This window comes from Panthera leo, chromosome D3, assembly GCF_018350215.1.
Source record: "Panthera leo isolate Ple1 chromosome D3, P.leo_Ple1_pat1.1, whole genome shotgun sequence".
Classification (NCBI taxonomy): Eukaryota; Metazoa; Chordata; class Mammalia; order Carnivora; family Felidae; genus Panthera; species Panthera leo.
Genome location: NC_056690.1, coordinates 53310962 through 53369545, shown reverse-complemented (window position 1 = coordinate 53369545; position 58584 = coordinate 53310962). Strand labels below are relative to the sequence as shown.

The 58584-nt window shown below is 38.5% G+C and overlaps 1 protein-coding gene across 1 annotated transcript; it reads right to left on the bottom strand.

Annotated features, from left to right (window-relative positions):
• Positions 1-16758: 16758 nt before the first annotated feature.
• DSG3 (desmoglein 3) lies at positions 16759-47948 on the bottom strand. Its single transcript, XM_042910509.1, is given in 16 exon segments — positions 16759-17529; positions 18675-18922; positions 20299-20362; positions 20885-21024; positions 24854-25111; positions 26697-26921; positions 28377-28516; positions 29130-29401; positions 32456-32641; positions 32944-33072; positions 33943-34109; positions 34767-34911; positions 35372-35527; positions 36392-36520; positions 37044-37079; positions 47847-47948. Coding segments are annotated over 16 exon segments (2961 nt in total). The 5' UTR covers positions 47895-47948; the 3' UTR covers positions 16759-16911.
• Between the last annotated feature and the right edge of the window lie 10636 nt (positions 47949-58584).

Here is a 58584-nt window from a genome sequence, read left to right as displayed (position 1 = left end):
CGCTCATTTATTCCTTCATTTATTCAACATTTAGTTTGTCCCTGTTCAACAAACATTTCATTTGCATTTTATTGGGAGTGCAAAGATAAATAAGTATTTCCTCATCCAAAGAAACAAAAATAGGTACTTAGGAAATAATGTAACTACAGAACTTACAAACTATTATAAATGCAGTGGTAGAACTATATGCAGGGTATAAAGCAAACCTAGGGAAGAGAATCCCTAATTCTCACTGAGTGCCATGATATTAGAGAATGCTTTAGGTGGGGACTGTAGGGGTGATGTGCTGAGCAGGTTCATAAAGGGTGAATAATTGTGAAGGACACATTGACCCTGCCAGGACAGAGAAACTCAAACAGAGTTGAGTGCTTGTTGGTGGAGAGTCAGGGGCTTCAGATTTCTGTGAAGAAAGCATTATTTTACTCACATTAACACAAACAAGAAAGTCAGAAGTAAAAGCTTTTTTTTTTTCCAGTGAAAATTGTACTGAGATAATTACAGCAATATCCAATTAGAAAAGTCTAGCAAGTAGTTTGAAATGAGAAGGAAAACACAACTGCAGATAGATTTATGAGGCAGAAACAATAACCTAATTTTCTTTCTCTATTTCTTATTGTCTGCCTACCTGTTAAATGCTTATGCCTTTTGAGTTTTTTCCTTTGCTTCTGTTTTTCTTAATTGGTACTATGATTCTGTAGGCACACTCCTTGTGCAAACCCATTACAGGTCTCTTTCCTAAGCTTCAAACATGGGAATATTATCATTTGGATATTTCATGGGGACCTCAAAGTACCATAATAATTTTGTAGGGATGTCAAACTAACATACTGACAAAAAAAGATTTCTGCAATCCCTTTAATTCAAGCTTACAACTTCCTCATATGCCTCTCACATGCCTTGTCAATTGGCCACCCAAGCCAAGAACCCGAGAGTCAGTCTCAATTCTCCTTTTTCCATACTCTCCATCTCTAATTAGTTACCTTTCCCTTTATTCTCTGTGGTTCCATTTAGAATGATTCATACAACCTTTGAAGCAGCAATCACATTGTGGCTAATGGTGATTTCATCTGTGTCTGCTACTCCACCCATTTTGCTTTCTCAAGGTTGTTAGTACTTAGAAAGCAGAGCCCATATCATATTCATAGTGGGGCCAGCCTCTCGTATCCAGCAAATATTTGATTTGTTGAACTAAGCTCATGTGCTGGAAGGAACTAATGATAAATAAACAGTATTATAAGGGAAGGCGTTTGAAATATCTACTGTAGATGAATTAATGGTGGATCTAGTCAGAAAATGTTGGTCTGGGATTGTGTATGTGTGTCGTGTACATGCATACACTGCAGGCACACACACATACGTGTTATTTTTGTGTATGTGTGTTTTCCCCAACCACACTGCAGCTCAAGAACAGGGGAAGGATAGCAGAGGGTGATGTGAGTTAGGGTTGCAGAGTGGCCTGGCTAATAGTTAAGAGGTATGAGTGTCAGTATATACATGGAGTTGAGTGTGGCAGGAGGGGAGGCACGGGGTGAAGTTGGAGGAGCTCAGGGGCCAGTTGAGAAGACAGGGTATTACTTTCCGTATGGGGAAATGCGAGAGGATCGTCTTTCCCCTTAATCCTGGGGAAGGAGCCATGGTCATTTTCCAGAAAAGCCAAACCATGAGTGACATCACAGACACTAGAGAGTCAGGATGTTGAGATTTTCGTGGACTTTCCAGTTTGAAGGATCACGAGCCACATCCACCTTGGGCAGTGAGAGAGGAGAACTGTTCTACTTGGGGTGGGGGCTGGCCTCTAATAACAGGGTGAAAGAAGCTTTATGGCCTTTCTGAGCTAGAACTTACAGAGTAATAATCAAAGTCTAGCAGCCTGCAAGCCCTGTGGTCTAGCCCAGAGGAGCCAGCATGTCTTAATGAACAGTCACCACACTGTGGGGCAGCAGTAGTCAGCCCGAGAGTATAGCTGCAGACAACACCCTTATGAGAGAGAGAGGCCTGCGCATGAGTCACAGTGCTAACTGAGCTTTTCCCCACAGGCTCCTCCTTGTGAGTCAATATAGGAGAACTGGCCGCTTGGATGCAAAGCCCCTCAGCCAAATGGCTGAAGGAGATTGTTAACGTTGTTCACAGGGCAGAGGAGAATTAGTGGGGGATGCTACAATTGCAAAATAGTATTTGGCCTGGCAGAAAATCCCCCAAATTATCTCTACTTGGGTCTCAGTAGAGTACTTAAGACATCTTAAGAGATTTTTTTTTTAAATGAATCACACTAGTTTTAAAATGTGATTTTATAATAATGCTGGATGGCAGTGTGCACAAAACAGCAGCTCAAGTTGTCTAGGAAACCTCAGCAAGTCTTTGGTGTCCCATCAGATGCTCCTCCCTCCCATTGACTAATGTCTGAAATCCTTTAACTGGAGGGTCCCTCGACTGTTACAGGCGGAGTACTGGGAGGGTGGCATGTCAATCTCTTATCAGTCATTTACATCACAGCAGGTATCACAGGTTGCCCAGGCATGCTCCACCTCCAAGTCTTTTTTTTTAAATTTTTTTTCAATGTTTATTTATTTTTGAGAGACAGAGAGAGGCAGAGTGTGAGTAGTGAAGGAGCAGAGAGACAGGGAGACACAGAATTCAAAGCAGGCTCCAGGCTCTGAGCTGTCAGCACAGAGCCCCATGCAGGGCTCGAACCCACGAACTGTGAGATCATGACCTGGGCCGAAGTCGGACGCCCAACCGACTGAGCCACCCAGGCTCCTCCACCTCCAAGACTTTATACTCTCCGTTCCTTTTTTCTAGAAGGTTCTGTTCTAGACATGTATAAGGTTTACTCCCTCCCTCTTCACTTTTTGCCCCCCTCAAATAATACCTTGTTGGTGAGGCCTTTTCTGAACATTCATTTACAAATCAAATAATTCTACACCCCTAGAGCTCCCCATACCCCTTCCCTGCTTCCTTTTTCTTCCTGGCACATCTCAGTCTAAAAGACTGTGCATTTATGTGTTATCTGTTACCATTTGCTAGAATGTAAACTTCATGAGGGTTTTCTCTGTGAACTGATACGTATCCAGCACCTAGAACATTGCCTAAGCCTTTGTAGGTCTTCAGTAAATATTAGTTGAAAGTGTAAATGAATGACTAAGTGAAGATACTCAAGGTTATTTTGGAGGATAGGGTGTGTGCGTGTGTGTGTGTATGTGTGTGTGTGCATGTGTGCATGTGTGCCTTTAAAGTGAGAGTCAAGGGGGAAAGAACCAGAGACAATTATGTTCCTGGGAGGGTGTGAGTAAATGTTGCCAACTGAGGTGGGAAGCCTGCTTCACTGTGGACAAAATCCCTCTCCCTCACAATTTTGTCAAGGATGGGCCTTGCTAAGGTTGACTGCACAGCAGAAAGTGAAGAAGTTCAGAGACTAATGGAGAACATTTCTGTCTTCTTTAAGACTCCCTTCCTTGCAAGGGGGACAAAGTGCAAAACCATAAACAATATGGAAAATCTCCTTCCCTCTGGAGGTGAACAAAGGAAGCATTTATTAACAGGAGTGTGATGCTTGGGAATGTTGATTTTTATCTCTGTGTGACTACATTTTCTGAAAAAAATTTCAGAATAAGTTTCTGGCTTTGGCTTTACCCCAGGATTTGCCTGTGGGAATTCTTGGAAAGATAAGGGAAATAGCGGTGGCTGGGGAAGAGAGGAGAGTGGTTGTTAACTGCAACCCTGGGCTGGAATCCATCCCCAGCATGACAGGACTTGCAGGGCTTACCGCAGGCATGAGAGTGTTTACTGAGGGTGTCAGGTAGAAACCATCCCGCTGACTCAATGTGACTAATGAGCCTAGGGAGATAAAAAAAAAAAAAAAAAAAAAAAAAAAAAACCACCTCTCAGAAGACAGAAAGGAGTATTGGTTTCTTGGCAATTGTTTCATTCATTTGCACGTAGACAGGGATGTTCTTATGTGTATGAAAAACTTGAAACAGAAGTGATTCAGTAACTTTGGAGAGCAAACTTAGTAGTAAAACATTGGCTTTAAAGATCTTTTCCAAATAATCCAAAATGATAATTATAAATGCTTTAGTAGAGAGGAGGAGAATCTCAAAAATAATGAACAATTTTGGATCGCCTGAGTGGCTCAGTTGGTTAAGCGTCTGCCTCTTGGTTTCAGCTCAGGTCATGATCTCACGGTTTGTGAGTTCAAGTCCCAAGTCAGGTTCTGCGCTGACAGCGCGGAGCATGCTTGGGATTCTCTCTCTCTCCCTCTCTTTCTACTCCACCCCTACTCATGCTCGCTCTCTGTCTGTCTCTCGCAAAATAAATAAACTTTAAAAAAATTAGAATTGTTAATTTTTTTTGAGTTTATTTATTTTTGGGGCGCCTGGGTGGCTCAGTTGGTTAGGTGACCGACTTTGGCTCAGGTCACGATCTCACAGTTTGTGAGTTCGAGCCCCGCATCAGGCTCTATGCTGACAGCTCAGAGCCTGGAGCCTACTTCAGATTCTGTGTTTCCCCTCTCTCTAACCCTCTCCTGCTCATGCTCTGTGTCTCTCTGCCTCTCAATAATAAATAAACGTTAAAAAAATTTATTTTTGAGAGACAGAGAGAGTGCGAGTGGGTGATGGACAGAGAGAGAGGGAGACACAGGATCCGAAGCAGGCTCCAGGCTCTGAACTGTCAGCACTGAGCCTGACACAGGGCTTGAACTCATGAACCATGAGGTCATGACCTGAGCCAAAGTTGGACGCTTAACTGACTGAGCCACCCAGGCATCCCAACAATTTTGATTTTAAAGAAAAGGATTTGAGAAAATTAAATTACTCATTTTGATTTACTTTCAGAACTAATCTTGGTGGTGGTGGCTTTTTATTTCAGTACCATATCAGTCGATGTAGTAATTTGTTAATAATCAAATTCCGTAATTTGTAAATGACTTGTTAAAATTATTAGAGCACATTTAAAGTTATTCAGTAACGATGTTACTTACTTCCATTTTGACATCCACCTCAGGTGGAGAAAGAGGCTTGATTCCAGTTGGGAAGGCCAGCGCAGCCTCAAGGTGATCTTGTCCAGAGACGGATATGAGCTTCCAAATGCCGTCTGTCACACATGTCATGCGGAAGAACAATATCAGGAACCACTAGGAGGACACATTTACATAAGCTGTGCTGATTTAAAGTTATAATGCTGTTATTCTTGAATCCCAAATTAGATACTATGAATGGCAGATTATTTCTGCATACTTTTGTGGCATAAGTAATTGAAAATCTGTTAACATGACAAATACTAATTTCATTAATTCAGTTACATTTATACACACCTAGGGAGTTGGAGAGTTGAAGCAATACCGATAATAAGAAAAGACATTCAAAATGTCTCCAGTGCCTGAGCATTTTAGGAAAATGTTTGTTTTTAAGCCTGTTTTGTTTGAACTGTACTTTTTTTTTGGTTTGTTTTTTGTTTTTGCTTTGGCAGTGGACCTAATTTGAATTTCATCCCCCCCCCCCATCTAGTTCCCACTTAGAGATTTTATTAGACAGAAATATGTTCAATCATTAAGCAAACCAGTTAAGCAAAATGTTGATACAAAGAAGCCAATGGGAAAAAATTGCTCTTGATAATTTGGCTTTAAAGAAACTTGTCTAAGGGCATTTGCAGTTAAAGATTTTTTTTTTTATTCATGATGATTATTATGAACATTATTATAGACCTCTTGTTTGACTAGTTAATTGTCTACTAATTTACTTGCCATCTTTTTTTTCAGGTGGACCTCTCAACTTTTACTGAAACAATATCTGAATGATGTCATACCTTTGGGGACAGTCACACCCATTTCATGAAGAATCAGCTACAGTAGAGGTAAGTCAGTCAACAAAGACTTCTTGTGACTAATTCTTCTAGGGGTATGAAAGAGGAGGAGAGTGTATTATCATACTTCTTTCTTGACTTTAGGATTAGAGTATTCATCTGAAGTAATCAGCAAATTTGATGACAACTCAACAAATTAAGCAGAGTAGTATTACAGGGAAGACTTACTGGTGAGCAAAGTAAAACCCAAGTGAAAGCTGATGTAAAGAATTGCTTTATGGGTCATAAAAGTGCCATTGTGAGTTTCCATTGTGTGGCACTGTGGGAGAATGAGTCTACACTTCGCAATTTTCAATAATTGGGATTTTAAGTCTCTAGAGTATGTTTTATTGTTCTTTTTATGTTGGATTTTCACTTCAGAAGTATGGATAAACCATCTGAAACAAAAAAAAATGGAGGAAGATTATGGCTTCTAGGTTTTAGGCATAACAAGATGATGGCACTTCTATAGAACATTTTATTTACTTTTATTTCTTAGAGACCAGATACATTAAGTCAGTTGCTCAAAATGTGAAACCTGATTCCTAGGTGTGCTCTGTGGTCCTAAATGGACAGATGCCAGATATATGATTTGAGGGACACTGGAAAGTGTCTCACCTCCTGATCTATAACCTAATGAAAATGGAATATCACTTTGCTTGCTTTCTAAGTCAACAGATATTCTATGTATTAAAGATATATACTCCAAGGAGGAATAACAAAGTGATTCTGTGGTTTATACTTCATCATGAATTAACTTATCAAACAATTTAAAAATTTATCAACTAGTTACGGTCATCTTTTTAAAGGAAGCAGGAAGTAGTGATTATCAAAACTTTAGGCATATCATGTTTTAGAAACATGTAAAGGGAAAGATAAATTTCATTTTCTTCCATTTTATGTTGGGTCAGCTAACTTTTGCAAACACAACTCTTTTTCACATGGCTAGCAACTTGGCACCATAACTCATATAGAAACTGAATGTAAAGTGTGGTCTCGTGTGTGTGTGCAGTAATTATTATTCTATTGATATTACCTACCATATGGATCCTGCTGGAGGTTGGATTAAGAACACTATTCCTGGGGCGCCTGGGTGGCTCAGTCGGTTACGTGTCTGACTTTGGCTCAGGTCATGATCTCGCGGTCCGTGAGTTCTAGCCCCGCGTCGGTCTCTGTGCTGACAGCTCAGAGCCCGGAGCCTGTTTCAGATTCTGTGTCTCCCTCTCTCTCTGACCCTACCCCGTTCGTGCTGTGTCTCTCTCTGTCTTAAAAATAAATAAACGTTAAAAAAATTAAAAAAAAAAAAAGAACACTATTCCTTTCAGGGAGCCTGGGTGGCTCAGTCGGTTACGTGTCCAACTTCAGCTTAGGTCATGATCTCACAGTTCGTGAGTTTGAGCCCCTTGTCGGGCTCCGTGCTGACAGCTGAGCCTGGAGCCTGCTTCAGATTCTGTGTCTCCCTCTCTCTCTCTCTGCCCCTCCCCCCACTCATGCTCTGTCTCTGTCTCTCTCTCTCTCTCTCAAAAATGAATAAACGTAAAAAAAAAAGTATTAAAAAAAAAGAACACTGTTCCTTTCATGTTAATTTTCAAGTGACTTCCCCCGCCCCAAAGCCACCTAGTTGCCCTATTATACTTGGTGGAAATGATGGAATTAGAACTCTTAGGGAAAAAGCCCTCCATTCTGCCCTTTTCCAAGGAAGCACAATCATCTGGTGATTCTCATCATTTCAGCTACATGAGATAAGAATTTGATGTGAATGAATTTGTTTCTCTTTGCTTGTGTGTTCCGAGGAATTTCCACTGTGGAGTAGCCTAGGCAGGACAAGCCTTGTGACTAAGGCAAAAGATTAGTGAAAAAGAATTATTACAGTGGCAGTTTGAAGTCTCAGAAAGAGAAATAACCTAGTCAATTCCCAACTCTATCTTTGAGAAACAAGTTACTTTTCAGCCTGTTTGAACATCTGTAAATCAAGGCTTTGGATCAGATGATATAGATGTTTTGAGTTTGTATGGTATCATTAGTTTGTATGTCAGTACTCCTAACTTTGAATTGAGTTCATTTTGAAGGTTTAAATTATAATAATAAAAGTAATAAAAATAGTAATCTTCCTGAGCACTATGTCCTAAATGCATTCTTGTAACTTCTTTACAGAAACCTCATGATGTAGGGACTGTTATTTCCATAATAGTCCAGAGAGGTGCAAAGAAGTTAAGTGACTTGCCCAAGGAAGCAGTGAAGCTGGGATTTGAACTCAAGGAGTTGTCTCCAAAGCTTGAACTCTTTTTTTAAAAATTTTTTTAATGTTTATTTATTCTTGAGAGAGAGAGAGAGCATGAGAGCGCGCACATGAGTGGAGGATGGGCAGAGTGGGAGAGGGACACAGAATCTGAAGCAGGCTCCAGGCTCTGAGCTGTTGGCACAGAGCCCGACGTGGGGCTGAAACTCACTAGCTGTGAGATCATGACCTGAGCTGAAGTCGGACGCTTTTAACCAACTGAGCCACCCAGGCGCCCCTCCAAAGCTTAAACTCTTAGCCACTAACTTAAAACACACAATTAAAAAATAAACCAAATCAAAAAGTTTTCAAATTTATCTTTTGTTAATCATTCAACCTAATACACAGTCATTTTGATTGATTAATAGATGGAATGAAATTTTAGAACTTTCTCATAGGTCCTAGAATGGTAGCTTTGATTTTGTGCAAATTTTCGCAGGTTTTCTTTGCCCAAAAACTCAGTGTTTCTTATCAAAATACCCAGCGACATGTCCTGACTTGTTCTTTCAGTGGAGACATCCTTTCCTAGCCAGGATTGGCAGAAGTAGCAATAGCATGCGTTGGCTTGTTCTGGAGGCTCTGCTGTGAAACTGAGCTGCATAGAGTAGAAGAAGAGCTTCTGTCATCTTGGCAGCATTTGTTGTTGGTTTGCCTCTTTGAAAGAATCTTCAGAGAGGAGCACAAAAGAGGATGTTGCAGGGTCCAAGAAAGTGTATGCAGGAAGAGTGGCAAGTTAGAAAATCCATTTATATTTCTACTGTAGCAGCCATAACTTATGAGGAAAAATTCATAGCAATTTATAACAGGTGAGAGGAAAAGGGAAGACGCAGAAAGAAATACTGTCAGAACTTATTAGATGTAAGTGTTTGTCACACACTGAAGATTTTTTTGTCATACAAGAAGTTGTACATAATTACTGTGTATAACTTGATGAGTTTGGAGCTAAGTATACACTCATGAAACCATCACCACAGTCTATGCCATAAACCTATTCATCACCTCTAAAAGTTTTCTCCCTTTCTTTTATTTATTATTATTTTTGTTGTTGACAAGAACATTTGGTATAAGCTTTACCCTCTTAGCAAAATTTTAAGTATACAATACAGTATTGTTAACTATAGATTTTGTGCTGTACTGTAGACCTCTAGGACTTATTCATCTTGTATAAAAAAAAACTGTACTCGTTGACTAATACCTCCATTTCCTATGACACATTTTTCTACTAATCTAAAGTTGTGGATGTCAGCCCTGGATAAGAATAATTAAGAGTTTGGCCAAACAAGGTCTTCTCATTATGCCTTACCTCAAGAAAGTTAGGTGGAAAACCTAGGTGATTCTTTTCTTTTTAATAATAAATCTATTATTTATTTAATAATAAATTCTGTATGCAGAAACTTTTATCTGCAAGACAAACCAAGCATCAGTGTCTGGTCCATGGGTCTGATGATGGAAAGACACTCCTTCAGCTGTGCCAAGCTATGTGCTTACTTGAGTGGTGTGTGTGTGTGTGTGTGTGTGTGTGTGTGTGTGTGCGTGTGTGCGTGTGTGTGTGTGTGTGTTTTACCTCCAGGTTAGGACCATATAAATCTTATAAATGTTACTGTCAACACTAGTCAGTTGGATATGGGAAGACATGACTGAAGTTAATCCTGTATTTTGTGTTTAAATACTCATTTTTGGCCTAGTAGCAATGACTTGTTGCAGGAGTGGAAACCTGTCATTATCCCTTTACATAAATACAAGATTACCTGATTCTGTGCTGCTTTCTAATTAAGAGAGTTCTTTGCAATCCTCTCTTGATTATGAAGGAACGTAAATACTTCCTTTGCCTTCTGAGGAAATGAGGACATACTTATTCTTTCAATGTCACTGTTTTGCTTATATTATCATAATTTGATGCTCTGTGTTTCCACATAGAATTTTCTGTTGGCTAATTTAATAATGAGAAATTCAGCACAAAGAAAACATCAGAGATGTTCCAAGGCATAAATTTTGAAATATGATGGTCTCACACACTTCATGGGAATGAAGGTGGAAATCGAGATAGTGTTGAGGAGTAAAAAAGTTGTGGTTGTTCAGATGTGTTGTTCTCCACAAATCATGGAAACAGCTGAGGTGGAAGGATCCATTTAACGTTATGATTTAAAAAAAATGAAACAAAATAAAGCAGAAATCAGGCTCTTAGATGCAGAGAACAGATTGGTGATTGCCAGAGGTGGGGGGTGGGAGGTAGAACAAATGGGTAAAAGAGGTCAAGAGGTACAAACTTACGGTTATAAATAAGTCATGGGTATATCATATCCAGTTCGGTCACTGCAGTTAATACTGAATTGCATAGTTGAAAATTGTAGAGTAGACCTTAAAAGCCCTTATCACGAGAAAAAAATGTTTTGTAACTACGTATGGTGACAGGTGTTACCTAGACTAATCATGGCGATCGTTTCATAATATAAAATATTGAATCAAAATCTCTCTCCATAAAGTTATTTTTGTATCTCGCTACATGTCACGTAACTTCTAAATAGTGTGCTATCAAAGTCCTTTTTGAGGAGTTCATGAAAAAGGAGATTCCATGACTTCCGGGTAGCTTGTTTTCCTTGTTAAATGTGGAAGAGATGTCATTGTGCCCTGAAAAAGAACCTCACAAATGCCTCAAAATAGTAGCCAATCATGTATTTGCATTCTTTCTATCTATTCCTTTGTCTCTACCTTTTTATCCCTCTATCTCCCAATCTTAGCTATATAGAGATGGATATAGATTGCTCTGTCCTCTATGTCCAAATAGATGTATTTGCCTACAACGTACTACATTTTTCATCTTAAGAATTACGTCTAGATTTCTAGCCTTTTAAAAATTATTTTCACTGTTTTCTTTGTATTCTTTCCAACTTTTCATGCTCTCCCCAAGTCTTAGAGCTGAACGCAAGCAGAGTATTTTGACAGAGTAATAATTACGTACTATTACTACCGAATTGCTATAGATAAACCTTTACATTATGTCACTTTATTGAATGACCCTAAGGAAGTAAGTTGCTTCTCTGGGTCTCTGTTTGCCTGACTACAATCAGGGTTTCTGTAAGAATTAAATTAGAATGTGTAGTTCTCCTGGCCACCTGGTTGTTCTTACCAGTGTCTAGTTTCTTCCTACTCTGGTCACTGAATCCATTTGCACTTGTTCTTTTAGACGTCATTCCCTTGAGTTTTAACCATGTCTGTGTTGTGTTTAGATTTTTCTGTTTTACATTTTTTTTAAAGAAAAAAAAAAAAGCAAAGACACCAACCTAGAATGGCCCATGTCTTGTCACAGAGGGATCAGGCAGAACAGAAGGAATCTCCGTCTTCACTTGTGGAAAACGTGGTTTCTGGCACCTGGAATTCAAAACAATTATCTTCTTATCAGTGATTCCCCTTAATTAAAAATGATCTCAGACTGTGTTGTTGAACAAGTGGTAAAACATATCATCTCTGGGGGCGCCTGGGTGGCTCAGTCGGTTAAGCGTCCAACTTCGTCTCAGGTCATGATCTCGCTGTTCGTGAGTTTGAGCCCCGCGTCGGTCTCTGTGCTGACAGCTCAGAGCCTGGAGCCTGCTTCTGATTCTGTGTCTCCCTCTCTCTCTGCCCCTCCCCTGCTCATGCTCTGTCTCTCAATAATAAATAAACGTTAAAAAAAATTAAAAAAACCAAAAAACATATCATCTCTGGTTCAGAGTTACTCATTTTTAGACCCAGTGAAGACGTGGAGAAAGTGCTGAATTGCCAATAACCAGAAGGAAATATCTTTAACTTTTATTTGTTTCTTAATTGTTAGATACATTGAAGCTTGTCAGTTGAGTGCGTTTTTTTTTTTTTTTTTTCACACTCTCACCTGACTTTTGAAAGTTAAGGTAAATTGACCTTGCTGTTCTTATTCTTCAAACTTTGTATAAATAGGAGGATCTGGGGATATTTTTGTAATTTACCTATATGGCCTTCTGGGGGTTGATCTGGAACGTCTGAGTCGAACCATCCACTTTTCTTCACTGAACATCCACTCTAATCCAGTTTCTGCTCCGCAAGTCTGCACCTGTGCAAGTCTGCACCCAAGGTGAATTGTACAGTTAAAGGATGAGGAAGGTCAGCCAAAGCAAGATCTAAAGTTCTGAAGATACTTATTCTGTGGCATCCCTTTAAAGGAAGACATAAAAATAACAGGCGTGTCCTGGGAGACAAACCCAGGCTTCTGGGACTGATGGCCTGATGGTCACCAGAGCCGTGGTACCTTTTTCATTATGTTAGGTTGGAGACCTTACCTTCTCTTTACTCCAGCTTTTCTCTCTGAAACATTGTAGAATGTCAAAACATTTGTCTAAAGGACCGTTGCAAATTACCAAACAAATAATAAACGAGTGACAGCCCCACCTCATCCAGCACCTCTGCTAGCCCCATTCCTGCATGAAGAAGAGATCCAGAGTCCCCAGGTATTTCCTTTCTGACTGGGAGGATGGAAAAAACGTATCAACTAGAAAAAGATGTAAATTAGTGATACAAATACATATGTAAGTCCGTTATTTACATTATATTTCTTAATAACTATTAATTATAGAGAGTAGTTCCCCTTTTACTAAATGGTTAAGGAATACCCATAAATTTGTTGCCAAACAGTTTTATTGTAACAGTGTTACACTGTTAAAGTTTTAGGGTGTACTGTTTAAAATTTATAATACATCAAATAAAAAGACAGTTTGAAAATTTTTTTTTTTTTTTTTTTGCTTAAAACAATTTTTATTTTTGGTGAAAAAATACAGATACATTTTTGCTTTGAGTTTACTTTTACATAGCAAATCAATGTTAGGACCTCCTAGACAAGACTAATCTATTTTTATTAGAAAACACATTTATTTGCACTTCCTCCTCACATAGCCTTTGCTGCCATGACATAGATTCCTCTGCAGTTTGGCAATGCAGCAACGTTTCCAACTCACCTAAGTTGGGTTTTAAGAGGCAACATTAAAATACTTTGAGGATTCCGAAAATACTTTTGAACTTGGGATAAGGATAATTATGATTATTATTTAATTCCCACGCATAATAGAGGCACAAATCAACCATGTATGATCTAGACCCCAGAGCGAGCTTCCCAGTGGTACCAGCAAGGCAACTTCCTTAGGACCTGGCAGCTGCTCCGCAGAGTCTAGTTCCCTCCACAGTCTAGTTCCTCCACAGAGTCTTGTTCCCTCCACAGAGTCTAGTTCCCTCCGCAGAGACTAGTTCCCTCCGCAGAGTCTAGTTCCCCCCACAGAGTCTAGTTCCCCCTACAGAGTCTAGTTCCCCCCACAGAGTCTAGTTCCCCGCCCCCCCCCAGAGTCTAGTTCCTTCTACAGAGTCTAGTTCCCTCCAGAGTCTAGTTCCCTCCACAGAGACTAGCTCTCTCCACAGAGTCTAGTTCCCCCCACAGAGTCTAGTTCCCCCTACAGAGTCTAGTTCCCCCCACAGAGTCTAGTTCCCCGCCCCCCCCAGAGTCTAGTTCCCTCTACAGAGTCTAGTTCCCTCCACAGAGTCTAGTTCCCTCCACAGAGTCTAGTTCCCCTCCACAGAGACTAGTTCCCCCCACAGAGTCTAGTTCCCTCTATAGAGTCTAGTTCCCTCCACAGAGTCTAGTTCCCCCCACAGAGACTAGTTCCCTCCACAGAGTCTAGTTCCCCCCACAGAGACTAGTTCCCTCCACAGAGTCTAGTTCCCCCCACAGAGTCTAGTTCCCTCCACAGAGTCTAGTTCCCTCCACAGAGTCTAGTTCCCTCCACAGAGTCTAGTTCCCTCCACAGAGACTAGTTCCCCCCACAGAGTCTAGTTCCCTCTATAGAGTCTAGTTCCCTCCACAGAGTCTAGTTCCCCCCACAGAGTCTAGTTCCCTCTATAGAGTCTAGTTCCTTCTACAGAGTCTAGTTCCCCCCACAGAGACTAGTTCCCTTCGCAGAGTCTAGTTCCCTCCACAGAGTCTAGTTCCCTCCACAGAGACTAGTTCTCTCCACAGAGTCTAGTTCCCCCCACAGAGTCTAGTTCCCCCTACAGAGTCTAGTTCCCCCCACAGAGTCTAGTTCCCCGCCCCCCCCCAGAGTCTAGTTCCCTCTACAGAGTCTAGTTCCCTCCACAGAGTCTAGTTCCCTCCACAGAGTCTAGTTCCCCTCCACAGAGACTAGTTCCCCCCCCAGAGTCTAGTTCCCTCTACAGAGTCTAGTTCCCTCCACAGAGTCTAGTTCCCTCCACAGAGTCTAGTTCCCCTCCACAGAGACTAGTTCCCCCCACAGAGTCTAGTTCCCTCTACAGAGTCTAGTTCCCTCCACAGAGTCTAGTTCCCTCCACAGAGACTAGTTCCCCCCGCAGAGACTAGTTCCCTCCGCAGAGTCTAGTTCCCTCCACAGAGTCTAGTTCCCTCCACAGAGACTAGTTCTCTCCACAGAGTCTAGTTCCCCCCACAGAGTCTAGTTCCCCCTACAGAGTCTAGTTCCCCCCACAGAGTCTAGTTCCCCGCCCCCCCCAGAGTCTAGTTCCCTCTAGAGAGTCTAGTTCCCTCCACAGAGTCTAGTTCCCTCCACAGAGTCTAGTTCCCCTCCACAGAGACTAGTTCCCCCCCCAGAGTCTAGTTCCTTCTACAGAGTCTAGTTCCCTCCACAGAGTCTAGTTCCCCTCCACAGAGACTAGTTCCCCCCACAGAGTCTAGTTCCCTCTATAGAGTCTAGTTCCCTCCACAGAGTCTAGTTCCCCCCACAGAGACTAGTTCCCTCCACAGAGTCTAGTTCCCCCCACAGAGTCTAGTTCCCCCCACAGAGTCTAGTTCCCTCCACAGAGTCTAGTTCCCTCCACAGAGTCTAGTTCCTTCTACAGAGTCTAGTTCCCTCCACAGAGACTAGTTCCCTCCACAGAGTCTAGTTCCCCCCACAGAGTCTAGTTCCCTCCACAGAGTCTAGTTCCCTCCACAGAGTCTAGTTCCCTCCACAGAGTCTAGTTCCCTCCACAGAGACTAGTTCCCCCCACAGAGTCTAGTTCCCTCTATAGAGTCTAGTTCCCTCCACAGAGTCTAGTTCCCCCCACAGAGTCTAGTTCCCTCCACAGAGTCTAGTTCCCTCCACAGAGACTAGTTCCCTCCACGGAGCCAAGTTCCCCCCACAGAGTCTAGTTCCCCCCACAGAGTCTAGTTCGCTCTACAGAGTCTAGTTCCCCTCCACAGAGTCAAGTTCCCTCCATAGAGTCTAATTCCCTCCACAGAGTCCCCTCACTTCAAGATGGGCACACTGCAGCTGTTGTTGAAGCAGCAGGATTGTCTTGACAGAACAGATCGCCCACACTTCTTTCCTAGCACATAACCTTCCTGTCAGTCATGGTGCCAGGGAGAGGGAAGAATGTTAGATGTAGGGACATTTAGGAGGCCTCTACCCACCCAGGTAGCCTCAGGACTGTATCCTTCTGTGTTAAAACACACTTTATTACTTTGCATTCCATCTGGAAAAACAAATACGTTTTGAATATGGCAAACAAACAAACAAACCCAGAGAAGAGTATTTTATGTACAATTAGAGATAATGGAGCTCAACAATGACCTTGTAAAGACTCAGCTAAGACAAAAATGTTGATGAGCAGACAGAGTGTTCTCTCTGGGCTAAAGGCTGAAGATCTTGAATGACCAGAAATGATTTGAAGAACTGCATTGCCATCATGGCCATGTGCATGAAGTCATAACTTCTAAATCTAACATTGTTATGCTAGAGAATTAAATTTCTGAAGCTGTTTAAAAGGAGTGAGGCTTAATAGAGGTTACTGACAATCTCTTTCCATATCCATTTTTGACTTGAAATGGTGCTTATCACACACATTCAAAAATTTCACCATATGCTATTCTGGTCAGATGCCTCTTTTGCTTATGAGAAGAAACATGTTTTGTATTCTCACAAAGTCTGTGGACATTGTTAATGTAATAAACATCGCTATATGTCATACGTAAGCTACATCTACCTACTGACATTAAAAAAAATAGAGTAAAGTTCAAGAACTATTAACACAAGATTTGTACCGAGAAGGGTGTAGGAAGGAGCTCGATGTAAATTATTTTCTTTGGATGGATCATTTCAAAGTAGTTTACAAGAACACAAAATATTATTTACACAATACTAAACTTTTCCTAAATGTTCTATGATATTTCTATTTCAAAACTGTCTTATTTTGAGAATCGAGGAATATACATACAGCAAGTTTAACGCATAAGCCAATAGCCCTTAGCTTGAGCGAAAGATGTATTTAGAGTCTCCCAACACCGAGAAGGTGGCAAAAACTCAGCTGCACCTACGTCCTTTTTCCAAGCAGCTCGAAATGCTTTAGCAAAGACCTTATGACTCTTACATCATTATTAGTGACATAAGAAAAGGTGACAGAGACAAGAACTGGGGCTCTTGACACCAAGTGCCTAATCCACTGAAACACACTGCATTTTGTTTAAAGCGACAGATACCTTTCACTGGCACTGCCCAAATAGAAGTTTAAAAGCTGTTAATTGTTAAGTGAAAATTTTCCCACTGAATACGATCTTAAGGTTTTTTGAGAAACATCAAGATTTACTACCACCTGAATGGTATTTGAGAAGTAAGAGTGACAACATGTTTGGTTTGGGGATATTAACTAGAAAATTTAAACTAATCATGATCAGTTTATGAGAGTACCAAATTAGTGCCCAATTAGACCAATACTGTGAGCTTTGCTATGCTACTTTGAACAGTTTGGTCCAAATATCTATCTTCAGCTGCTATGTTTATTCCAGTTCATTCTGGTCATATCAGATGGGAACAAGGATCTTCTGTACTGATTGTATTATGTGACCCTCATAGCTCTGCTGGAGTTTGTAGGTTGCCAGGAACACTGGCAATGGGACAAATCACTCTTTCTGTCACTATCACATTTTGCGTGAGACGCGGCTCAAAGACTGTAGTGGAAGGTTGCACGAGAGAACCAGAGGCCGAGTAAGTCTCTGTTACCAAATAGCTACCAGGCTGCAAAGGGTCAGGCATGGCAATGGCTGGCTGGAGAACAGAGCCGGAAGCTGGCAAAGCGGAAGCTCCTTGACTGCCTGGCACAGGCTGGCCCCTAACGGATTCTGACTGTTGGATGTCTATGGAATAGCCACAGGGTTCAATCCTAGAATGGCCTTCTTGGGTAGGTGGCTGAGATTGTTTGGCTTCATCATCAATCCCGAGGCTAATCTCAGCAAGCTTTTTGAATTTGGGGCCAAGTGAGTCCAAGAAGCTGTCATCCAGCTCATCGGCAATAAAACTGCAACAACCCACGGAGCCCACGGGAGAACTGGGGGCACCCATTCCTTCGTTATCATAGATCAGCAAGCAGTCATTTGCTTCCTGGGTGTCGTCTTCTTCTGCACAGGCAAATGCTTTCTAAAGGTGGAGAAGAGTGGAAAAAATGAATTTTAAAAGCGTGTCAGTTGAAGAATACGGTACAGTTCGCAGAACTCAAGGTTTGATCATGAATGTGTGATTTAGGTAATCCATAGAAGTAAAGGCACGATTTGTATATCGACAGTCTTGTTACAGAAATTATCTGGTGTTTGGAGAACTGTATAGTTGACATTCTTTCAAAATTGAATCTGGCCTAGGCTCGTGTTTTAATTCTGGGTTTTGAAGGTACTAACGTGGATTTAGGCCTACAAAACGAATGTGTTCAAAGCCGGGAGGTTATTCACTAGGACAAGTGTGGGGTTTTCTGTGTGTACCTCTGTTAATGCTAGACTCCCCAAACCTTGTGGGAGCCTGACCCCTAACTAAGGCTCACACCACACCTCAGAAAATCCCAAGAGTCCTCATCCCAAACAAGTTCTCCCTGCCAGTCACTGTGTCAGGATCTGCTTTCTCAGCAACAGGCCACATCCCAGGACTTACCAGCTCTGATACTGAAGCTGTGTGTGAAATCTGTTCTAATGATGCACCAATCAAGAGGCAAGACCTTCCTCTTAAAGTCTTCTCTGTTCCTGAACCCTTGTTCCTTTCAGTTCTATGCTTCCTCACGCTTCATCTGATCTTCGATCATGTTCTTTTTTCCCACTTTGATTTTTGGGTCATTTATTCAATGGTTCTTCAACTTTTGGGGGCAAAGACCCCTTTGAAAATGTGAAAAATACTACAACCCTGTCTCAGAAAACTATGCATGTGTGTTCTGGCATACTTTATGGCATAGGAAACACAAAGTAAGCTGCTTTGTATTCCTAAAGAAGTTGCTGCTGATCCTGACATGCAAAAGATTTTGCTTTCCATTGTTATTCCAGCTGGGGGGATGAAGTTCCACTTGTTATATGATCTCCCTTTGTGTCTAAATACCATTTTTCCTTTTGACTAGTAGCCCCATTGTGGCAGCCACCTTACATCATCTGTATTATTTTGGCAAAGAACCCTATTTTTTTCTTACATTTTAACAAGCTGTAAATAAAATAACAACAACAAAAACGAATTGCAAAACTGAAGTATAGTCAAGTGAAAAGACATCTAATGTAAAGATAACAAAGCCACAGAGTTTTCGACCCAATTACCTGAGAAAAATAGGAGTCCAGGAAATTCATGCTTACTGCTCCTTCCCCATAGTCCTTATTGGTTCCTCCAGTGGAATGCCTTGTTCTCATCGTTCCAGACTGTCCTGCAGAACCAATGCCAAGTCCGGTGCCTGTGCCGAATCCTGCAGCAGCCCCAGATCCTGTAGCTGCTCCAAGCTTGGTGCTCAGTTCCATTCCCGAAGCTCCTTCCACCACTGTCCCTCCGGCGTATGTATTCATACAAACTTCTAAAAACGGGAGAAAATTCTGTAGCATCTTATGCTGTAATTTTTTAAATTGTTTTTTGATATCCCTGAACAGATGCCAAGTAAAGCAAATAAGTATGTAAGTGGGAGAAATTACAATTAAATGACTAGAGGTGGTCAGAACATCCTACGGTCTGATATGTGAGAATAACAGAGGAGATGAGGCTGTAACAGAGGACCTTAGCAGATGAAGTAGCTCTGCGAACATAGTAATTGAAAAATATACACAGGAAATAGGTTTTCAGTGACAAAAGCCAGAAATAATAAAGTAAAAACAGAATATTCAGCACATAGCCATGGAAAGCTTCTAAGGCAATGCTTATTTGTTTTCAGGAAAAAAAGAAATTGAAATTAAGCTGTCATATTGCTGTAGTATGGAAACTAAAGAGGGAACATGCATAATATAATCAAGCAAATTAGCAGGCACTAATTTAGTGTCTTGGAGCCTAAAGAAAATTTAACGAGTTATGACTATTCTATTACCTTTACATTACACTTTCATGGAAAATTATATTTTTTCTAGAGAATTCTGAATATAGTTTTTGCTATGTAAATAAAACGGGAGAAGCAGGTGAGGATCTGGGGTAGCTGATAAAGGCAGACATTTTGGGTGATCTCATGCAGACTTTGCAGGCTAGATATTTAAAAACAATCTGTTGCTATGTGTGGAATTAAGAAAAAATTTTAATATTAGGCATTAGTTCTTGTTCCTCCAGTGTATGCCTTAGTTGTGGCATTGAGATAATATGAATAAAATGGTCATTTGGTAAGCCAAAGAAATAAATAATTTCGCCTATGTCACAACATAAACGATCTTGTCCCATTATGCTTGAATATGAAACTGTTACTTGAACTCAAATCAGGGTATTGTTAGTTCTGGGGAAGGAAGAAGGGCAACAATATAGAAGATGTGCACATGTGAGGTTTAACTGCAAATATTACCAATGTTAAGAATAGTCAGAGTTGAGTGGTAGGTACACAGTATTTGCTATATTTTCCTTTACATTTTCTACATGTGAACTCTTTCCTAATTAAAAAAAATAGTAATTGACTGAGAGCTATACTTCAGTTTATCAGAGTTTGGAAAATATATAACAAATGTTCAGACATTAAAAATGGCGGCATCACTGGACAATGAACTTCAACGAACCTACTGAAACCTGAGCTAGGTCATGGAATTGACCCATATACTAATAGTAAATCTTTTCATTGAAACCCATTGTTCACTGATAACATCTCCCCAGCATGTGTACATATGTGCAAATTATTAAGAAAATGATTTAGAACACTTATTATTTTTCAGTATTTCTTATTTAATCCAATATTGCCTTAAAAATATCCATTTGTTGTTCACTTACCAGAATTTTCCATGAAATCGGCTCCATTGGCAGTTATAGGCGGCACACGAATATTTGTGATTTCCTGCAAACCAAAATAAATATATTTAAATGTCCCAAAAATAAATATATTTAAAAATGAACCAAATTTCATGGCAATATGGGTGAAATGGGCTGTTTGCAAAAGATGACTTTATAAGAAGCCCAAATTATTGCAGGGCTAACCATTTTTATGATGTAACATCTGAAGAGCTATGATCCTAAAAGTTTCCATTTATTTCAACATTGACTCACAGAGGTCTTTAAAGATCGAGGAGTGTCTTATTTTTATACCCCGCTACTGTTTTTCCTATCTGAATATAAATATGATTTTGCTCTATGTGATTGAAATAAATGTTTTAATATTTTTTTAATGTTTATTTATTTATTTTGAGAGAGAGAGAGAAAGAGTGCATTTGTGAGCAGGGGAGGGGCAGAGAGAGAGGCGAGGGAAAATTCCAAGCAGGGCTCAATCCCATGAGATCAAGACCTGAGCCAAAATCAATAGTCGGACCAACCGACTGAGCCTAACAGGTGCCCTGAAATGTTTTAGAAACTGGGTCCTCACCTTGTCTTCAGGTTGAGCTCCTTCGATTCCCCACTGATGAATTGTTCCTTCCGAACCATCAGGAACTGGGATAAATCCTCCTGCCACTCCCCCCATAGAACCCATCCCGCAGTCACAGATCAGCAGCAGAAGAGGGGCCACTGGTTATAAAGGAAAAAAAATATGGCAACATTTGAGTCATTTGGAAACAATTTGACGTGACAGTTGTCTGAAAAGTTACAAAGAAAATACAATATTTTCAGTACTCATGGAACATCTGATAGAAAGAAAAATTAGTTTCTACAAAATAAAGTGTAAGCATCCTAAAATTTCATATAATTATGAAACCGCAGGAGATAGATCATTCTTGTGATATGTGTATTTTCTTAAAATAGGGATTGTTTGATGAATGGTAAAAGTGGTTGTTCAATTCCTCAATCCTTTTCTGTAGTAGATATATATTTTTATTGCATTTATTTGTATATGCTGAGCTATGTATATTATGTCAGGTGAATACACACCTGATTGGTCAGGATTTTGGGCAGGTGGGCGGGGTAACGTTCCTGTAATCAGGACTCTACAGATCTCCTAGTAAACAGCAATTAACCGGCAAACTCCCTCCACAAGTAGAATGATGAGCTAATACCAATGCATTCTTAATTGTGATTTAAGAATCTCTAGCTTGGAGGGGCCTTCCAGTCAGGGTAATTTTCATTCTTTCTGTGCATATCTGTCACATCTCAGCAATAAAGATTAACATCATTCTCATGCTAATGGACCAAGAGAAAAATGTACTCTTTCTTGAAAAGAAGCCCTGGAAAGCTAGGTAGTCAGTGACCCCACCTTCACGTCTGGGCTGTCAAGTCTTCTTGAATCCTCACGTTTGAATTCTGTCCATTTAGAGGTGGTTTAGTGAGGGGTTTAAGAGCACAGCCTCTGGAGCCAGACTTGCAGGGTTTGTATTGTGTCTCCAACCCTCACCAGCTAGATACGTTATATCATCTTTTCTCATTTCTATGGGTTCATCCAGAGAATGGGAGAATGCATTTTATCTATATCATAGCTTATCGTGAGGATCAAATAAGTTAGTAGTTTAAGAAAGGGTAGTGAGTGCTATGAGGATTTGCTGGTATTGTTTGGATGGGTTACGTCAGTTATGCAAATTAGGTCAGTCCTGTATATTAGCTCTGTACAAAATGAAAAAAGGCCAAGTATATAAATAAAATAGGTTGGGCATAATTGATGTATTTTCTTAAGGTCTAATATAATGTTCATGTAAATGATACTACTACAGGCTTTTTTAAATTGCCATTCTCAATTTCATGACTGTTAGTGTGCGGGATTGAGTCCTGTGAGTTGACAAATTAGTTTTATTTTTTTTTATTTAAAAAAAAAATTTTTTTTTAATGTTTATTTATTTTTGAGACAGAGAGAGACAGAGCATGAATGGGGGAGGGTCAGAGAGAGAGGGAGACACAGAATCGGAAACAGGCTCCAGGCTCTGAGCCGTCAGCACAGAGCCCGACGCGGGGCTCGAACTCACGGACCGTGAGATCATGAGCTGAAGTTGGACGCTTAACCGACTGAGCCACCCAGGCACCCCGACAAATTAGTTTTTAAGGTGATGAAGGTACATCTGTACGCTGAGCATTTTTAGGTGGGCATGAATAATCTTTTAGTGATCTTGCTTGTCACTGTATCTGCAACATATATCTGGTTTTTATATATGTATCCAGAAAAAGTTTTCCAAAGTGTTGAGTGCATTTCTACGGTCTGAAAAATGTGTGTTGTGTCCTGCGCAAAAATCAAAACATGGCGTTTCAACACAGGAAGCAAATATAACACTGAGAATATAACACAGTGTGTCTTCTCTGATTGCCATCTGGAGCCCAATCCAAAATGTACAATGGCCTGCCTCTATGATTTATCCACACCCTTAAAGTCAGCATTTCAAAATTAAGCTCATCAGTGCCACCCTATGTATCTGTGCCTCATCTAATATTTCCAGTTTCATTGAGTGATTTAAGTGACAAGTGAATTCAGTGGTTCAGCTGGGTTTCTTATCCATTCTTCATATTCATCAGTCTCCAAATCTCCACGTAATGGAGATTACGTGTAAATCTCCATTACACGTACAACAAATATAATTGTTATATTGTAAATATAACAATGCCTCACACATTTACCCTTTCTTTTCCACTCTCATATCACAGCTCTGAATCTGGCTTCGATCATCTCCTTGAAAGTATCACAATAACCTCCTAACTGTAATTTCATTTCTAATTTAGCGCACACACCACTGCCCGTGTTATCTTTCCAAAACACAAATATGAACATGCTAGGTTTTTATTCAGACACGTTCAGCAGCTCTTTTTTCTCATAACTTAAGGAACAAACACCGTAACAGGTGTATGTAAGCCCTTTCAAATTGGTGCCAGTGCATTCTCCAGGTTCAGCTCCTTTACTGTCCACAGTTTCCCCATTTGTTAGCCTCCCAACATGTGAGTCCTAAAACAGGAGAAGCATTTTCTGGCTTTTGCCCAGTGCTGTTGCCCTTTGGAAACACTTTCCCCTCTTTTTGTACTTATACCTGACTCATTTTTCGAGCCACAATTTGATGATTCTCCTATTCTGTGAAGCCCCAGTAATAGCCCTTGGTAGTAAATTCTTCGATAGCTGTATCATGGTATAGTTTCTTCCATAGACTGAGACACACATACATCTGTGAACTACGTGAAAACCAGAATCAGGTTCCCTTTTTCAGCTGGATGCTTGTCAAGACTCACATAGATGCACTTGAAAAATTTGGTTTTGAAATCGAGTAATATGATATTGAAAAACTGAAAGGTACGTCAATTTCAGCTGTTAAATGACATGGTGCGTGATAACTGCAAAATAGGAAACACTTCTGAGGAAGGAGGAAGGAGAATATACGTGTGTTGGACGACTCTGGAGGTCACACCACAGTTGTAAATATAACAACTTACTATTTTTTTTTAATAAGAAGAGATATGAACAAATACAGCAAACATTAATATCTATTAAGTCCGAATGATGGCTATGTGTGTGACTGTCATGTAATTTTCTGTACTTCTTTGTGGTTTGAAAGTATTTCACAGATTTTTAAAAAGTTTAAGTGAAGGGGTTGGAGTAGACTTGATTATCACTCACAGTCATTTTATTCTAAAAGCCTATGGTTCTGTAATAAATTTGGGAAGGGATTGTGAATTTTTCAAAGGTTTTTCTTATATAAGAGTTTGCCATGAAGTTCTTTTACATAGAGACCTATTACATTCAAAATATTTCGTTCACAAGATTTTGATTTAAATGCAGCTTTTTAGAAACCTGACCATTAAATAAAATAAATTTTGCTTTTATTGAAAAACAAAACATGTGTAGTTTCCCCACATGTGTTCAATAAACTTAATCTTATTAAGTAAAAGCCGTTAAGAGGGTGAGTATATGGGTGGTAAGCTATTTTCAGGAAGTGCTGGATTAAGCAATAATTTTTCAGGGCCCCTGATGTATTAATGTTCATTATAGAGTTCAAACCTCTATATTCTCTATGTTTTTCCTTAGATTTATTTGGCCAGGGTTCTCCTTCTATTTTAAAATCTCATGAGATTTTAATATGGAGAAGACATTTTAGAAAGTAGTGCATTGTGGATAAAGGCGTTATTTTGATTATGAACATTACTGGCAGTGTGTAGAAAGTTCATGCTTTAATTTTTTCTTGTTGATTCTCTTGCACTGTTTTCTAAATGTCTAACATGTATGACATGCTTTGTTGTATTATGAGTATAGATTGTTGGCAAATGACACGTTAACTTTAAATATCTCAGATTCTTCCTGAAAATGCCACTTTCCTCTATCTTTGCCTAGAACGCAGTTAAGGAATGGCTCTACGTTGCAAATGTGGCATCCTGTGCAGCATGCCTCCGCAGAGACTGATTCCTCATCCAAAACAGAATTTAACTTTGGCATACTCACATAGCAACAGCAGAAGACCAAGGAAGATCAGGCCAATGGCTGCAGGTCCCAGCCTCCATGATGAGCCTCCACCTATGCGTTCAGGGTCTTTGTGCCCGTTAGAATTTCCACAGGTGTCCCTGTTGTCACACTGACAGACTTGTAGAGTCAGGCTCTCTGGTGTCTCACACTGTCTGTCCTGACTGTCGGTAACTGTGAGCGAGATGGTGTACGTTCCAGGAGACACCTGCTGCTGGGCGTTAAGGAGGGCGGAAGTAGCTGCAGACAAACATCATACAAATCAACAGCAGGACAAGGTGTCTTTTGCCCTTCAAACTACCTATTTTTGCTAACAGAACCAGGGGTGCCTTAAACATCATGGTCACAAATAGTGAGACTGATAGTAAGGTGAGATTTGAAGGGGTTCAGTTGGGTAAAGCAGGCTGCACTTCCTCCTTGTCCTTCTTTCTGCCTCTGTTATTGTCACTCATGAAGACCCAGTCCTACCCTGATATTTCCCTTGAAAGATGATGGGAGGCAGGTATCGTGTTGACACGAAGCCCCCCTCTTCTGTGACGTAACCACTCTCCTGTATGTCTGCACCAACCCCCTGAACTCTGGTGTGTGGCCCTCAGAACATATGCCTTCCCCCTGAGTTCATGTTTTATGCCTGACTTATCAAGACTGAGTTTCTGCTTTGGCTTCCACTACGTCAGCTGTTCCTGATAGTTTGCATCCCCTGTGCCCAAACGCTGGTTGTTGTATGGGATTCTCTGAAGTGACGGCCTGTTGCCTGTCTGTCTCGTGAATATTGATCACCCTCCATTCTCCATTGCTGTGTTGTCCCTTTCTAAGTGGGCTCCAGCAGCAGCTCTTGCAAGCTGCAGAGTTGTGTCAGCTGGATCACTCTCGATCCTACCCTGCCCTTTGGTACTGTGCTCGAGCCACTCAGTCCACACTGTTGCCTTGTGCAGCCTCACCCAAGCAGGTGTGCCTAGTGCTGGCTCTCCTCTGTCTCTGATGTTTTGTGTGTGGCCTTTTTATTGGCCACGTGCCATGTGCCAGTAAACCCGTTTGGACCCAAATTCTACACGCGTAATTTGGAGCTCGAGACTTCTACCAAGATCAGTAAGGCCCTCGGAAAGAAGGCCGTGGAGAACAAGATCCCAATTGCTGATACTTGTGGCTAGGACGCGATAGAGCACATTCATGGAAGGGGGCAAGACTGGTTCAGAAAAGAGCTGGGGAAACATGAGAAGATACTTATTAAGTCCAATGGCTATTTCTACGAGACTGCTAGAAAATATAGGTAATGTAAGTTTAGCATGATAAAAGTTAGGAGAAACGGAAGGATGGATTAACTCTTTCTCACTGGCTAATGGGCTAATGGGAATTTCAGTCCATCATGCTCTCAAAATTCCTGACCAGTGACAGACTAAGTAGCACCGCCAATGAGCCTTCAACAGGCAACTCGTCTAGTGCTTCATGTCTGTTCACAATCTGCCCTGTTAGGAAAAGTTTATATATTTAGAAATTTAAACAGCTCTGCAATAAAAAGATGCCCGACTCTCTTCTTTTTATGGTGTGCTGTGGAGGTAGAAATAAAACATTAAAAGCATGAAAATGTAAAACAGACTGCACCCGAAAAACAGAAAATGATAAATGGCGCTAACATTGTATCGTATCATTCCTTTTCTCTTCTGAAGAGAGAAGAAATTCATGAGACTAGGACCACATCTTCACTGCAAATAATTTTTTCAATTATTCTGGGAAAAGACTTGCTCCCAAATGAGCTCTTTTATCCATCTGGAAATAGAAAGCAGCAGCAACTTTCATTTATGGAAGCAAGTTTCCTATTACTCACCATTGAGTGTTGTGATACTCCATACAACTGGCAATTTTAGAGGCTGCTCCTCCAGGGAAAATGTGTAGGGGCCAGTATATTTATTGTCTAGTGCTCTAGCTGAGACAACCACAGAAGGCCGTGAACTACAAATTGTTGTCTTTTCAAGGACGATTGTTGGACAGTTTTCATTAAAACTGGGTACTTCAACATATACGGTGCCTGTAGAAGTTTTACCTGTGTTTTCTGTAAGAATAACATTTTAGAGTTAAAGGAATATACAGAATAAGATGTACCCAAGAAAATCTTTTACTTTTTTTTAATGTTTATTTATTTTTGAAGAGAGAGAGAGAGACAGAGTGCAAGTGGGGAAGGGCAGAGAGAGAGGGAGACACGGAATCCGAAAGCAGGGTTCAGGCTCTGAGCCATCAGCACAGAACCTGATGTGGGACTTAAACTCATGAACCGTGAGATCATGACCTGAGCCAAAGTCGGATGCTTAACCGAGTGACCCAGGAGCCCCGAGAAAACCTTTCAAATGTCTCTTGCATGCAGCCACTTTAATATGTCTTCTCATGAGAAATTATGTTTGTTATTCTTACAAGTAAAAAGATGTCATTTAATTTCCACATCTTGTAAAAAGCAAATTTAAATTTGTCAACTTAGCTGGTGACTGTAATTAGTAGCATTGGCTATTAAGTTAACATGCTTGAAACCAAGACCTCTGAGGTGATGCATTCACTGATTACCAATAAAATCAACATAGAAACAATAGTTTTCTTCAATTTCTCCATGCCAGTGCATGGACCTGGCACTAGGTGAAAGATTTTTGCTTCTAAACCTTGATCCAAAGTATTTGAAATAAACAATGATTTATTTTTATCATCCAAGATATAGAAGTTAATTGAAGAAAAAATTTCAATGTTGACAATCTCAAATTTGCCAGTGGTGGGATTATATGAATAATTTCTGTTGTTTCCTGTGTAGCTTTTTGCTGTTTTTCCAGGTGATATGATTTTTGGTGTTTATTCTTGTTTTATTTTCCTGTGTTTGCTTATTGCCTGGGCATCAATTTCTTTATACTTGATGGAACACAAACACTCAATGAATACTATTTTTAAGACATCCGAGAAGATTTTATTGTTCAGTGATATAGTCACATGAGGTCTCTGTCAGTAGCTTCCTTTATAAGTAACTCAAAAAGGCATCTCACATTCAAGCTGAGCTTTCCTGACAGGCATTATGTATCAGTCTTTATCCATCCTCTAAACACCAGAAATTCCTGGAGGCCTAAAGATTCTGCCTCAACACAGCAAACCAGAGGGACTGAACACAGAATTCACTGGTACTACAAACTCCATTGAGAAAGTGGAATGCTCAGTTTTTTGGATTCAACTGCCTCAGATTTGAGACCCAAGGGCCCGAAGATAATTAACTGTATTTAGTGGTGAGCTAATATGTTAAGTAATCATAATCATCTATTCATAAAGAAATGCCAATTGGAGTAACATTTCTCTAAAAGTGATTGAAATATATATTTTTTAATTTTTATTTTTTAAGTAATCTCGACACCCAACGTGGGGTTCGAACTCACAATCCCAAGGTCAAGAATCACATGCTCTATGGAGCCAGATGTGAAATATTTTGAAATATTTTGAAATATTATTTTCATTTTGAAATATTTTGAAATATTATTCTTACCATCTATGGCCAGAACCTCAGCTGTGATTGTCTTGTTAACTATGAAAGTAGAATCCCGATCGATGTTTTTGACAAATTTGATTTGAGCAGTTTTTGGATCAATGAATAGCAAACCACCATCATTACGTCCCATGATGTACCTGTTTTATGATAGAAAAGATGATAGTTTTCTTTCAAGTATGGAATGTTTACCTATTTAATGAAAATGACTCATTTTATATTTAATATATTTATATTTAATTTAAGACATTGAAAGATACTTTTAGAAATGGCAGCAGAAAATCAGCATATTAGCATGGACAAGCAGTATTTCATAATCCTTAAGTATTAGCCTGGTTTTTCAGTTTTCTACACTGTGCAATAAAATAATTGTGTCCTTGCTCTTACAATAACTACTCTGCATGGTGTTCTTATATTGGGTCATGAATGTTTTGTAGGTGCTGTGTACCAAGGTCTTCTGGTGAACTTCTACTCTTTTTAAAGACTCAACTGAAAGTTTCTGCGAAATTTTTTCCCGATTTCTCTTGACAGGCTAAGACATTCTCTTAGTTTCCACTTTAACTTACGCTCATGTTATCTTTACTCATAGTGTAGTATGTTCCGTGATTTGGCTACATGTCTCTTCTTGAGTTACCCAGTTGTTTGAGTTGGCACTTTGTATCTCTGTATTCTTGGCATATAATGTTGGGGTGTTATTTTGTAGTAGCTTGTAAATGAAAACGACATCAAGGAATAATGTAAAAACAGTCTTACTTGACGTATGAGGCAGCTTTTCTGGTGTCTTCATCCATGGCTTGATATGTTCCCAGGACATAATTGACCAATTTTTTAGTACTTATGCCTTTCTGCACAGTAAATGTCTTGGAAGCCGGATGGAACATAATTCCTTCTTTCACATTCAACACTTTAACCATGACTGGGGTTGACTGGACTCGATACTGAGAGATTACTGATTGGTGAAATTCAGCTTTGTTTTTGACAGCAATACCAAGTTGCACATTTTGTAGTTGCTCATAATCTAGAGCCTGGAGTAAAAAATAGAAGGGAAGATGTATCACAGAAATACAATCTGGCAAAACCAGAAGAGGAAAAGAGAACTTTATGTTACATGCTATGAGTGGCTGTTTTTATTTCTCCATAGCAAGACAATTTCAGAAATCATTGTAATGTTGAGATAGAGAAATCATTATTTCAGAAATCATTGTAATGTTGAGATAGAGAAATCATTAAAATTTTTAACTTATAAGACTTCAGCTTCTTAACCGATGCTTACAAAACAGGGTACCTCTTTGTAGACTACTAAAACATCATTATAGCTCCTTTAGGCTCTGTGGTGCGATGGAAAGAATCCCAAATTTGTATATAGTAGCATGGTTTGATTCCTGGTTCTGTGGCCTAATAGCTGTGTGACTCATAGCAGAATATTTAATTTCTCTGATTCTCAAATTGTCACTTCTGAAAAAAACCCCAAATCTTACCTCATCAGATTGTTGTGAGGACTTCACAAATTTTGTCCCCAAATGCATTCCTAAAAATGGCAGTTATAGCCATTCAGAGAATAGCTATTGGATTCGTGTGCAATAGCGTCTTTCCTGATTTAAAAATTTCTAGGTGGCAAAGGCGGACCATCATAATAAACTTGGTTGGCCAATATGCATCTGAAAAGTAGTGGGTGGGTGGCCCACCAACTCTTTGTAGAACCATTTTCAGATGGTCTTGCATGATAACTATTTGTTTGACCGTCTTATTGATGTGGCCCAAATCAAGGACTGAGGAATCCCAGGAAAGCTTCTTCCATTCACTAATACATTTTTTTGAGTGTGATGAGATAAGGAAATGTTCATTGGGGATACATTTGTATATTACTGAAAATAATTAAGGGCAGAGTTCTGGATTTGAGTTTTAAGTCTGTAATGAGTAGTTTTGTGAGCTCAAGCATTCCCCAAGGGAGTGGAGGAGAATGTATAAACAGGTAATTATAATACAAGGGGAAAATAACAAGAGAAATTATAGAATCTATGCGCAAAAGTGAGTGAATACTTCTACTTGGGACAGTTAGGAATCCTGAGATGTTTCAAGTGAGCTGAGTGCTGAAGGATGAGGAGGATTTTTTCAGGCAGAGGTGAAGCGTTTTCAAATGCCCAGAGTTACAGAAAGTGACAGGGAGCTGGCTGCAGGTGGTGAGAGGCCTTATATATAACTCTGAGGAGGCTGAAGGTCATCTTGAAGGCCAGCAGCTGGTCATCAATCCTGGCTGCGATTAGAGTTCTCTGAGGAGTGTTTAAGACCCTCCTTTGCCTGGGCTCCCCCACAGACTAACGGAACCCATAGTTCCTACATTGCCATGGCTGAAGAAGAGTTGCAGGTGATTCAAGTGAGCACTAAGAGTTGAGGGTTGGGGCACCTGGGTGGCTCAGTTGGTTAAGCGACTGACTCTTGATTTCAGTATAGGTCATGATCTCACAGTTGTGGGGTTAAGCCCCACATTGGGCTCTGCACTGAATGCAGAGCCTGGTTGGGATTCTCTCTCTCCCTGTGTCTCTCTGCGCCTCTCTCACTCATGCACAGCATGTTCGCTCACTCTCTCTCTCAAAACAAATAAAGAAACTTAAAAAAAAAAAAAAAGAATTGAGGACCACTTTCACAGCCAATGGAGAACAAGGAACGATTTTGAAGAACAGAATGATCCAAATTGGTTTTAAGAAAAGCATGTTAGTAGACCGGTGGCAGGAGGAGGATGAAGGAGGCATAAAGGACATCAATCAGGAGGGATTATAGACATCTAGGGGTAAGGAGGCAAGGCCAGGTAGAGCACAGGCCAGCAGAAGGAAGACCAGGGCCAGACTTTAAGGACAATTTCCAGGGCAGAATTGGAGGACTGGCTGTTTGTTGTGAGGAAAGATATGGCCCAGGTTTCTAGTGTGGAAACTAGACGACACTGATACAGGAGAGAGAATACCTCATTTTAAGGGATTGCTGGGGGTTTATAATACACCCTTGCAAGTGGGGATGGCCTCAGCCCTCTCTCTGAAAAGCAGAGTAATAGGAGCTGCTTCCACAGCTTCCAGAAATCAGGCATTCCCGCAATGTTATGCCCTTGTTAAGGGCATATTATGGGTCTGACACTCTACTGGACTCAAGGAAATAAAGAAAGAAGGAAGGTCCCAGATAGTCCGGTGTCCTGTGCCAAAGAAGGTCTTCAAATAGTGGTTATTTTTTCTAGTCTATATAGTGTCCAGGCAGAAATACCCTTACCCTTACATTATTCCAGATTGGATTCTGTGTGTGGGGCAGGGGGAGTGTCTGTTATAGCTAAGCATGTTAAATGGAAGGTTTACTCAATTATTATTTTTTATCTTGCAGATTTAATTATACAGTCCCATTTCCAAAAAGTTGTTATTTTTCCCCTCTTATGACTGTAACTAATCCACTTAACACAAATTGATAAATTCACAAGCCACAATACCATGTATTCTTATCTTTTCCTAACTTTAATTGTAGAGAGTAAATGGATTAAGTCAATAAATGTGTTTTACATTCTGGTGCTTAAAGCAGGCACACCTATGAATATATGTATATTAGTGTGTGCTTACTATAGAAACTATGATAGCTTGGAAAGAAATAAATCAATATGTTTAATAAAAGCTGTCCTGAGGCACCTGGGTGACTCAGTTGGTTAAGCTTCTGACTCTTGGTTTCGGCTCAGGTCATAATCTCATGGTTTGTGAGTTCAAGCCCCATGTCGGCTCTGCACTGACAGCATGGAGCCTACTTAGGATTCTCTCTGTCTCCTCCTTCTCCTCTCTGTCTCTCTCTCTCTCTCTCTCCTCCCTTTTCCATTCTCTCTCTTTTTCTCTCTCAAAATAAATAAACTTAAAAAATACAGTAAAAAGAAAGCTGTCCTTAGGTATTGGGGCTATGTTTGTGTCTTTAAAAAATTCTATCTACTTTTATGTGTTTTCTTCGTTTTCTGTAAAGAAGAGGCTTATTATTAATAAGTGAATAAAGTTTATTTGTAGAAATGATAGAGTTTGGGCTAATATGGAATATTTTTACCACTGAAGAGAAATAGAACTTACCTTAACCACCTTCAGGATACCTTCATTGGTTCTGGGATCAGTTTGTATTTCAAACCAATTCCCTTCATTTCCAGAGGTAAAGAAATACACTGCAAGCCAGTTATCTGTGAATTCTTCATCCCAATCTGTAACTTGAAATCTAATCAACTCAGAACTTAAAGTATTTTCCTCAATCTGTACTGAATACTAAAAAGGAGAGAAGCAGAATTTTGAGTTATTGTCAGGTTTATCTAAAGAGAGTATATTTATTCTGAATAGCATATATCATTAATTCTGAAATTATGTATTGCCCCTTGCTTGTTACTAAATTCTTATATTTTACAAAAGCTTCTTTTTTAAGAAAGATGCAGACAACGTAAATAGAAGCCAGCAAGCAGGCAAATACTGAATTAGGATGGCAATATATTGTATAAATACAATGGGATGGTAGTATTGTAGTATAAAATTAAGAAAAAATCATAAATTATTCTTCAAGAGGCAAGGTGTACCTGAGATTCTCTGAACATTGGGAAATTATCATTGACATCTTTTACTTTAATACTACATTCACATTGAGTTGAAAGTCCTTCTCCGTCTTTGTCTGCACCACTCACAACAAGATGATAGCTGCTAACTTGCTAAATTTGGAGAAAAAAAAAAAACATAATTAATCTCTAGCACCAAGAATACAAATAACACCTACCTGCTTCCTATGGGGGTGAAAATATTCAAGTTCATAGTTTATTCTCGAGAAGGATCACATGAGCTGTTCATTGTCCATCATAGAGGAGGCATGTGGGGCTCTGGATGGTTGGGTAAGTTTTTATGGGGCTAAAACAGGTTTTCATTTTTGTGAGCTTCTTAGGGCAAGAAAGTACACAGTTGGAGCAAGATTGGGCATTGAAGATGGTGGGATGCTTATTTGAGGGAAGTTCGCTTATAGAGCTTTCCTATTGGTCTATTCAGACAATCATTTGCATAAAAGTAATAGAAAGTCTGACAGGGTATTGTGTGGTGATAAAGATGGTGGTGGTGGTGATGGTAGTTATGGTGGTATGACGATGGGGAAGAGAAGAAGGGGATTCCTTAGTGTTCTGGAAGCAGGGGCAAAATTAAAACTATTCAGTAGTAAAAGTGTAACATCAGAGAAAGCTTTATACCAGAAAGAAATTTCTTCCTTCATCTGAGAAATTTCATTTTCCTGCACCATTTAAGGAATAAGTCACAGTTGAGTTTTTGTCCCTGGATGCTTTGATGCCTTCTTTTACTCTCCACTTTACCTCTCACTGGGATGCTGATACTTGTTTATTTAGGGTACAATTGATTCTACAGGTCTTAGGAACACATCTCACCCCGCTAGAATCACACTGGAATGCAAACAGTTTCCCTAGATTGCCTAGTTGAGTATGGAGAACTTCTTTTTCTTTCTCCTTAGGTAAAATGGGGTCACCTCTCTTTCTTACAATCAAATCCTTTATTATTGAATAATCCCAAGTGCCTTGCTTTACCTCTCGATCAAGAGAATTGGTTAAAGTACGGACTTCGCCAGTGTGTCTGCTTAGGAGGAACATGGGTGTGCCTGCAGGTTCCTGAGAGACAATTTTGAAGGCAATTTTAGAGTTCAGGTGGTTTGGCTCATCTGCATCTGTGGCATTTAGTATCATCACCAGCGAGTCTAGGAATACAGAAGTAGTTCACTGAAGAATATTTAAAAACTGACATTCTGTTCACATTAAATATTCAACACCATTTCAAATTGACCTTTGTTTTTAAAAATCTTGTCTATCGATATACTCAAAAACGAATTACATGTCTTTTTCAAGATCTCTTACTGTCTCAATCAGGTAGAACTGTACTGCCTTCTGTAAAAATCCTCTCATTGGCCTTACGCCTTGGCTGTATTGGAGTTGAGACTATTTTCTGTCTTTATTTCTTCCCTTCATGGATGGCATTATCATTCTTTCCTTTTTGCAAATTATCCAAGTAATTGTGTGTCTCTGTCCTTTATAATCTAAAAAAGTCCAGGTGATGCAGCCAGGCTACCTAAAACCACCCTTTTAGCTTTATGACTACTGCCAAGTACTCATGTGACTTAAATATATAGAATAAGATACTATTGACTTGATAACAGGACTACAACCTAGAAATACAATGGCAGTGGATAAAGTACAAAATATTACAAAGGAAGACCCAGGTTATTTTGATGAATTTTTCTGCACAACTACTGGTGAAACTAAGACAATAAATTAGCTTCTAAAAGTGATATACTATAGTGATCCTTGTTTTTTAAAATAAAAAAGATTATAAGTGGTATGTATTATAAAAGACTTACTTGAAGCACTGTTTTCTTCAATTTCACCCATGAATGTACTTTGTGAAAATACTGGAGGATTGTCATTGACATCTAAAATTTTAACTGTTAATATAAGTGGTTTCTCTACGTCTTGTCCTAGGGCATTCAGAGCGTGACAGGTGATCTAGAAAAAGGAGGGAAAAGTGACTCATTACTCTACAAACTCAGTTTGCATACTATTAAAACTTGTAGAAATAAGACCTCTACTGGCATGTACAGACCTATTTTGCAAAGAAGAAAAATATTTCCCCAACAAGTAGACAAAGTAAGAAAAGGTGGCCACCTTGGGCAGGCCAGTTAGGCAAGCTGCCCCTTCTTCCACTCTGGTCCTGTCCTATGGCAAGGTGAACTACTTTGCAGGATGCATGTTGGATTTCAGTGCCTACTCATGCACCCTCCTGGCATATTCCTTCAGGGGCACAACCATAAATGGAGGCTCTTCATAGAGGGCCTAACATTGTTATTTGTTGGTGAATTGATTCATGTGCTGATCTCTCTTCTAAATTAACCAGTAGAAGAGTATTACATTCTAAAGCCACCAGGCACAAATGTGAGGGTGCCTAATATTGAGGACACAAACTTACCTGGAAGCTTGGAGTTTCCTCGCGATCAACTATGGCCGTTATGTTAATTTCTCCAGTGTTTTTGTCAACAACAAAGATTCCAAAAGGGGGTTGATCAATTCCCATTCCAGAAATTCGGTAGGTTATTTTCTGGGTTGCTTGGAAATCTGAAGTAATCTGTAGCCCAAAATACCCAAAAATGTTAATGTGATCATTCACCAGAACTTTGCCTTCCCCTTTTCTCCACCATCATAGTCTAAAGTCATCTGTTTATTTTATTCACTCTTTCTGACACTGCGATGGTTACTTTTTGCCTTGATAAATACTGGAAATGTGAAATAATTCAAATTGTTGCTTCTGTTGACCAGCACGGACCAATATACGTTAATCATTTTGGCTTTACAATGTTTGTTCAGGTTGTGGCCACCACGGTGATGTTAAAAGGCTGGAAGTCATGGATACTTAATATTGACAAGACTACTTCTGAATGTTCCCTTTCTTAACAGATAATATTAAAACAAAGACATTTATTTTAGTTTAAATAGGAGGAGCTGGATAGAAAAAGAGGAAAGGGATTATACAGTGTTAAAAATAGGTATTAAATTGCTTACTATTATTATTTTATTTTTTATTATAATTTTTAATCTTTTTAAAATTGAAAGTTTCAAATATATAATGAACCTGATATTTCTCATCACCCAGTTTTGGTAATTATGAATACATGGACTCCCAAGAATTTTTCTCATTGTCTTATCCATATATTCTTTTGCCATTTGCTACAGTCCAGATCTAAATAAGGCTTATTCACTGAAATTGGTCCACATGTTTCTTAGTTATTTTTAATTACCCTAGAAGCCATAGTTCCTTCAACTTTCTCTATATTATTGTTATTGTATTTTTTGGGGCTGAAGCTATCAGGTTATTTTTTCTGTAGACTCCCCAATCTAGCATTTTGATAAATGCAGTTGCCATCTCATTTTAATTTATATCTATTACATGTATTCTAAAAACTCACTTCGTCCCCCTGCTGATATGACTTACTTTGGCAATTGGGTTTCTTTTCGAGTTGTCTTCTCTTTCTCTGCAGGGTTTGGCAAATTTCACCCATTCACGTTTATATCTCCTTTTGCCTTGTAACGCAGTCTCATCTTCTCCATGTTGACCTTTTGTCTTACATGAAAAGGCATCCCATTTTATTATGCGCATTGTTGGAAAGTTTTGCTTTGAGTATTAATTATTAACACCTAAGTTGAGGAGTCCCCTATGTTTCATGGTATCTTGGACTGTCAAATGTCTAATTTGCTTGACCTCACATTTTGTCAAGCAAAGAAGAAACATTTAATAACTAAAACAATTACAGAACCATATGATTTTTAATATTAACATTTAATCATTTTTTATCTTTCCTTTAAATATTCCATAATATCTCACTGCTCTGGGCACCTAGGACTTGTTTAATAAAACTCTGTTGGTTTGTTTAAAATAAGAAAGCATGCATGAGATAAAAGTACAATAATGACATTTGTACCTTGTTGGTATTTAAAATTGGGTTAGTTTCAATTTTATTTTCACAATTAAATTATTTAACAGTTTTAAAAAGTAAATAAATACTTATTTTTCTCAAGTACAATTTTCATTTTTTAAACTAAACTATTATTTTATTTTAACTACAAAAAACTTTTTCATACTTTACCTCTATTCGCAATTCTCCGTGAACCAATAGGAGCACCTGTAGACATTTAAATAAAGTCAAATTAAATGTGAATTCTTCAAATAAGTAATTGCATAAGATAATCTTATTCATGTTGTGATTTGTTTTTGTTTCAAAAGAAGTAGATTTGGAGAAGCAGTATTCAAAGGGTAAAGTGCTCCCAGGAAAAAGAAAATACTCGAGATAGAAACGAGTTCTTCCAGTTTTTTAATCTGACTACACAATTTTAAGGAAATACAGAAGAACCTATGGAACTGTGCAGAACTCTGACAAACAGCCAGTTGTAGCAACCTGACATTGCTTACCTGGCTGTTCTGTACTTTCCAGGAACTGGGGGAGATACTGCTTTGGCAAACAGTGGCAAGCATCATTGTGATAAACTATTAGCTGGCTGCACTTACAGGGTAAGGTATTTTCTCAGTTGTACATGGGTGGAGAGGATGGGCTAGAACTAGTAAAGTTTAGAGAGTGGATGGGGATACAAAAGACGGGGATATACTTTGTAAAAGATGGGGATACACTATTCCCATCACAAGGACTCTTTACTGTGGGACACAGATCTGCTTATCTCTGCCCTGTTACTTCAACTTAAATGTTGAACTTAATTTTTGTACTGATATGAAAAAATCAGATGAGGATAGAATGACGTCAGGCAGGCTAGGGTCTTTACATTTTCAAGAACGTATGAAAACCTCATTTGTGTTTTGTTCTATCTTATTTTCTACCCGGAATGCATTTTTAAAAAATGTGAGTATAGTTGATGTGCAATGTTATATTAGTTTCAGGTGTGCGACTTAGCGATTTGACAAGTTTATACATTATGCTGTGTTCACCACAAGTGTAGCTACCACCTGTACTGTTACATTGCTTTTACAACATCACTGACTATTCCTTATGCTGTGCCTTTTATTCCTGTGACTTATTCATTCCATACCTGGAAGCCTGTATCTCCCACTTCCCTTCATTCATTTTGCTCAACCCCGACCATTCTCCTCTCTGGCAATTATCAGTTTGTTCTCTGTATTGACAGCTCCGATTCTGCTTTTTGTTTGTTTATTCCTTTCTCTTTTTGATTCTGCTTATGAGTGGAATCATATGGTATTGGGCTTTCTCAGTCTGACTTGTTTCACTTAGCATAATACTCTCTAGGTCCATCCATGTTGTCTCAGATGACATGATCTCGTGTTTTTATGGCTGCATGGTATTCCACTACATCTTCCTTCTCCATTCGTCTATTGATGGACACTTAGGTTGCTTCCATATTACGGCTGTTACAAATGATGCTGAAATAAACATAGGGATGCATATATCTTTGTGACTTAGTGTTTTTGTTTTCTTTTGGTAAATACCTAATAGTGGAGTTATTGGATCACATGATAATTCTATTTTTAATTTTTTGAGGAACCTCCATACTGTTTTCCATAGAGGCTGTACCAATTTCAATTCCCAACAATAGTGTACAAAGGTTTTGTTCCCCACATCCTTGCCAAAACTTTTTATTTCTTGTCATTTTAATTTTAACTATTCTCACTGGTGTAAAGTGACATCTCCCCTTTACCCACTTTAATATTACTAATCCTTTAAGATCAATTCAAGTTCCAACAATCTCCATGAAACCGTCCTTACTGATGTCTTGTTTCTGAGTTTTTTCAACACATATTTTGTACCATGCAGTTTAATCCATAAGGATTTGCCATGATTTACTATTTCTTATTGTTTTGGGTGCATTATGATGTTGAGCCAAGAGAATTGTAAACTTTCCAATGCTCCTATGTTTATTTTTTTCTCACAATTGTTATAATACCTTTCCCTCAGCAGATATTTAACAAGTATTTGCTGACCCGCTGATTATCTTATGTGAGAAGAATCTGGTAGGGAAAATATTGTGAAAAATAAGTAAGAAGAAAAAGAATTAGAGTAATATTAGTAGTTAAGGTTTATTATGGATTTTGTGTCAGTTGCTATTTATAGATCTTTATTATCTCACTTAATTCTTAGAGTAGCCATCTGATGGAGACACTATTCTTATAGTCTATCTTATGGATGAAGAAATGGAGACAGGAGACAATGAGTACTCACCTCCCCCAACAGCCCTGGCAGAGTCAGGATGTGAGCCTCTGCAGCAGCCTGACACTGAAGTGTGTAGATCATCACTACACTAGATTTTAACCAAACTTGGCATAAATAAATAGAAAAACTGGTGGTGGAAAGAAAGTTATAGGATAGTCAATTTAGATTTCTTCTTGGTAGAGGCTGAGGTTACTCCTGAAACAATGTAGATTTATTGTATTGTTGATTTTGGAAAGTTATAATAAAGAGGCAGGTTGAACTCTGAACCAAAGAAGTAACCATATCAGACATAAGATGCCAGGACCCTTCCATTCTAAAAATTTCACTGAAATCCTTATTTGAAAGGGTATGCAAGTTGTTGTGAAAAGGGACTATTACATATGGCTATAATAGGCCTCAAAATGATTTTACAGTTTTGCTTCTTTTTCTGAAACACTATCATGAGTTACTTGGGAGAGGGGACCCAATTACTGTCGTAATTGCCCTAATTTCTCAGCTCATTAAGACGACTCAGCCACATGTGAGGGGAGGGTTGGGCCAGGCACACTTCCCTTTACAGGAAAACTGGAAAGAGTCATCCAGAAAATATGAATCATGTTTGCACTAGCCTCATAGAGAATGATTCTTCTAATAGACATTAAGGCATAATTTCTGTTTTCCTGGGAAGCAAAGGAAGTACAAACTAAAAACAATGGAGAATGAACATTGAAGACAGTTGTTTCTTATTTGTTCGATCTTTTCACTGAATCAGAGCCTTTAGAAGTTATTTACTCAAACCTTCACTCTTTCTCATTCTCTTATTGAAAGTCAGACCACCAAGAATGTTCTCTAATTTTAGGGAATTTTGTGAAATCTGATAGTATTTGTGCTTTTAGGAATATGAGGTAGTTAGTAAAAACCACTTCTGAATATTGTAATGTTTCTTAAATATTTAGAAATATAATCATAGCCTTATATTACTTAGAATAGTGCTTTATTTTAGATAATTAATATGCATATTAGTTACTTAGTTGTTTTAGTTACTTCAATATAACTATTTTGAGTATTTAATAAATATTTCAGTAGTTTTCTGACAATATAAATCAACTAAGCTGTCTTTTCTGGTGGCTTTGATTGGAAAGACAAATGTGGAGAAAGCACTACTTACCTTGAGAATTCCTATACTTTTTTTTTTCCTTCCTCTGGTTTCCTGGTTATTTTGATGATTGTATTTTATTTTATTTTATTCTTTTTTATTTTATTCTTTTATTTTGAGAGAGAGAAAGACTGTGTACATGATTGTGTGCGAGTGGGGAAGGGGCAGAGCGAGAGGGAGGTTCTGGCTCTACCCCACAATGGTGAGATCCTGACCTGGGCAGAAATCAAGAGTCGGACACTTAACTGACTGAGCCACCCAGGCACCCTGATAATTTTAGTTATATGATTTTTAAAGCATTAATATGGCCTAAATACTTTGGTATAGATAAAAACTAGAAATATTTTGCTGAAAGAAGATCAAATTATTAAATTAATAAAATAACATATGGAATAAAGTAATTTAATATCCATATACCCTATTTGTTAATTAAATGTATATAATTAAATCATTAAGGTTCCTATTGAATATAATAGGTACACAATAAATATGTTTTGAGAATATGGGTGACTAGTTTTTAAAAAGGCATTTATAATAACAACTGTTATTTACTGAGTGGCCAAGAATTTGTTTAGAGTTACGTCAAACTTTAGTGTGGGGAGGGATAGACTGTTAGACTGCGCATTGGATCCAGGGAGTTAGTGCTAGCTGACCTCGGGTAGCTCTCTCTCACCTCTAGAATGGGATAAGAGTGGATCACATCCACTCCCTTCTGGGAAATTTGTAAAGTGAATTAAGTGATTCAAAGAAATTATTGTAAGTTTTAGACATGAATTTTTACATTTATTAATTATGTTTGGAAAACAATATATAGGCTGATGATACTATTCTTGTAATTGGTTAGATAAAATATACAATGATTATTAATGAGTTTAATCATAGAGGTCATTCAATACATGTTTGATTAATAAATTTCCTATAAATAAAAAATGAGTGATTTATCTTTTACGATATCTCATAGCATATATATGGGTATGTAGCCTCTCTATATACATATACATATATATGTGTGTGTGTGTGTGTGTGTGTGTGTGTGTGTCTGTATATATATAGATATATACAGACACACACTGTTTAAAATTAAAATTTAAAACTCCCAAAACATTCTAATAAACTTGGTATGTATCAGGACAAATTTCTTAACTGAACAAAAATGGTATATATTTAATATTTAGAAATTACTATTTAATTTTGAACAATTCAATTTTCAATAACTGATTAAAAGAGTAAACTCAATTAATTTAAAAAGTTAAGCTGTGTGTCATGATAGAAATGCTAAGAAAAACATATACTAGATATTCTCAACAAATTGGATATTCTCAAATGCTTAATTTAAATACAGTTAAGTGTAGTAATATGAAATTGGACACCAGATCTTGAATCCCTGAATTAAAATCCTAGTCTCACCATTTACCAGTTGTATAACTTGGGAATATTACTCAATCTTTCAATTTCCTCATCTGTAAAATAGGGATAATAATTCTAGTTACCTTATAGGTTTGTTGTGAAGATTAAATGAATAGGTTGAAAGCACATAGATGAGTGCTAGCCCACAGGAAGTGCTTAAGAAGTGTTAATCACTTCAGTCACCAAACTTCAAAAAAAAAAAAGGTGTAAAGGATCCACTTTAGTATGAAGTGACCTTATATTATTCACATCAGGTCACATAAAAACTTTCTTGAGCATCAGAAAGAGTCAAGAACCAGTGTTCCACTGTACAATTGTGTAAATTGCTCCTTGCACAACTTCAGGGGGTACTGTTCACATTGTAGTTTACCTCCTGGAGTTGTGCAGTGTATAGCCTAGCCAACTGTGCAGAGGCCACGTAAGAAAAATGTGCATATTAGATGGATTCAATTATTCACAGTATAATTACAGATAGTAACCAATTGCCCATATAATTTTCTTATGATGAACTTCTCAAAACAAGCCCTTACCTTAGGCTATCAGATTGCCTCTCAACTGGAAAGGAAGAGCCAAAGGCTAGCAGATTTATGGGAAACCACATGGGGCATTAAGTGTTCTAGCTCCAAATGAAAACCAGTTTCAGGTATTAAGTAAGTGGGAGTGGTAATTGGTAGATGTAATTACATCTTTCCTGACATTTGCCCAAGTCAGGCAAGACTGGCCAGAATTGCTTGGCAAGGTTATTCTGATTTTAGAATCTTAACTTTTGGAGAGGTTCAGGAGGAAATTTATTTTCATATATTTATTAGCACTGGAAACTAGATTGTTTCATCAATCAAGAGAAGGAAATATACCTCAAAGATTTTCCTCCTGCTAAAAACTTGGGTCGTTTACATTTTTCATGGGCTAGAACAAATAATCCTAAAATTTCTGTGGAAACACAAAAGCCCCCAAATAGCCAAAGTGATCTCGAGAAAAAAGAACAAAGCTAGAGGATCACACTCCCTGATTTAAAACTGTACTACAAAACTATAGTAATTAAAACAGTATGGTACTGGCATAAAAACAGATGCACAGATCAATCAAATGGAATAGAGCCCAGAAATAAACCCACACATATATGGTTCATTAATCTGTAATGAAGGAGGCAAAAATATATGATGTGGAAAAAAATAGTCTCTTTCATAAATGGTGTGGGGAAAATTGGACAGCTACCTGCAAAAGAATGAAACTGGACCATCAACTTATACCATATGCAAAAATAAATTCAAATGGATTAAAGACTTGAATGTAAGAACTGAAACCACAAAACTCCTGGAAGAAAACATAGGCAGCGGGCTCTTTGATTTTGGTCTTAGCAATATTGTTTTGGAACAGTCTCCTCAGGCAAGGGCAACAAAAACAAGTGGGACTACATGAAACGAAAAAGCTTTTGCACAGTGAAGGAAACCAATGAAATGAAAAGTCAGCTTACTGAATGGAAGAAGATATTTGCAAATCATGTATATGATAAGTTAATATCCAAAACTCACACACAAAAAACCTCTACAACTCACACAACTTAAGTATTTAAAAAACTCAATTAAGAAACAGGCAGAACATTTGAGTAGATTTTTTTTTTCCAGAGAAGACTCTAGAGAGCCAACAGGCATGAAAAGATTCTCAGCCTCACTAGTCATCAGGGAAATGCATGCGATATTATATCACACCTCACACACATCAGATTGGCTATAATCAAAAAGACAAAAAATGACAAGTTTGCAAGGATATGGGGAAAAGGAAACCCTCATGTTTGTGGGAATGTAAATTGGTATGGCCACTGTGGAAGACAGTATGGACAGTTCTCACAAAGTTAAAAATAGAACTACTGTATGATCCAGTGATTCCATTTCTGGATATTTATCTAAATAAAATGAAAAAATCGGCTTGAAGAGATATGTGAACCCTTATATCCATCATAGCATTATTTACAATGGCCAAGATATAGAATCAACCTGAGTGTCCACCAATAGATGAATGGATAAAGAAGATGTGGGATAGATGATAGATGGATAGATATAATGGAATATTACTCAGCCGTAAAAAGGAATGAAATCTTGCTATTTGCAACAACACAGATGGACCTAGAAGGCATTATGTTAAGAGAAATAAGTCAGGCAGACAAATGCTATGCAATTTCACTAATATGTGGAATCTAAGCAGCAAAACAAATGAACAAACAAAATAAAAAAGAAACAGACTTATAGATACAGAAAACAAACTGCTGGTTACCAGAGGGAGGACTGGTTGGAGAATGAGTGAAATAGGTGAAGGATATTAAGAGGTACAGACTTCCAGTTATAAAATGAGTAAGTCATGGGAATGTAATGTACAACATAAGGAATATAATCAATGATACTGTAACAACTTTGTATGGTACCTAGACTCATCATGGGGATCATTTTGTAATGCACAAAATTACTGAATCATATGGGGTACACCTGAAGCTAATAGGATGTTGTGTGTCAATTAAACTTCAATAAAACATTTGGGCCATTTACTTACAATTCTTTTTCTAAAATTTTGCTTTTTGTTTGTTCTAGAGAAGAAGGTGGTTGAAGATAGTTCTGCTATATTTAGAACACATTTTAATGCAGAACTTGATAAACTACTTTCTTTTTTTTCCAGAGCTAATACTACTAACTTCTTTAAAACTTTGTGCTTTAAAAATCTTTGGATTCCAAACACAGCTATTAATTTTGTAGTGAGTAAATTTTTATGTAATATAGTAGCATGAAATTAAACATCTTATTGTCCAGATGCTAATAGAAGTGTTATATGACAAACTGTGATGCAGATTTTGTGGACAGTGGTCTCCTTTGAAGACAGACATTATTTTTAAAAGGTTAAATCTCTGAAGATAAGTGTTTTTCAGTCACAGACTTTCCCCCAAAATGTTTATTTTGTATTGTGTGAAATGGATCCAATATGCACAGGAAACTGATAACTATTACATTTTTCTTTGACTACGGGCAGGCGTTCTCCATGCTTTTGCCTCTCAAGTAATTAATCTAGAAGACTGAACAGTTGAAATTTTGAGTAATGCTCCCAGTTTGAAAATGCTGTTTTCTCCTACCCACTATTATACAAATTTAGGATATAGTTTGATAGGATCTTTCACTCAACAAAGGACTGTTTCTTGACTGATTAAAACTGGTGGTGGTGGTTACGTAAAATAGTAAGGTAGAATTTTAACAAGTTATCAAAAATCACCTGTATTATTAATGTAAACATTACAAGTGATCCGAGTCCTACAAAGCACTTTATATTTTCCAGAGCACTTGTTTGCAAATGTTTCTTTCTGCTTTATTCTTACTGTGGCAGGGGGCTGTGATTATCGTCATTTGACAGTTGAGGAAACAAGGCCTGGAGTGAGTCAGTTGTACAGGTGTAGACTGAAGTCTGTGACTTTGCTGTCGTATCTCACTTCTCTAGCCAACCCTTATATGGTCATAGGGTGGTGGAATTAATTCAACACCTCCAAATATGTCTTCCAGCTTTCAGACCTCACCCTTCAACAACAAAAGATGCACATTCCCACTCCATAATGCTTTTAAAAACACTGGATTTTTTTCCCTCTCACCACACTATTTCGAAACTTGGGGTGGCTCCCCAGTTCTAAAAGGACTCTATTAGTTTTCACAGAGCGAGCTTTTCAGTCTGACCCTCATCTACCTTTCCAACTCATGCCCAACACAAACGGTCATTCTAGCCAAACCAGTGTGTCCATTGCCTCTGGGTAAATGCCGTAATCACTCTTTCCTTTGCTCATGCTAGTCTGACAACTGAAGAAATCCCCCTTGACCTATCTATACTAATCAAAAAACAGCCAAATCTCACCTAGTCTATGGAGCCTTGATTGCTGACCTCACTTTTGACCGATACTGAATTCCACTAACAGCATTAATAATAGATAAGCGCTGTCCAATAGAAATGTAATAAGAACCACAAATGTGAGCCAAATATATAATTTTAAATGTTCTAATACTAATATATTTAAAAAGCCAGAAAGGTGAAATTAATTTTAACAACATATCTTTTATCCAATAATCCAAAATACTATCATTTGAATAGTAACATAAAAATTGACATTTTACATTCTTTTTTTTTTATACGGAGTCTTCAAAATATGGTGTATATTCTCAATTCAGACCAACCACATTTTAAGTGGTTAATAGCCACAGATGGGCTGTGGCTGCCATATTGGACAGAGCAGGTCTATGAAGTTATAATGTTGTTATTTTTAATTAATTATTTATTTTATTTTAGAGAGGGAGAGAGAGAGCTCACCCGAGTGGAGGAGAGGGGCAGAGGGAGAGAGAGAGAGAATCCCAAGCAGACTCTACCCCCAGAGTGGAGCCTGACATGGGGCGCGATCCCACAATCCTGGGATCGTGACCCAAGCTGAAATCAAAATTTGGATGCTCAGCTGAGTGAGCCATCCAGGAGCCCCTACATTGTTGTTTAAATAGCTTGTGTGTGTGTGTGTGTGTGTGTGTGTGTGTGTGTGTATGAAATTTTTTGGAGGGGAAGAAAATGTCTTACATTTCATAGTTTCCTTATGACTAGCATTATAGAGGCACTGTGGGAGGTTATAGTTTAGAGAGGCTTCATTAATTTTTCATTTATCCATTTTTCAAACAATTGTGTGTCCACTGTAAGAGAGACATTATATAGTGGGCGTTCGGGACAGAAAGATGAATGAAATAGCCCTTAGTATAAGGATCTTATTGGTCACTCTAGAATCAGAGGGATACTTGAGAATGGTCTATGTCAAAACAGGGAAAAGAGCTTGCTTAAGCTTTTGCTGCTCTAGTTCTGTGTCCTTATGACACCTTTTGACACCCCCTGCCGCCTTTCCCATAGCTTTCTGAGTTGGTCATTGGTGTAGACATGTGCATTTTCAGGCCACTTGCAGTTTAGTCCAGAAATGACCATCTGGAAAGGTGGGAAAGTCATACAATTGTCTCATTACTCTTTACAACATTCTTGGGTCAAATAAACTCATTAGATAACCAAAACAATTAGTTACACTGTTATAATAAAAATAGACCCTAACAGAAGGAAAGATACCTATTTTCCAATTGGGCATTGTGAGAGGGAAGGCTTGGAAACTCTGGTTCACAGGGCAGCCAATTCTAATTTTAGACCCCTCTAATTTTTAGAAAGTTCTTTCTTGAGCTCTATCTTCCTATAACTTCTTGAAGTCCAATTATCACCTCAATTTTTTAGATGAGGAGATGAGGGAAACTTATGCCCAGGCCAACTTGGTTTATTGTGAAGTGGGGAATTTGTATGAGGAATTTTAAAATAGTCATTTATGGTGTATGTCACTATTTTGGTATCCTAATGTAACTGAAACAATTGGAGCTTTTTTTTTCTTCTTCAGAGAAACAACATAGTTAAGGAACAAACTAGTCTGTAATATCCAGGCTAGTGCTTTGCTCTTCAGATTCCACTTCTCTTTTAGATAACATTATATAAATCTTTCTCAACCAACAAAAGTATTGTTCTCCTGAAAAAAAAAAAAAGGCTTATAAAATGCTGTATGTTTTTGTCGCCCAAAGTTGGCATATTTTTTGCATATAATGGCTAAACATAAACATTGTTTTCTTAATAACTCTTTCAACTTCTCTAGAGTCAAGCATTGCTTTGATTTTAATTCAACGGTCTGACTGTTTTAAAAACAAGTCAGGTATCAAGACCAGACATGTACCGTTCTTAGCCATATGCTTAAGAGATATGTAACCTTGGAAAACAGACCTGGTTCTCTTTCAAGTGTTTTAGTTTGTGTATTAGAAAGAGGAATAAAAGCATTACTTTGAAGAAAGTGAAAGTGTGGTAGAAAATAGATCTGAGATCCAGATTAATGAACTCATTAACTAAAGAAATGCTAAATGTCGACTTTCACATTCTATTTCTCTCTGGTTTATTTTCTATATAAAATACAACATCAAAATCCCACAAGAGGAGGAAATTGGTAATCTTTACGATTTCATTCTAAAGTGTTTATTTTTACTGCACTCTTTTTAGAATTTATAATAGGGATTCGGCAATCAAATACTGTATTATCAAACAAGGAAGGAAACGGAAAGTGGCAATTATTTTGGGAAAAAAAAAAAAAAAGGACTTACCATTAACATGGCCAGAGCCCTTGATGTTCTGAAAAGGAGCCAAGTCATTGTCTCTGATTTCCCTGGTGGACAAATCCAAGGGAGCTGCTGCTTCAGTCCTTCCGACTGTCCGCATAGGATGTCTAAGAAAAGCTCTTTGGTCGCTTCTCTACTTTCTGGAATCTACAGCCGGCCTGTTATGCGGCTCCTCCCCACCCTAAACCAAGGATTGGTCTCACCAGAAATGCTTGCATCACTTTTGCTCCCAGGTAAAAACTTAGACACACCTCAGTTCCCAAAGCAATGAAATCCTTTGTTGGAAGCTGAAAGAAAAGTTCACAGGCTAAAGACCAGGTTTAATAGGAAGGTCCCAGATGAATAATAAATTAATCATGGTGTGGAAATGCAAAAGCTAGGCCTGACTACACTGAAAAAGAATCTAGTTAGCTTTTATTCAGGGTTGCAATTAAAACTGAAAAGCAAAACAAAACATAGAAAAATCCCCTAAAACCTAACTTGTTGAAGAGCATTTATTTTTAGTCTGAGTATATGTGGGTAGATTGAAAGTTCAGCAAAACGTGAGTGTTAAGTAATAATTTATATCATTGAAAGTAATACAAAGCCTAAGTAATAGTTAAGTAACTATTAATACAGGTTTTGGAAAACAATTAGTAATAATTGAAAAACATTCGAAAAAATATTAGAAGTAATTGAAAATAATTAGGAATAAAATGGGAGTAAACAGTTACATGGTGCCTTTGGATATTTGAAATATATAAATAATGCATTGCAAAATCAGATCCTTGATAATAATCAGATGACACCTTTCCTCTTGTATTCCTTTTCATTTATAAGTTTTTTAAAAGGTAGGTTTGTCTAGTGAAAGAGATGATCTTTGTGCAATTTTAATTACTCAAAAATTTCCTCCAGAACAGTCAACCTGCTTACTGCTGTATTTTTATGCACTTCGAAATATTTGGACTCCAACCTAACTTAGGGGAGGGGGCAACCTACTAACACCACTTTAATTTGGTTATGACCCTAGAGTTAAAAACACTTTTAAACATTCCAGACAACTTAAAGAAAGGTTTGGTAGAAGAACAATTTTATCTTTGTAAGTATTTATGCATCAGGTTTTGGAGGCTTTTTAGTTTCAGGAAAATCACTTAATCAGAGTATTTTAGGCAGAAACAATTTTGTAGTCTAAAAGATGGGAAAAAAACCCACCTGGTGAGCAAGATATTCTGGTTTTTTTGTTTGTTTCTTTTCTTAATTGTGTTAAAATATACATAACGAAATTTACTACTTTAAACCATTTTTAAAGCTGAGTGGCATTAAGTATACTCACATTATTTTGCAATCATTACCACCATCCATCTCCAGCAAAATGTTTTTGTAATAAAGTTTTTGTAAACAAAGTTTTATTGAAGAGTTGAGCAGAACCTTTGTGAATAACATTCTAAACTTTGAGAGAGAAAAGACAACAATTTAAAAAAAATTTTTTTTTAACATTTGTTCATTTTTGAGAGACAGAGACAGAGCATGAGCAGGGAAGGGGCAGAGGGAGAGGGAGACACAGAATCTGAGGCAGGCTCCAGGCTCTGAGCTGTCAGCACAGAGCCTGACGTGGGGCTTGAACTCACGAACTACGAGATCATGGCCTGAGCCGAAGTCGGACGCTTAACTGACTGAGCCACCGAGAAGAAGACAAAAATTTAATGAACTTTCAATTCTTTATTTCCCATAATTTAATATCGTGTAGTTCTTCAAAGTATTGGACTAAAGACAAAAGATTAAAAAGATGATAGCACTGAAGTATGATATTCTTAGGCATACCCATAAGTGGCATTGAATCTAAATTCTAGATATGATTGACTTTGTTCTGGTTTACCTTTTCTACAACTCCAGTTCTTTGACAACTTTATTTTTTTAATTATTTTTAAATTTTTTTAAAAATGTTTATTTTTGGGGCGCCTGGGTGGCTTGGTTGGTTAAGCGTCTGACTTCGGCTCAGGTCATGATCTCATGGTCCGTGAGTTCGAGCCCCGCATCGGGCTCTGTGCTGACAGCTCAGAGCCTGGAGCCTGTTTCGGATTCTGTGTCTCCCTCTCTCTCTGCCCCTCCCCTGTTCATGCTCTGTCTCTCTCGGTCTCAAAAATAAATAAACGTTAAAAAAAAAAATTAAAAAAAAAATGTTTATTTTTGAGAGAGAGAGACACAGAGCATGAGTCAGGGAGGGGCAGAGAGAGAGGGAGACCCAGAATCCAAAGCAGGCTCCAGGCTCTTGAGCTGTCAGTACAGAGCCTGACATGGGGCTTGAACCCACAGACCATGGGATCATGACCTGAGCTGAAGCCGGATGCTTAACCGACTGAGCCATGCAGGCGCCCCAACAACTTTAATTAATTAGGGCTTAAAAAATGTTAATTGTCATTCATCTGAACACAGATAAGGAAGTATTTTACTTTTGTATCTTGAAATACCAATTATAGATTCTTGATCAGGTGGTATATAAAAGCTGTGGGCACCCTTGTAGAAAGTAAAATACCAGACTTGGCCTGTTGCAGGCTGGCTCCATCTGCTTGTCCCAGTCAAGGAGGATTGTAGAAATCCACGACAAATCCATTGTGCACTCTAAAGGCAGGCAGCGCTCTCTCATCTTGTATATGCTCTTGATCATGCTTTAAGCCAACACTTCCTTCTGTTTGGAGGATTTGAGACCTCAGTAAGGTAATAAAATATTGTGTCGTTTGGGACAGATTTGCATGGTGATTGGAAGGTAGTGGAGGTTACTTCAGCTAGGGAGTGTATTTGCACAATGTCTTTGGATTAAGCAGTATTTTCACTTGCCATTTCATTTGTTTGTGAAAAGGAAAGAAGGGAGGATTTTCCAGTGGTTTCTGTTGAGTGGTTATGTTATTATTCTCTGAATAATGTCTTTGGAAACCTAAGCCCAACTTGAAACTGGCTTTTACTCAAGAAGCTGAAATAAAAATGAGGATCATAACAATAATGATCATAATCATTAAAAGGGAGCTTCATTGTATGTGTATGTTGCGATTCAATTGATGTGCCATGTTGAAAGTATAAAAGTTGGACGGTAGGACACATCACAGGTTAAGAAGCTAAAGAAACCATTCCTCAACTTGTTAAAAATTGAACCATGGCATAAGGAGTGAAGCAATAAGAATGAACATTTATTCAAGTGGGCAATGACACCTTTCCTCCAAGGTTTCCATGATGTTTCCATTGCTCATTAACTATAGCAGTTCTATTATTCACCAAGTAGAGAATGTTAATGAGACTTTGCCTTCACTGGCAGGCCTTCACTGGTTTTTGTTTGTTTTGACTGGAAACATGTATGTAATATGTTTTATATGTCAGACATCACTACTTTTTGATATTTAATTGTTCTTGAATATTTACAAATTCATGAATTGAGATATTAGTGCCACAAATAATGCATGAACAAAAGTATACATACATCCCGAAATGGCCTGTGGAAGTTGTGGTCTGTCACTCTTTGTTGTTCAAGGTAATGCAAATCAGACCTCTTCCATTACGATCATACTTGAAGCCTTGCAGAAATGTCAGAGAATGTAATAAATGTGCATCAGTAAAGAGCGGTCTGCACTTTAAGAATTAGTGAAAACAGAACTGCTAATCCAATTTCCTATTAGATAGTGTGTAATGTGGTTCACCATGCTTCTGTGATTTCCTAGAATTATTTCTTTAAAAAGATCTGTGTAATGAAAAGATGCTCAACGTCGCTCCTCAGCAGGGAAATACAGGTCAAAACCACAATGAGATACCACCTCCCACCTGTCAGAATGGTTAAATTAACACCACAAGAAAACAACAGGTGTTGGTGAGGATGCTGAGAAAGGGGAACCCTCTTGCACTGTTAGTGGGAATGCAAATTGGTACGGCCACTGTGGAGAACAGTATGGAGGTTTCTAAAAACTTTAAAATAGAACTACCATACGGTCCAGCAATTGCACTACTAGGTATTTACCCAAAGGACACAAAAATACAGATTTGAAGGGGTACATGCACTCCGAGGTTTACAACAGCATTATCAACAATAGCCAAACTATGGAGAGAGTCCAAATGTCCATCGACCGATGAATGGATAAAGAAGATGTGGTATGTTGGTGTGTGTGTGTGTATGTGTGTGTGTGTGTGTGTGTGTGTGTGTAATGGAATATTAGCCATCAAAAATGAAATTTTGCCATTTGCAATGACATGGATGGAGCTAGAGTGTATTATGCTACTTGAACTAAGTCAGTCAGAGAAAGACAAATACTACATGGTTTCACTCATATGTGGAATTTAAGAAACAAAACAGATGAATATATGGGAAGGGGAAAAGAGAAAAACCAAAGAGCAAGGGAAACAAACCATAAGAGACTCTTAACAATGGAGAACAAACTGAGAGTTGATGGGGACAGGTGGGTCGCAGATGGGCTAGGTGGGTGATGGGTACTAAAGAGGGTACTTGCGATGAGCGCCGAGTGTGGTATGTAAGTGCTGAATCACTGAATTCTATTCCTGAGACCAATACTGCACTCACTGTATGTTAAGTAACTAGGGTCAGCATCTTTTTGCTTTGATTTAATCTAATTAGGCAATTGCTTATTTGTGGCAATTTTCCTGTCAGGTAATAAGCCTGAAGGAGGAATCTTCCAAATGCACGGCATGCTCACTCCAACAAAGAGTTTTCTTTAGGGATAGCTTTTCTTTGGTTCCTGTGGTTTTTCCTAAAGTTGAAAATATGGGATCTATTTACAAAATGCATTTGGAATCCATCTAGTTCCCACCTCTACGGGCTTCTGCACTAGCGAAATTCCTCGCATCTCTCATGTAGCTCAGGCAATGGACTGGTCGCTGAGCTCTTGTTCCTTTCTTGTCTCTCACCCAATCCACCTCTCCCTCGGCTCCCTCGGCTGCTACTTGTAAAAGGATCATGGCTTCCAGTATACCTGGAACGGAAGCAACACTGCCTGGCAAGACCTATAAGGAACTGCCTGATTGATTTTGTTTTCCCTTCCAACCACACCCCACACTCCATCCCTCTCACTTGTGGCTTCTTTTGTTCTCCAAAAACCCTCAGTTACCTTCCTGCCTTAGGCCTTCACTCAGTTTCTTTCTCTCCTGACTGGCTTCTTCTCATTCATCAGGTGGTTGCTTATACAACCTTCTCAGAGAGGTCTTTACTTCCTACTCCCCACACTTGGGCACTCTTCTCCCCATTATTATTATTATTTTTTTTTTATCAGCCATTCCAGTTTGCTTCATGTATCGGTCTTAGCACCATATGTTAAGCTGCTTTTTATTGGTTGGATTGCTTTTATTGCCTTTCTCCACTACTTGGCTGTGAGCTCTATCAGGGAGGAATCATGTCTGTTTCATCTCATAGCATATCCCCAGGACGTTCCGGGGTGAACAAATGAATATATCTTTAAAAATTTTGTGCAAGTATACGTGCTGGATCAAAGGACACATACAATTCAATTTTTTTAATAGATCGTCGTCCAAAACACTATACCAATTTGCATTCCTACTGACAGTGTAAGAAAATACTGGTCCTTCCTCCCTGTCAGGCATAAAGTTTGTCACAGATAATTCTTTTCTGCTTCTTTTATGAGAAAATAGTAGTCTTATGGAGAAACATTTTTTTATCTCTGTTAAGATATTTAAATGTTGTTTATTTAAATTCTAATAATTTATTACATTATAATAAAATAAAGTTAAGATTCTGAATATAGCAATCTAGGGAATTGGATTCAGAGATAGGTGAGTTCTGGATCTTGGTTAGATCCTGAGGACTTGGCATCCTTCCTGGATCTAACATCATCCTGTCTTTTCACTATCTCAAGTGATATGATGATAAGATAGGAAAGGAAATGATAAAACAAATATGCAGTCAAATATTAATTTACCATACTCTGTTGTATTGTTGTGATCACTTTATTTGTATATTTTAATCTTCCTTTTGATGATAAATAGCACATTTCACATATGTCCTCAAGTATTTTTATTTATTTATTTATTTATTTTTGTTTTGTTTTAGAGAGAGAGAGCGGGGGAGACGGGCTAAGGGGGATAGAGAGAGAATCCTTAGCAGGCTTCATGCCTAGTGCAGAGCCCAATGTGGGACTTGATCATGACCTGAGCCAAAACCAAGAGTTGGATGCTTAACTGACCCACCCAGGGTCCCTTGTCCTCAAGTATTTTTTTTATTACATTTTTTTAAATGTTTATTTTTGAGAGAGAGAGACACACACACAGAGTGTGAGTGGGGAAAGGGCAGAGAGAGGGAGACACAGAATCTGAAGCAGGCTCCAGGGTTCTAGCTGTCAGCACAGAGCCTGATGTGGGGCTAGAACTCATGAACCACAAGATCATGACCTGAGCTGAAGTTGGATGCCTAACCTACTGAGCCATCCAGGTGCCCCTGTCCTCAAGTATTTTTAAGTATCATGGGAGCTGTATGTTTTGTTTTTCTAGCAATTAAATTGTACCGGTATTATTGGTAATTCCTAAGGAGGGAAAAAATTGTGATTGTTCTAGCTGAAATGTCAACCTGCCACTCCACCTGTGGGAAGAAATGTGGGGACTGCTCCACCAGCTTCCCGAACCACGTGCCGCACACAGGGTGTGACTGCCAGTGGAAATGGATACACTGCATCTAAGCTCCCAGTTATGCTGCAGACACTAATCTGCAGGAAGATGGAATCTGAAAACAGCATGGAACATTTAGGAAAATGATCAAGGATTTCAGGAATGACTCTAGTTGAGAACTACTAGCTCTAGTGTGGTAAGGAAGGGAGATGCTTCTAAAAATGAGCAGCCTTTTTATTCTTCAGGGTCAGTGCATTTCTCTACTACACTCATGTCTCACCAGCTTTTTACCTAGTGAAGCATCATGCACTGATACTTTTATGATTAGTAAGTTGCAAGTAAAGTTTGGAAAACCTGTAAAGCTTGTACAACTTCCTGTACTGTGCATTTTACAACTGGTGTCCTGATGAGCTACAAAACCTTCTGAAAAGATTAATTAAAGAGAACAGAAACTTCAAGTTTATTTTCCTGCTGCCATTTCTCCGGGGCAGAATAACTTTCGTATCACGTGGATCAGTTTTGTGTTCACATAGTACTTAGGGAAGCACTGAACTTTCAGTACAAACACATGAACATGCTTTTTCTTCAGTTTTGGGCATGTCTAATTGACCCTCCTTTGAATAAACACCATTATTCTATTCACTGACGTTAAGAAGAGGATCAGGTATTACCAGTACCTGAGCTGGTAATAAATCCATGTCTTACATAAAAATGTTTAGCCTATAGAATTTTTTTCTGTTTTTTTCTGTTGTATCACATTAACTTTTTTGAACATCGTTTCAATTTAGTTTCCTTTAGTGAATTTTCCGAAGATTCCTTTGGGTTCATTTAGGTTGAACATTTCTCAAAGCATCTTTGCAGTGTGCATTTATGTTCTTTGATCCAGTGCTGGCGCAGCTGTGGTGTATGCTTATTTCTGAAAGAACACACCGAAAGACATTAAAGGTAGAGAAAACTCTGACTTATTCTATGAGTCACTTTGGGCTTCATTTTTGATGTGTTAGACACAGGCCAATTTTACAGATGTTTGTGCATGCTGACTAACTTGTGAAACGTGGTGATTTAGCATTAATCTCTGATTCTCCGATGTGAAGTCGGGATTGACAGATTCTCGAAACACCTTTTGATTTCTTTAGACTTTGAAGTGATGCAATTTATAATACTTTGGGTTGGTTAGCCTACACTTGAAGGAAGTGATTTCTTCTTATGAAAATTACTCCAAGTTTCACTATATTGAAGTTCCTCAATATTCAGTTGGTCTGTTGAGGCTTTCCACTTTTGGGGGGGGACTGTATTTTGAGAGGGAATGGTATCTTTCAGTATTTTCAAATTTATTACCACACATTTGTCCATAGCACTTTTTTAAAAAGAAATTTTAAGGTGGGTTTTTCTAGAATAAATAAGTAACTATTCTTTACCTTAATAATAAGGATCTAGCAAGTAAAATGAGGTCAATAATCCAATCACAGTCTCAGAAACTGCAAAAACTTTCTTAAGAATGCACAAAAGAATATTAATGAAGGGCATAAAGTAAGATCTAAGAAAATAGAAAGACAGTATTATGTTCCTGGATGAAAAGAATTCGTTATAAAATGTCTTTTTCTCAAAGAAAAAAAATTAATGCAGTTCTCAGGCTTGATTCTTAGTTTATGTGATGGATAAAGACAGAGGAGTTCACAAAAAAAATCTTAAAGTCCATATGGAAGAAAATATGTCTTCAACAGCTAATGAGAGAATGATTAGGAAGAATATTGAAGGGTCTTGTCTTATCAAATATCAAAAATAACCATAATGCTGCTTTTATTACCAAAAAACAACGGTTAGATGCAGTTCTTGCTTCTGGACTCATGTTTTTATATGAGGGGGATTCAGCTACAGGAAAGCTGACCTTATTCTGCATCTCTCCTGTACTCCTATTTGTGGGTGCAGAACACATAATCTGATTAATGAACTTGGGAAAAAGAATTATACACAATGGATTCAGCCTACCGCCTGCTCCTACCTCTTGACTTTCCAGCCAGGGTTTCCTCTTTTGGAGAAACTTCCAGCTATTGACATGACACCTTTTCTGTTTTTCCTAGCTATAAGCTCACAGGAGCAGGCTCCATCCTTTGGTCCTGGTGGTGGGGGTTGTCTGTGACAGGGTGGGTAAGTTTAATTCTGGAGTAAATATTAGGGTACTCATCATGACTGCTCATTTCAACCACATCATCCACATCTACGTTGTTACAAATAATAAAACTGGTACGTATTTTTGTGTATGTGTCTCCTCTACCTTATTTCTCAATTGCTTCTGATATAAGGAGGTGACTAAAGTTGATTCCCTAACAATTTAACAAATATGGGGTGTTCTAGGAATAGACAAATAGAATACAGAAAATAGAATATTCTGCAGACAATAAAAAGACTAATTAAAGATATACCTATTGACTTAGAGATGTTTGTATGAGGTAAGAAAACAGCAAGACATCAAATGGTGTGTATAATATTGTTACGTGTATGTGTGTATGTGTGTATATACGTATTACTATAAATGATTATTTGAACATAGGGAAAAATATGACACACAAATACTACGCTGTTAGAATGGATTTTCATGCAAGAGAATACTACTACTGTTGTCCAGGAGTGGGAGGGATAATTAAGCTAAGGAAAAAAATGTAAAAAAACTGCACTGAAAATGCATCGTAACATCACATTTGTTAATTTATGTCAAATTAAAAAAAATATGTAACATACTGCTTAAAAATATTTTGATTAATTATATGTTTAACATTTTTTCTTTCAAAGCATTAGCTATTAAGAAAGTAGGGATTTGGGGCGCCTGGGTGGCTCAGTCGTTAAGCGTCAGACCTCGGCTCAGGTCATGATCTCGCGGTCTGTGAGTTCAAGCCCCGCATCGGGCTCTGTGCTGACAGCTCAGAGCCTGGAGCCTGTTTCGGATTCTGTGTCTCCCTCTCTCTCTAGCCCTCCCCTGTTCATGCTCTGTCTCTCTCTGTCTCAAAAATAAATAAACGTTAAAAAAAAAAAATTTAAGAAAGTAGGGATTTTACAATTTGATGTTTACACCATTTGGAAAAAAACCTGGCCAAAAACATGAGGAGTTATATATAATTACTATTTTAGGGCTTTGTCTAGTAACAAAATTAGCATGAAATACTGAGTTATTGAATTTTTTTGAGTCATGCGTTTTGCCCTAAATAAGAACAATGTGGTCTGAAAACACATGAATCAGCTACGCACATGCTGTTGAAGGTGTTGGGGAATTGACCAACTGTGTGTATTTTTTTCTGGTGTTACTGGTAGAGATGTGCACTTGAATTGAAAGAGATGGGGCAAAAATAAGGAAAACCATTATTTTTAGTAGCAATTTGAAATGAAAAGCCCAAATAACATATTTAATTATTTTGGATATAACATTCCTAATGCTGAAGATAGAGGGAGAGCATTGCCTTTCTGGCAATGAGGATCAATAAAAAAAAAAAAAAAAAGTGATGTTACTAGTTGCACGGGGATTTATTGGCAATTTCTAGAAGCACGAATGATTTAAAAAAGTAATCTTTTGTGTCTTGGTTGGGGGGGTCTGGCCTGGAGTAGGTGGGTAGCTCCTTGCAGATGACAGTGGGAGCAGCTGCCCTCATCACCAAGTCCAAGGGGACACTCTTGGAGCATCTAGTCAGCTGTGAGCCAGCATCTCCATTCAGTGGTTCACAAGGGTAGACAGTGGGGCCTCTAGGCGTTGGCCTCAGGTGGGTGACTCCATTGCAATTCAAGGAAGTCCTGAAACAACAGGCAGTCCAGGAAACAACACATAGCTCAAGAGAGTGGGTCTTCTTCACAAGGTCTAGACCACAAGCTTCAAGAGGGCAGGGGCTGCTTCTCACCTGGTCTGCTGCTTGGCTCTCAATAGCCACTTGTTGAGTAAGTAAGTGGATGGATGAATGATTGGATGAGGAGGTAGAGATGAAAGGAATTGAATTGTGATTCTTGAGGGGAGGGGCCAAGATGGCAGAACAGCATGGAAGTTGTTTTTGCATCTCTCATCCCTGAAATGCAGCCAGATCAACGCTAAACCATCTTGCACTCCTGAATTGTGATTCTTAGTTTAGCTCCAGACTGAGCAGGAAAGCCAAAT